General features: G+C 41.6%; 1 protein-coding gene across 1 annotated transcript; it reads left to right on the top strand.

Moving 5' to 3' along the window:
• Positions 1-4,593: 4,593 nt before the first annotated feature.
• Positions 4,594-7,950, top strand: LOC135476347 (somatostatin receptor type 2-like). Its single transcript, XM_064756349.1, has one exon. It carries the CDS (start codon positions 6,181-6,183, stop codon positions 7,393-7,395), a length of 1,215 nt encoding a protein of 404 aa, XP_064612419.1. The 5' UTR covers positions 4,594-6,180; the 3' UTR covers positions 7,396-7,950.
• Positions 7,951-64,026: the final 56,076 nt, after the last annotated feature.

The following is a 64,026-nucleotide window of genomic DNA, read 5'->3' as shown; positions in this document are numbered from 1 at the left end:
CCCAGGGCCGCATTCATGAAGGTTTTAAGTGTTTAAGTACCCCAGCATGAACAGTTGTTTGTCCGCTGACAGCTCTGGTCTAGCTGGCCTCAGCTGGACTGGTTCCTGGTCTCTCCCTGTACATTTGTCTGTGACTAGATAGACCCCAATAACAAGAGCAGGAGGACAAGTGGCACATCAGAAACCACGTAAGACTATTACATGAGCGCACCAGGCAGCTCTTAGCCGGCAAATCACAGATAGTAATTTATCCGCCAATATATCTCTCCCTTTAATCATGGTCGGGGATTCTTGTTTGACCCGCACCACCTAAACTCATTATCCGTCGTCGAGAGCATCGCAAAAGGAGGTGAGAACGAAGAGGGTCGGGGAGGGAGGGAGGGAGAGTGTTATAACATTATAGTAAAGCCGTCTGTTTATCTCCATCACCCTGCCAGCCAGCTGCAAGGCCATATTGTTAAATGTCAACAACAAAGCAAACAACACTGCAGCAGCCATTCAATAATTACAGAGTCTGATTTATTATTTTGATAATTAGACAGTTATTACCACCCCTTGATTCCGGCAATAGATATGAGAGTGAATGCTCTTTCCATGTACTCACATTTACATACATTATTTTATTTCATTGCACTTTTCCCCAGTCAGTAATACACCAAACTCACCCATTCCAAATTATTCACACAATTTACCAATTAGTCGTTCGCTGAAAATTTTTCATACCTTCATAACCGTGTAGATGGCATACTTCTCCTTTATATAGTATCCAATCCACAGGTAAAGAAAACATGCATTTAAAGGTGAAAGATTCACATTTCGAATACGCAATACAGTACTTCTTTGGATACTTACCAGTACACCCAGCAAGTTTGAGGTGAATGCGTTGGGGGTCTGTGGAGAAAATCTAAGGAAAGTCAAACGTACATGCATTTTTTCTAGATGATTTATCAAGAATGTCGTTTTGCTTCGCACCATTTCTCTGTAATCTTGGTCAACTTAACGATGCCGATTAAATGGTAGGCAAACGTTGGAACATCGCCACTCTTCTGAAACAGAACGCCAGAGGATAAATAAATGGCATATCTCATTGCATGAGTGGAATTTCCGTGTCATTAGAATGCGAAGTGAAGTGATAGGAAGACTGCGCTCATTTCCTCTACTCTTCTGTTTGTGCTAGGATGTTCACGCACCCATTTGTCTTCTAGATTAGAGAGGTAAGGTAACTTTGTAATACTCTGTGTCCGCGTAGAAGCGAGAAAGGTCTTGGTGAGGAACTGAGTGATTTAGTCCGAAGATTGCCTGTAACAATCAACACCGTTGACAGCTATTCCGTTGGTTTGTCACTGCTTCCAGCAAATGTCCATTAGCTAAGTCAAGCTATTAGGTAGGGGCGATGCATGCCCTCCCACGGAATAGTGTTGTACAACCACTGTGGAGACAATTACTAGCCCACAGGGACTTTCACATCGATGAGCCTCACTCAACAACAACAACAATATCTGTATTTGTCTAATACATACAAACATTTATTCCGCATATCATCTTGTCAATAGGATAAAATTCAATAAAATTGTAAATGTCTTCCGAGATATAATCCCTGACGGGTTTGGATGACTGATTAGTCTACCAGTACTTACATTGGTATAGTAAAGCTCTTCATATATCTACGTATCACTCCCCAAATCATATTTGCAACCAAAAATTAGCTTTTCTAATAAAATTCGGAAGAATTCTACACCCCATTTGGATATGTCTACCTAATCAAAAACACCCGTACCCATGGTATTCCATCGAGTATACAGGTGGACATTTCCCTTTGTGCATATTTTCTCATCGCTCATAGGCTTAGAGTACCTTAGAGCTTAGAGCACGTGCTTGCTTTACCGCTTGCCTCTATCCGTTTTTTGGCCTAACGCCTGTATGATTTTGATACTCCTGACGTAAAGTCACAACCATCCCAGCTGCACAGCCCGATGGAAGCCACAGCCCTGACAAACTCTTTCCTAAATTAAAGCCAAAGTAAAACTGGTAGTACTACCCGATAGAAACCACAGCCCTGGCAAACTGACTCCTGACGTAAAGCAACAGCCAAATCAGCGGTACAACCCGATGGAAACGACAGCCCGGACAAACTGACTCCTGACGTAAAGTCTTAGCCAAACCCGAGGTACAACCCGATAGCAACCACAGCCCTGGCAACGTAAAGCCACAGCCAAACCAGCAGTACAACCCAACAGAAACCACAGTCCTGGCAATCTGACTCCTGACGTATATCCACAGCCAAACCAACAGTACAACCCAACAGAAACCACAGTCCTGGCAATCTGACTCCTGACGTATATCCACAGCCAAACCAACAGTACAACCCAACAGAAACCACAGCCCTGACAAACTGACTCCTGACGTATATCCACAGCCAAACCAGCAGTACAACCCAATGGAAACCACAGCCCTGACAAACTGACTCCTGACGTATATCCACAGCCAAATCAGCGGCATAACTTGATGGAAACCGCAGCCCTAACTCCTGACGTAAAGCCTCAGTCAAACCAGTGACACAACCCTTTGGAAGCCACAAAACTCCTAACCCGAGAAAGCTAGATGTCCTTCTTTAGAGTATATTCAGACTGGTGTTTTAGTTCAGGTATGTTTTGTATCTCTAAATGCAGTTAAGTTGTTTACGTCCTATTTTATAGGAGGCCATCTAATTTCACACTTAAATGAACAACTCCATTGACAATTTGACAATTGTAACAAATCTTTAAAATTGCTTTCAAATGAAATCGTGTTTGCCGGAGGGATGTCTATTAATTTCTACTGAGAGCGAATCATTTCTCTTCCTTACGTCAATGATACGAAATTTGAAACAAATCTTCACACTAGTAAACTGAGAGCTATTTCCCAGTAAGCCCCTGGACACGCATTATTGTCAGACACAAGGGGGCACTGGAAGAGATAGCCAACTGTAATAGCACTAAATAACCCACAGTTTCATTTGCCTTCTGGAGACCGGCGCTAGGTACGCGGCACACACAGCGAACTGTAAAGTCCACTAGAAAATATTGTCTGGAACGATTCTCGGAAATTGCAGAATACTAGTAAATAGGCTTTTTCCTTAATCTATTATGAGTATTAATCTGATTTGTCAATTTTGTGACTTACACACAAATTGCCCGTTTCTGTTTTAGTTTTCTCTGTCGTTCACACATTACTCATCTTCACCTACATCATTATTAATATAGCCGCTGTAACTTTATTTTAATTTATTTGTTTATTTATTTTATCAGTGTATTTACTTATTTATTTCTTTATACGTTAACCATTCTTGAAAACTGTATTTTTTCGTTACTTATACTATCTTGTTCACAGTAAACCATCGGACAATTTGAGTCTTATATATGTAAGAAACATTATAGTTTATTATCCACAGTCTGACCTCGCACAAATTTAGCTGCTACGCTTTCTTCATTCCGTGTAATCACGGGTAGCAGTTTGGTTAAGCTATGCCCAATCATTCACCTTTATTTTGACTCTTGTCAGTGTTATTACCACCTCCTTCACCTCTTTCAAACGAACGCCCATCGGACCATTTCCAGGAAATGCCCCCACATTAAACAGCCGCTATGGTAATTGTCAGCGGAAGGTTTTGCGGTAAGCAAGCAGTCGCCTGCAATGCGGGAGACCTGATTCCTTAGTAGCCGTGTAGTGTTCCCACGAGCTTATTGTTTCGCTCCTAATTAGATTGCCTCTCTAAGACCGTAGATTTATCATCAAGCCATAGGCCTAACATTCCGCCTGTACCAGTGATGAAAGTCTGCTTAATTGCTCTTGGGATGACACAATGTCCATGGAGGCAAGCTTGTCAGGGTAATGGACAGCAGTGGCCATCCACCTCCATGTCTGATGTAGACTACAGCTGGCTTACGTAACTACGCTAGCCAGCTGCGTACAGGCAGTACCATCGGGATGAAGTGTTAAGTAAATGTGGACAGAAAGTCCTAAGAGGTGTTATAACGTATTGATTCATCAATCTACAACAATACATTTTTTGTGTTCTTTTAGAACTATCGATCTAATGTGCATATAGCCACAGTTATATGAACTAGGTATTCTTGTACTCTGTTAGATATCGAGAAAAATGTATGTAAGAGTTGTTAGCATCATCAGAGTGCCCAGTAGATCACTGCTGTGGTCTGTACCAGCTGACTGCATAATGCTGCAGTTAGGGCTAACCTATACCTCCTCCTCCTGAACCGCTTAAAAGATCTGTGAAAATAAAGGAATGACACTTAAATATCTATTTATTAAATTTTCTGGGAATTCGCATATGCTAATTTTGCTAAGGCCAAGGATAATTGTGAAACCATTTCATTTACTGGCCACATGTTCAAGTTTCCGCTGAGGACATTTTCACAAATACGTACGACGATGGTATCAAACAGCGTTAGTCGTGGCAAAAAATGTGGGCATGCGCACTGCTAGCGTAAGACACTAAGACTTGTGTGAGAGCGGAAGGTATGGGTCAGATGCTGTGAGCGACTCCACTGAATACGACCACTAGTTGTGGACAGTATACTGACCTGGCTGTACCACGATAGTTGATCTTCCTATACTCTCTTGGTAACGTGGCGAAGAATATTTTAGTGGAGTGCAGTTGTTGACCTTAAATTAGCTTTTGCTGGGCATCTTGGTTATATAAGACAGTGACAGGTTAAGGAGACAGGCAATGTGTTGGAGAAGGGTCTTGCGCTCATGCTGAGTTAAAGGCGTGGATAGTTGCGTGGACTTCCACTGCGCAGCAGTACTTAGCTCATAGCTACCTGTATGAGTGACAGACAGAGGCGTTGCAGAACTGATCGGCCTGTCGTCTTGGATAGCCGTTAACCTAAATAACAGCGTCATTCCCCAGTGTGGGCTAAGTCTCATCAATGATCACCAGAGAAAAATAGACGGTGCGATGTAGCTGTCTCCGTGTTGTGTAAAGGATATTGTCTCAGACTGTCGGCTACATAATGACGATGCTAACCAAAATATACTCTATCATACGTGCTGTTCAGTGGTCGAAGAAGATGGTGCTTTGATCATGTGTTTTACTACAACCCCCGAGTCTTTTCCATGCGGATGCCTGTAAAAGGATACTGGTATTGCGCCGATCCTATTATCAAGCTGACCTGGCGGACCACCGTCAAAGGTACGGAGAAATCCTGCTGGGCTCCTTCTCAGGTAAACGCATTACACCGACTTGTAAATGGAGAGAAAACCTAATTCGGCCCTTCATGAATGAGAAATATCAGCACATCGTGACCAAGAAAACTCTGCAGTGTCTATTGGTAAGACGTATTCTATGTCTCATAAAGTTTTAAAGGCAAACTGTGAACAAAGACGTTTCTGGTAATGGCATACATATAACAGGTGTTGAGTGGACGAGCTAATGGCTCTTCCCAACAATGACATTCTTATCTCTATCTAATGTGAGTCATATTGTTTTCAGCGCAATCCGATTACAGGGAACTGGTGACTGTGCTAAGTTCAAGGCGAGGCCTGAGTTTAGGTTTAAGAAAATCTATGTAGCTCGGAGTTCTATCACTTTGGTGCGAACTGAACTGGAAGGGAAGGTCGTGACAAGTTCTTCTTGTTTCTTTTATCGCGCTTTACTTGGAATCAACCAAACTGACGCCTTTAACAGTAAGCTCGTAAAGACAGCGTGGCTTTGGCGTGTTCAGTGGCTAACATATCGACTGACGGATCGCTCGTGTCTATGCCACGCTCGCGCTGGCTTAGCACCATTTCAGTGGAGGCCGAGAAACTTTGTATCGATTGCTCTGGGGTAAATGAACAAACTAGTTGTTCCCGAAGCTTTCACGGGTGTTCTCCGGCTGTCTTTAAAGGGGAGGGCTTGAACGGGTAGATCACCTGTTTATGAAGGAAGCCCTGTGGAGACAGAAGGTAGGACCACTTCAGTGATGATGATTTGCTCTGTGACGACGAGGACCTTGGCACCATGAGTTACCCTTAAGGACGTTAGATCTCACTGTCACCATACCAGGGATGGGTCAAGCGCTACTTAATGACTGAAAACGACCGTTAGTCAAGGGACAGTGTGGGTACTGTTAACAGTTCTTTGAAATCCTGTTACCAATACCTATAGCACAGAAAAGTAAGTGTAGCTTCGCTACAAAAATGGCCAACATGTCTACATGTCTAGCTAACAGTTCAAACTGCACGGCTGAAACGCCAGACTTGGATATTCTGCCAGATGTGATGCTTTACATTCTGGTGGCTTGCTATGTGCTTACATGTGTCCTCGGTCTGTTGGGTAACGGGCTGGTCATATATGTGGTGCTCTGCTTCGCTAAAATGAAAACGGTGACCAACATGTACGTATTAAACTTGGCCATTGCTGACGTCCTGTTTCTCTTCGGTCTGCCATTCCTCATCACCACCACGCTGTTAAAATACTGGACATTTGGATTCGCAATGTGTAAGTTGTTTTTTGTGCTGTATTCAATCAATTGGTTTACCAGTGTTTTCACTCTGACAGTCATGAGTGCTGACCGCTACCTTGCCGTGTGTTATCCTGTCAAATCCGTCAAGTATCGCACCCCTAACGTTTCCCGAATTGTCTGTTTCTGCGTATGGTCCCTATCCTTCCTCGTTATGCTGCCTATAATGCTGTACGCTACCACCGTGAACAATCAAAAGATTGAAGGGAAAATGACATGTACTATCGAGTGGCCTAAAAATCAGGTAATACAGAATGACAAAGCGTTTACCTGGTATTCATTGCTTCTGGGTTTTGCAATACCCGTAGCCCTGATCTCCGTCTTCTACGTCCTGGTTATCCTTCGTCTTCGGACCGTGGGGCCTGTCAAGAAGTCCAAGGAGAAGAAGCGGTCGCATCGTAAGGTAACCCGAATGGTATTAACTGTCATAGCCGTGTATGTGGTCAGTTGGCTACCCTACTGGTCATTTCAAGTCCACTTGACCTTGGCTCCGCAGGACTCCGCCATATCCGCCTGGAAACTGTACATGTTTAATGGTTTCACCGCTTTGAGCTACGCCAATAGTATGCTTAACCCCCTGCTCTATGCTTTTCTTAGTGATAATTTTAGAAAAAGTTTCATGAAAGCCTTTAAGTGTGTATCGTCGTCGGAGGCAAACAGAACTCTGTACGCCGAGACTAGCATGTTTCCTCGCCATAGTCACCAAAACAACAAGTGTTGTCCTCACGAAAGCACAAACATTACGGAAAGTTTTGAGTTTACAACAAACACCAACACAACAACCGTTGTTCGTTACGACCACGAAAACACTGATCCGTCCTCAACGTTGTGCAACAATGAGGAGTGTGGTGAGAATGGTGGTATGGACTTTACTGATGAGGAGGCCGTATAATGAACATCTCATCTGTCCTTGACCAGACCGGATGAAGACATCAAGAACACGATCTGCCATACAGAGTTTGGTCATCACAGCAGGTGCAGCAGTAAAAACACAATATACTGTACTGGATGTGTCTCTCGAAAGATTAACAACAAGGCCAACAGTATTGCTATATGGTGAAAGCGGAGATGTGTCATTGCATTCGAGAGCAAGTACACAACACAACTCATTACCACCTACTATTCTTGGTTGGGACGGAGTAGTCTAAAGACGGACCTAGCGTATAATTTGGGGAAATGTAAATGTTGGCGATGAGTGAGCACCTAAACCGGCTGCTCTACATCTAACATGGAACTACCGGTGTTCAGACATTACAACCGGGCGCTGTTACGCAAACAACGTTTCCTGTTCGCTTTAACACTACAAAATATCGCATAATAAACGCTGGAAGCGTGATTACAAAACAACCGAATGTTTCATGAAGACAATTCTTGAGACTACATTTTCTGGGCGATACCAAATGTCATTTCTTCGTATTTGGAAATGAAAAGGGAAATGTAGCTGACATTTGGGCTGTGCGTTGGTATTCGCCCAGAACGGATGTTAGCAACATAATATATATATATATATATATATATATATATATATATATATATATATATATATATATATATATATATACCTGTGAAAATATGTATAAAGATTTGATTGACCTGTCATCTGGCCAAGTCCTATAGGTCTTGTCATTCTTGTTGATCCATGTCAAAGTGGTTTTATTGGTAAAGTATTAACACAGTGATTCTGTTATGTAACATATTAGATTGTATAAGGATTGGATTGTTTTCAATTCCTGAAGTTCACAATGCGGGATATTTATAACTTTGTGATGTTTGACGTGTATGAATGACTCGCTTGCATGGCAATGTGCTATATCACTGTTTCTTGATTAACTCAGTGTTGTTGAAGTTAGATGTATTAGCCCTCCTGGTTATTGGAACATTAGTTTGCTGCACACGGGTGATTCCCACACAGGAACTAATTCTCATTCAATCAGTTAACTATGATAATCACAAAAGTTCCAGTTGTTAATAGACAGTATGTTGATATGTTAATACGCCATACGATGTGTTAATATTTTCACTAGCCGTGTCATTTGTTTTTACCTAGCGTACTAGTTATGTTATGTTGGAAATGGACCTCGGCCAGTCGTGGCTCATCTTGGCTGTAAACACACACGTATCCACAACTGTCCGGCTCGAGCAGCCAGGCATAACGGCGGTTTACATTATACATCTAGCGTCGGCTTTCTTTCGGCTGGACAAAATGTGTTGTTCACTATAGGCTAGAAAATCACAAAATGTATTCGAATGTGTCACAGATTCTATATTTTATGTAGGTTGTATTTATTGTGTAAATAAACTTCACCATAATTTTGTCCTGCTTAATTGGATTTAAAATGTGTACTTGTTAAAGCGGTCTTGCGTACTACTTAGGCCTTCTTTTGCTTCCCGATAAGTTTTAACCGCGTGATAACTTCGTTATGTATATTCAGAAGATACAATGAATAGCAACATAGTCGTTACAGATTGAGCACAGTCAAACACTCGTTGACCACATCGGATAGCAATAGCGTTTACAGATTTAGCAGGGGTTAGCATCGGATAGGTATAGCTGTTGCAGGTTTAGCACGGGAAAGCCCTAGTTAACCACATCGGATAGCAATAGCGGTTACATATTTAGCACGGAAAGCCCTCGTTGACCACATCGGATAGCAATAGCAGTTACAGATTTAGCAGGGGTTAGCATCGGATAGGAATAGCTGTTGCAGGTTTGGCACGGGAAAGCCCTAGTCAACCATATCGGATAGCAATAACTGCTGCAGATTTAGCACGGGAAACAACTCGTTGAGAACATCGGATAGCAATAGGTGTTACAAATTTAGCACGGGAAAGCCCTCTTTGACTACATATTATAGCAATAGGTGTTACAGATACAGAAAGGGAAACACCTGGTTGAGTACATCGGAGAGCGATAGCTGTTACAAACTCAGCACGGGAGAGCCCTCTTTGACACATCAGATAGCAATAGGTGTCGCAGATACAGAACGGGAAACACCTCGTTGACCACATCGGATAGCAATAGCTGTTACAAATTTAGCACGGGAAAGCCCTCTTTGACACATCAGATAGCAATAGGTGTTACAGATACAGAACGGGAAACACCTGGTTGAGCACATCGGATAGCAAAAGCTGTTACAAGTTTGGCACGGGAAGCCCTCTTTGACACATCAGATAGCAATAGGTGTTACAGATACAGAACGGGAAACACCTCGTTGACCACATCAGATAGCAAAAGCTGTTGCAGGTTTAGCACTCGAAACTCCTCGTTAACTGTATTATGATTCCGACCACCTAATATTGATAATTCAGACAAATCCCTCTGATTGAAAATAGTGTGTATTTCAGTTTATTTAAGACACCTTAATACTGCACCGATTATGGCTCGTACAACGAATCCTTGCTCGAGGCTGACAGCTTTATTTGAGGGAAGGGGTGGGGGAGGTATGAATAGCCGCAAAGCTGGACAGCACACAGCCACTTGGGACCGCTAATTGAACATCCGGACTGGCACAGGTCACGTGCTTTCTTCTCGGCAGGTGCACAGCTAAACCTCAATTATCCACAAAAAGTACCAATGACGTCATGAACGTTGTTAAAATCATCTTAGTGAGAGAATAATGTTTTTCTCGAATACAGTGTTTGTTGAAGATGTTTTTTGGTGGGGCAGCTATTGTTCTGGGATGACGCCACACTCATGCAGGTGCCTCAATTATTTCAATCACAGCCGGGAGCTCACACCAATCTAGAGCTCCCCAGAGAGGCTTCACCTCCTTACGCTATCCTATAAATATTACTGCGACATGTCCCACATGTTCGGATTCATGTAGCCAGATGGTGTGTGTCTTTTAACTGAGTAACGGAGTTACAACGTACGCCATTAGTTACATCTATCTTATGTTCATGAACGATCTGTATACTTCTGTCCTAAATATTTTCTTCTCCTGTCGCCTGTAGGCTGCTGCCAGTTAACAAGATACCGACATTTTGTTGATTCCACTTTTTTACCTTCCTTTACGTATGCGTAAGTTATCACGTTGCCGGAATTATTTGCCCACATTTGATGTACAATCTTATTTTAGTAATCTGTGTACGTTGCTGTAAGCACAGCCTGTAGAAATGGGTGTGGCATGTGTACTAGCGGCTGATATGATGTCGTATTGCTACTGGCATACCGACTGTGAAGCCCAGTCACGGCCAATCGTCCTTCACGTTTAGGAGTGGGCCCATCAATTTGACTGGCACCGCTATCACACGTTATTGACGACACAAAATTCTGTATCACTGAGATTAAGAGAGCCGTTTAGCATCAGCTATTAATTAATATTAACACCGGATATTTTGCTTGACATTTGAGTTTCCATATCTGTGCATTATAGTGACTATTTACGTGGTTATTTGATTGGCGTTTTTCGCTGAATTCTAGAATTTTCCCGTATTGGCGGAGTAAATTGGCGTGCCCTGAGAAAACCACCGTTCTTTAGTAGATAAATTGTTGACCCTAAATTCTGATTCTGACAATGTGTACAGTGTACCCAACAAATCTTAGTTCTGAAAATCAAGAAACAGGAGCGCGCATGTATGGTGTATCGTGATATAAGCCGTGTATGTAGGCGTGTGTGGTTTGCATCGAGTCACCTTGATAAGTACAAACACAAACGTGCTGTTCATCCATTTTAATTGCCGACTCCAGCGATGAAATATATGAAAAAGTTTTATTTTTAATGACCATGTGTATGACACGATGATACATCTGGACAAGTTCGCCGACCAGTGTGACGATAAGTGTAAGACATGCTGTATGGGGGCCAGAGCACGATGGAGACTGGAGATCGAGGGGGAGTAGCCACCCGGCATTACTGTAAGCAACTCTATCGTTATAATTAATATCACGGAAGACGGGCTTGGTTTAGCTGACAGAGACCGGCGGCCTGTCCACTCGCTCCCCGTAACTATACTTAATTCGTATTACCCGAGTTGGTAAAAGCGCCTGCATGGCCGACAATAAGGTGTTAGGGGTCTGCTTATTGCTTGTGATGGAATGGAAATCGGAATTAGAGCAAACTGCCAGGGCGCCATGACAAGAGATTGTCTATGTACAGACATTGGATACGTGCGTCTTCGGCATGCTGATGGACGGACAGGCATGTTCCCCCTGTTGACCACGAGGTGAATGAGATGCGTAGTCAGTACATACTTTGGATCCACTCGTGTTGCTCGGATAGAAACATACAGGTATGAGGCAGTTTGACATTTTTGCTGGCACGCACAGCGGATGTAATCAGCACCTGTTGAACAGACAGGTAGTGTGATGGTTTTACCGATGGCATTGTTTCCGATCTGTGATACCGGATTGCCGAGAACTGACCACAAATACAGAGTCCATATAATTAAAGCTTGCATGTCCCAAGAGCCTAATTAAAGCACTCTGCTGAAGATGTCATGCGCGATATGTCTTACGTAATATCTGCTTGTAACCATAATAGCTTCCGGCATAACTTGTATTACACGCAGATGAAAAAAAATCTTCAAATGTATCAAAAAATTGTTTCCCTTTGAGGTTTAGATGGATTGATTTCCATTTAAAAATGAGAGCCTGTGGAATATTACTTGTCTGTATTCAGAGAACTACACATATATTTCTACTATATGTAAGTTTTTATTTTAGCTAACCAGAATTTACCCAGGAATTTGAAGACCGCATTGTTTATGCGCTGACTGACAGGAATAATATAGTTTGCAGTTGTGTCATCTGTAAGGCAGGCTTCACATCAGCTCCAGGCCAGATCACACCTTTTCTCTATCAATGAAAAATACGGAATTCAGCAAATAAGTATGGAAAATTTGTTTTAGTTTAATATCTTTGACCTTGGGTATCGGGAAAGCTTTTGCTTCATCTGTGAGTACAATGTTCTAAAGTATTTAGGGTGCTGACAACTATAACATTTGAAAAAGAGAAAGCATTTAAGACCTTCAAGTCCTAGACTGTGGTTCGGACAGGAGAGTTGTTTAATGTCACAGTTGGAAGCTGGTTGGCTGAATCTTGGCAGGTGTAAAGTAAAGAGAAGAACTGGGGTGTATATCTGCGTCCTTCTTTGTACACCCGATTAAGACTTACAACCAAGTGACAGACAGACTCGCGTGTCCTGTCTTCTCTCTCATCTCCGCATTAGCTTGTTATTCAAACAACTGTTATTGTTCTGTCTTCTCTCTCAACTACTCATTAGATTGTTATTCAAACAACTGTTATTGTTCTGTCTTCTCTCTCGACTACTCATTAGATTGTTATTCAAACAACTGTTATTGTTCTGTCGTCTCTCTCAACTCCACATTGGCTTGCTATTCAAACAACTGTTATTTTCCTCTCTTGTCTCTCAACTCCACATAAGCTTGCTATTTAAACAGCTGTTATTGTCCCGTCTTCTCTCTCAATTCCACATTAGCTTGCTATTCAAACAACTGTTATTGCCCTGCCTTCTCTCTCAACTCCACATTAGCTTGCTATTCAAACAACTGCTATTGTCCTGCCTTCTCTCTCAACTCCACATTAGCTTGCTATTCAAACAACCGTTATTTTTCTCTCTTGTCTCTCAACTCCACATTGGCCTGCTTTTTAAAAAGGTGTTATTGTCCTGTCTTCTCTCTCATCTCGGCATTAGCTTGTTATTCAAACAACTGTTATTGTTCTGTCTTCTCTCTCAACTCCGCATTAGCTTGCTATTCAAACAACTGTTATTGCGGACATAAGCCTTCATCTCCGTGGAATTCTCAAGGCGCAAGCTGTAAGCACTGGCATATGCTCACAGTCTTCTCAATCTGTTATCGGGAAAAAGGATATCTGCGCTGTCATTTATTAATAATGCAGGGAGATAGCTCACATTGGCGATGGCCTTTCTTTGAAGAGCGGTCCGCCGATGTGTGGGACAGGCATCAAGACAGCCAAGTCTTCTCACATCAAATACGGTAATCAAAACTACTGAATACGTGAAATGTACATACGGCAAAGGACATTAAGTCTGGAAATCGGCGTGCTCAGGAGAAGAAGATCTTCTCGTGCTTTACCTATTGATCCCTGACGTGATTCGATCCATCTCTTTTGGCTATGACAGTGCTCTCTAGGTAATGACACTTCCGCGTACCAGGCTGGGTCCACTTCACATTCACGAGACACCTGTTAGTACATCCCTATAAATAAATTGGTCAGAGCTTAGATTAAGGGTTGATCAGAGCTTGGTCCTTCAATGTACGGCTTTCTGTTACACGCGTTCTGTGTGCCCATCCTTCTTAAAGCTATCTGAGTAAGACGTTGCATACGAACGAAAAGGACATCCACAATCGATTCGCACGCAAAAGGTACTGTTGGACAAGCGTGCACTAGAGCTGCTTTTGATACCAGTCGCTTCAATCCGCAGAGCAAAATTCTAAATTTTTTTTTCACTCCTGTATTTGGGTTTAGGCTAATTTTGACCACCGAACTCCTTGTCATAAACAAACTATTCTAAATTCGCCCAGGCAGTGTGGACGGGCTACCTATGCCTTTCTCCTCATAACACGTCAGAGTAATGCTCTTCAACTCGGAGGCATAGAAACTTCTTCTTCTTCTTCAGAGTAAACAAATTAAGTCAGCTCTGTTCATTTCTCCTCCGGCCATAAACAGCCTGTCACAAAGCTTACGGAGACCTACATCACCAGTCTGCCTTAACATATACATCTGCCGTCATGGCGGCAGCACGGGCGGAAAGATCGCTGTATAGGCATGTGAGATAATTCATGACTGGTCTGCCAGATCTATGTCCTTTGGTTAAACAGGAGGAGGTGTGACACCGTCAACCAACCACCCGTCAACCAACCACTCTATTTTCTTTTTAAATACACCGACATTTCTGAAACGTGCCTGAGAGGACTCGACTGATGCGATATGAGTATTAAAACAAATAGGTAGAGACTTAGGCGGTGTTAGGTGCGCCATTTTTTAAAATAATGACGTTCTGGATAACTCTCTTCTAAAATAGAACAGCACTCGATCACACCAAATTCATAGACAACTGAGTTAACGACTGTCCAAATTTCGGCTAATGACATCTGTCTAGGCTATCATGGGAATCTGGTGTGATCTTTGCTGGCAGCTTGGGATCACCTTCTACCCTCCAACTTGACCACGCGCTTCTTGTTTGGGTCTTTGTTATGTGAATCACACCACTCCTTACTTCACAATGCGTAAAGTATTTGTGTTTTGTAATTCTCAATGAGTTTCGGAGATAAAAATACTAAAATCCACTTTCACGCCCTCCTCCTTCACTTACATCACCCCTCCTTCTTCAAATACCACACCTCCCTCTCCTTCACACATCTCACTCTCTCACCTTCGCACATCTCACTCCCTCTCCTTCACACACCCCACTCCCTTCTACCTCACACACCTCACTCCATCTTCACAGACTTCAATCCCTTTCCTTCACACACCTCACTCTCCTCCGTCACACATCTCACTCCATCTTCTTCACACACCTCACACACACTTTTCCTGCCATCCTTCACACACTTCACACATATCTCCTCCCATCCTTCAAACACACCACCATATCCTTCACACACTTTACACCCTCCTTCCTCAAACACCATAGCTCCCTCTACGCCACACACATCACTCTCTCCTCCTTAACACACATCACTCCCTCCTCCGTAACACACCTCACACACACCACCTCCCCTCTTTTAAACACATTACCATCTCTTTCACATACCTCACCCTTCCTTTTTCAAACACTACACCGCCCTCTTCTTCACATACCTCACTCCCTCACCTTCACACATCTCACCCTACCTCACTCCTCTTTCTTCACACACTCCTTCACACATCTCACTCCCTCTCCTACACACACCTCACTCCCTCTCCTTCACACATCTCACTTCCTCCTTCTTCTCACACCTCACCCCTCCGCCTTCAAACACCATAGCTCCTTCTCCTTTTCACACCTAACTACCTCTTCCATAACACACCTCACACACATTACCTCCCATCCTTCAATCACACCACCATCTCCTTCACACACCTCACTCGCTCCTCCTTCACACACCTCACACAAATCTCCTCCCGTCTTTCAAACACACCACCATCTCCATTGCACACCTCACTCCTTCTCCGTCACACACCTCACACCCTCCTCCTTCACACACCTCACATACATCACGTTCCGTCCTTCAACCACACCTCACCCCTCCTTCTTCAAACACCACATCTCCCTCTCCTTCACACATTTCACACCCTCTCCTTCACACATCTCACTCCCTCTCCTTCACACATCTCACTCCCTCTCCTTCACACATCTCACTCCCTCTCTTTCACACACCTCACTCACTGTCTTTCACACTCCTCACTCTCTCCTCCTTAACACACCTCACACACATTACCACCCCGCCCTTCACACACAACGCCATTTCCTTGATACACCTCACTATCCCTTCTTCCAACGCCTCACCGCCCACTTCTTTATACACCTTCCCATCCACTCTTTCACGCGCCCCGTCACACTCACCACATGTTTCACCACCGGGTCTCCGTCACGTCCAAAAGACCACCCCTCCTCACACGCCTCCCTACGCACCTCCTCAGGCCCTATTGATTTTTCCTCTGCCTTGGACAAAAACTGTCAGTAAAAGTGAGCAGAGTCTTCTTTGATTCCGTAACTTAATGTAGTTGCACTGTCCTGGGGTTTTATCAGTAAACTTTGGGGGAGAGACGATAAGCAGGCTGGCAACAGGGCCAACGGGACAAAGCTGATGTTTACGAGTGTGTATCAGAAAACTCGGGCACTTAGTTGTTCACGACCTACACATAAATCAATCCGAGAAAACCTCCTCTGAATCAATTTGTATTGAAGTGTTCATTATGGCATAATTGAGAACTGACGCCAGCTAAAAGCCTTGTCCCACTGATTAGCATTCTTCAGAAATACTTGCAAAGATTTGCCCATGTTAAATAGTTAACTGATTTGACACGGGCAAAAAAATAACTTTGCCAATTGGACTGAGATCGCGGTGTGATTTCAAGGTGCTGTCTGATTACATTGTGGCATTTAAAACTCTTAGAGAAAGACTGATTTCAATGATATAGGCCAAAATCGATATATCGAGTCCATGGGAATTCAAGAATTCAACCCGCAGTTATAAAACGTTGTTGTATGGAAACTAAGATGTGAGGCAGTTTGTGCTCTGTTTTGTCTGTTTGTTCAAACATGCTAGATCCGTCTTGGACATGACATATTCAATACCAATGTCCTTGGCTACTGACCACTGGATGGTTCGCCTGGAAAGAGCTTGAGAAATAAAATATTGTGCCCTGCAGACCGAGACCAGATCTCGTCAACTGACACACGCCGTAAAGGCCGAGTGCTGTCAGGAATATTGCTGTAATCATTACATTTTGTATGTGGATCACTACAGCCTTACTGTGTTCGCCACAGAGACTGTTTGAAGATATAGTTTTGATGGATACCAAAATTAAATTAGCTTATCTCGTAATCTCTTAAGTTAAAGTTCTATGCGTTTGTATGTTACATATGTAATAATGTATTATAGACAACATTAGCCTTGTTGCCCGATAGCAATTGAGTCATCCTTTGGAAGAATAACCCACATGTATGGGCGTCAAATTCATTTCCAGACGTCGCTAGTTTAGCTGTGGGATTAAATGACGTTGTGTTTTCCTCAAACAAGGAGTAGAACTCCCGTTAAAGAGGTGAATTGTTCATAATAACGGGTGGTAATGTTTTCATTTCATTTGTTTTTACGCCGTACTCAAAAGTATTTCCCTTATACAACAGCGGCCAGCACTTTGGTGAATGACTTACATGTGTCAGGCAATCATGTGTCAGGCAATCATACGTCAGCCAATTATGTGTCAAGTAATTATGCGTCAGCCAGTCCTGTGTTATCAATCATGTGCCAGGCAATCCTGTGCCAAGCAATCATGTGCCAGGTATTCATGCGTCAGGCAATCATGCGTCAGGCAATCATGGGTTAGACAAATATATGTCAGGCAATCATTATCAGGCAATCGTGTGTCACTGAATCATGTGTCAGCCAATAATGCGTCAGCCAATCTTGTGTCAGCCAATCATGTGTTAGACAGGTAATCATGTGTTAGACAATCATGTGCCAGGCAATCATGCGCCAGGCAATCATGTGTTAGATATATATATGTCAGGCAATCATGTCAGGCAATCATGTGTCATCCAATAATGCGTCAGGCAATTATGCGTTAGGCAGTCATGTCTAGGTCAGTCATGCGTCAGCCAATCTTGTGTCAGCCAATCCTGTCAGGCAATCATGTATCACCTAATCATGTGTCAGGCAATTATGCGTCAGCCAATGCTGTGCCAGGCAATAATGTGCCATGCATTCATGTGTTAGGTAATCATGTGTTAGGCAATCATATGTCGGGCAATCATGTCAGGCAATTATTGTAAGTCAATCATGAGTGAGCCAATAGTGAGCGTCAGGCAATCTTGTGTCAGCCAATCCTTTCAGGCAATCATGCGTCAGGTAATCATCTGTTAGGCAATCATGTGTCAGGCATTCATGTGTCAGCCAATCATGTGTCAGCAAGTCATGTGTCAGCCAATCATGTGTTAGGCAATCATGCGCCAGGCAGTCATGCGTCAGGCAATCATCAATCCGGCAGATTGTTGCGCGACGCGAACAATGTTGCATGCTGTAATGTGTGACGTATTTTGTCTACCCACTGTGACGTCGCGCTGTTGACCCTGCAGTGGAATGTCCAGCATCACTGAAATGACGTAATACTTACCACATCAGACTTCACCCGGTAGCTTTTGTTGTCATTTCTGGGACGTAGTCTTTGTAAGCCTTGAGGTATTTACATAGTCTCCAGGTCACATACAATCTTCATACTGTCTTGATCACAGCGTGTCCACAACCTTCATAGCCTCGCTGTCACAGCCCGTCTACATAGCCTCGAAATCACATACAGCCTTCATTGCCTTGAGGTCACAGTCTGTCTACATAGCTTCGAGGTCACATACAACCTTCAATGACTCGAGGTCACAGCCTGCCACATTGCCTTGAGGTCACAGTCTGTCTACGTAGCTTCGAGGCCACATATTGCCTTCATTGACTGGAGGTCACAGTCTGTCTACATAGCTTCGAGGTCACATACAACCTTCAATGACTCGAGGTCACAGCCTGCCACATTGCCTTGAGGTCACAGTCTGTCCAAATAGCTTCGAGGCAACATGCAACCTTCAATGACTCGAGGTCATGTAGTCTCCAAAGTCTCCACATCATGTAATGTCGCTGTAACACTAATATCTTTCACTGTCTGTATAGCTCGAGGTCACGCACTGTCTCTATAACATCAAGGATATTTATTATGCTGAAGGCCTAGAGGTCATTTACTGTCTTCATTGCCGCAAGGTCACGTACTGCTTCTATAGCCGCAAGGTCATATACTGTCTCTGTGACCTCGAGGTCACTTTCCATCCTGACAGCCTCGAGGTCACGTTCTGTCTCCACAGACCCGTACGTACGTACCCATCACGTACTGTCTCTATGTCGTTAGGTCACTTACTATCCATAGCCGCGAGGTCACGAAGCGTCTCTATGGTCTTGAGGTCACTTACTGTCTGTGTAACCTCGAGGTCTTTCGCCGTTTCATACACTGCCCGTGTAACCTTGAGGTCAGCTGCTGCCTGTATAGGCTAATATGTGACGTGTCGTTACTGTCTCTACACATTCATTGTTATGGCCAAGTATTTTCTGACATCGTCTTTTTAGGCCAGCCGGAAGTAGTTTATTGCCGTATCTTTTTTGTTCAGCAGCAGACAAATTCGTGTGGTATCAACATAGGCTGTCTTCAGTAAATAATCGTTGTCCATAAGGCGGACGATTGGTTGTGATGTACATCGCTGAAATATTTACCGCAGTTCAAAGGATTTTTGTGCGGAGACCATTTATTATTAATTCAAGCGCAAGTAGGAGAAGATGGTGAGCCTAAAACCGCTTCTCATCTATCATACGCCGCGTGCACAGGTCTCCCAGGATATCTTTCTTTCTTCTCTTGACAGCTTTCTTTGATACAAAATCTCACAATGTGCTGTGGACAATGTATGAGTTTTCAAAGGCTCACCATCAGTATGTCCAAGAGGCTCTTTCAGTACTCATGTTCTAATAACTGACCATACTGAAACCTTATCATGCCCGCTGTTCCTCACCAAGCACACCTGACAGGAGGCAGGTACGAAAGATCGGATGAAAAATGACAGATTTTTAAAATGCCATTTACAACAAAACATAATAAAAGTATAAAATTATGTAGACAATCAGCTATTTGAAGTCTTTGTAGCACACATATTAAACTACAGCAAATTGAAAATTATGACTTTTTAGAGAAAACTAAATTTCACTTGTAATGAAAAACTCTTTGCATGAACTGTTCCAAGGTCAGAGCATTCTAAAGTTAGAATGAGCCGACAAGCTCAACCCTCTGAGCTTGGACTGAGCTTACTTTAATCCTTGATAATAATCAATACTGACATTTATCTCAGACTAGTATTAATAAATAATACCGTGAATTTACAATTACAACATTTGTGAATGCCATAATTAAACGTTTTCCCGATAACATTAGTACTTAATAACAATTTACATGTTAGAGATATTGAGGAAAAAAACATACACAGTGCCTCTGACATTGCTAAACTTGTGGGACATAACATGATACACGCCTCATATTGGTAATATCCTGGAAAACAGCAATTTGCCTCCCAAGACAACGAAAACATAATTACTACTAGCATCATGAAAACAAGCTTGGGCAGCAGATACAAAGTCATATTGAATTTGTCGAATTTGGATTGATTGTATTTGGATGAGAATCCAATAGTTTGTGGGGCCATACATTTTCGAAAATCCCGTCGGCTGACAGCTTAGGTTGATTTCTAAGGTTCAGGTGACAGAAATTGGCAAATCATGGTGGTTTAAACCGACAACATTCAAGCTCCCAAATTCCCCTCCCCCCCCACCCACCCACTACCTCTTGTCATATTGAGAGCAAACATACAGAAGCAGATCGCAGACCGAAGACCCACGGCATATGTAGTCAAACCGAATGTGAATGTAGATGATATCTTGTGTACTAGATAAACCAGACATAAATAGCACGGTTCCATTTTACACCGTATTTTTTTATTTTGCTGCAGTATGCGATCACATGCTATTATTTGAATTCCTTACTTGGTATGCTCAGGGTAACGAATACAGCTTTTTCACTGATGTCGACTAGCTCTAGCAAACAGATGCAGAAAAAAGGAAAATGAAATGTCACTTTCTTGATAACAAATGCAAGTGACAGAAAATCGAAGATTTAACCGAGTTAGGAAACCGAATGTCCACAAACTTGTGTGCATGGCCAAACACAAGGGACGATCTTATTGTCTACAAACCTAAGCTTCACCATTGTAATAAATCAAAAAGTTGACGGCTGGTTGGATGGTGTTGTTGGCGTACATTAGAAGCATGGTTCAGTCTGAGCTATTGTCATATGACGATATGAAACCGCTGACACAGTTCCTCAAGCTGATGTTAGATGGGACTATGCAGTAAATCTGTATCAGTTGAAATTAAATTCTATGTCAACCCCCAAAAACTTTTTAAAATAATATAGTACATGTACATCCTGTATAATGCCGTTGCCAGGGCATTTTGCATTGTTACGGAACCATCAGTTTGCATTCTTACGGAACCATCAGTCTCGTGACACAAAGTTAATTCACTGTGTCCATGTTGCTGTCAAAAAACATTATCACTTAAACTGAAATTCAGTTTTACGATTTTATTATAGATTAATGCATATCACCGTAAGCCATGATGAATTCACTGAAATGTCGATTAGCTCTTCATCCATCGTGAAAAATTGTAAAGCAGCAAACAGATGGCACTTGACTGATAATCTACATGCAATTTGAAAAAAGTAGGCCCTGTACAATGGCGTCTCCGAGTGGTACATAGATTGTGACGAACGATAAGGGGTAGTGTCTCCAGTCAAACAGTATGACCATTAACACAGACCAAAAGCTTCAACACTCCACAAAAACTGAGAAATCACATATTTGGCGTTTCAATATTTCCACAAAATTGTATTTGTCATCTTCAGGATACGTAAAAAGTCACACAAGTAACTAGCATATATGCACAGTTCAGTTACATCAACAAACAAGACTCAGCAGGGTTAGACTGAGGCATGATTTTGTGGATGGAGCCATTAAAAATGAGGAATCACTACAGACGGTTGTGAGGTTGGAAAAGGGAGCTTGGGGGAATGACCTGACAATAGCAGATAATGTAGACATTGAAAATCTATGGTTCTTAGAATAAACAGTCCTTAATTGTAAGAGGGCAATAAGTTTATTTGTGGATCAGCAAGATCATTAATACTGTGTGTGAGATGCACACCTTCCACAAAGATAGGGTGTAAATGACACACCTTCCACAAAGATAGGGTGTAAATGACACACCTTCCACAAAGACAGGAGGTAAATGACACACCTTCCACAAAGACAGGAGGTAAATGACACACCTTCCACAAAGACAGGAGGTAAATGACACACCTTCCACAAAGATAGGAGGTAAATGACACACCTTCCACAAAGACAGGAGGTAAATGACACACCTTCCACTAAGACAGGAGGTAAATGACACACCTTCCACAAAGATAGGAGGTAAATGAGACACCTTCCACAAAGACAGGAGGTAAATGACACACCTTCCACAAAGATAGGAGGTAAATGACACACCTTCCACAAAGATAGGAGGTAAATGACACACCTTCCACTAAGACAGGAGGTAAATGACACACCTTCCACAAAGATAGGGTGTAAATGACACACCTTCCACAAAGATAGGAGGTAAATGACACACCTTCCACAAAGACAGGAGGTAAATGACACACCTTCCACAAAGACAGGGTGTAAATGACACACCTTCCACAAAGATAGGGTGTAAATGACACACCTTCCACAAAGATAGGAGATAAATGACATACCTTCCACAAAGATAGGAGATAAATGACACACCTTCCACAAAGATAGGAGATAAATGACATACCTTCCACAAAGATAGGAGATAAATGACACACCTTCCACAAAGACAGGAGGTAAATGACACACCTTCCACAAAGATAGGGTGTAAATGACACACCTTCCACAAAGACAGGGTGTAAATGACACACCTTCCACAAAGTTAGGAGGTAAAAGACACACCTTCCACAAAGATAGGGGGTAAATGACACACCTTCCACTAAGACAGGAGGTAAATGACACACCTTCCACTAAGACAGGAGGTAAATGACACACCTTCCACAAAGACAGGAGGTAAATGACACACCTTCCACAAAGACAGGAGGTAAATGACACACCTTCCACAAAGACAAGGTGTAAATGACACACCTTCCACAAAGACAGGAGGTAAATGACACACCTTCCACAAAGATAGGGGGTAAATGACCCACCTTCCACAAAGACAGGAGGTAAATGACACACCTTCCACAAAGATAGGGTGTAAATGACACACTTTCCACAAAGATCGGAGGTAAATGACACACCTTCCACAAAGATAGGAGGTAAATGACATACCTTCCACAAAGACAGGGGGTAAATGACACACCTTCCACAAAGACAGAAGGTAAATGACCGCTACACTTCGCGGTGAACATACATTACGTGTCTGAGGATCACGCAGGAAACCGTTATGTTACACACTGAAATGGTCCACTGAGGTTTAGTTTACTCGGCCACTTCAGTCTTATTACACACTAATGTCATCAACACACTGAAATGATCAAATGAGGCCTTAGTTTACCCGGCCTCTTCAGTTTTATTACACACTAATGTCATCAACAAACTGAATTGTCAACCGAGGTTCTTAGTTTACTCGGCCTTTTCAGTCTAATTACACACTAATGTCATCAACGCACTGAAATGATCAAGTGAGGCTCTTAGTTTACTCGGCCACTTCAGTTTTATTACACACCAATTTCATCAACACACTGAATTGTCAACCGAGACTCTTAGTTTACTTGGCCACTTCAGTGTTATTACACATCAATGTTATCAACAAACTGAATTGTCAACCGAGGCTCTTAGTTAACTCGGCCACTTCAGTCGTATTACACACTAATGTCATCAAGACACTGAAATGATCAACTATGGTCCTTGGTTTAATCTGCCACTGCAGTTTTATTACACACCAAAGGCATCAACACACTAAAACGGTCAACTGAGGCCTTAGTTTACTTGGCCTCTTCAGGGTTATTACACACTAATGTCATCAACACACTGAAATAATCAAATGAGGCCTTAGTTTACTCGGCCTCTTCAGTTTTATTACACACCGATGTCATCAACACGCTGAAATGATCAACAAAAATTCTTAGTTTACTTGGCCTCTACACACCAAGCGAACTAACGGCTTCTGTTGCATTAGGTGTGTTACGCGGCCCAACGGCTTCTGGCCGAATTCTACTAGCCCTTATCCAATGTTTCCACTCCACCACTGCTGATTTGGCTGCAGCATTAAGGAAGAGAATCTGGAGTGGTGTGGTGGTCTCCACTTTACTTTGTCCGATTTGATCCACCCATGTTAGCTTTGATTCACCCAAGTCCGTTTTAATCCATCCATGTCTGAATTGATCTGCCATTGTCTGTATATCTGTAAATGATATATCTGTTGGTGTCTGTCAGTAAAAAATATATCTGTTGGTGTCTGTATATCTGTAAATGATATGTCTGTTGGCGTCTGTATATCTGTAAATGACACATCTGTCTGACAGAAAGAACTACATGCAAGTGGAAAATAATGAAAATATCGACCGCAAATGAAGCACGTGTACAATAAACATAAATTTCTGCATGGATTTGAAACTGATTTGTTTTCTTTTAATCGACATATTAGAACTAAACAATCCAACATTGTTAATATATTTCGAGCAAGATGGAATAAACAAATACAAACTTGTACGGTTGGGCATGCAACCTTCATATTTGTATCAGGCAGGTGCTTCCTTGATGTACGGCATTCAAGTAGATACTGATCTGTACATTCACAATCAGAATTACCAATAGAACAGTATTGTCTTTTTCTGTAGGCTTACTGATTGTGGTACATGGCCTGTCTTTTCTTCTAGAAAAAAAGATAAAAGAAAAATCGCGACGAAGTAGTTAGCGATATAATGTGAAATCGGCTTAAATGTCGTAAGTACTAACGAGACGCCGTAACAGGCATTCTCCAGTATATCACAAACTTATTTCCTATGGGGACATTGCTCTTGTGTGTGGTCAGTGGGCTGCCCATTATGGCATCAAACATATTCTGGTTGACTGTTTAATGGTTCTACATGGTCGACTTTCTATTCGAGTTATTTGACACCGTTTCTGGCTTTGATGTCATGAAGTGTGTCATTTTATTTTTTATTTATTTAACTGGTGTTTTACGCCATACTCAAGAATATTTCAAGAATGTTTCACTGTCGATGGGAAGAAACCGGGCAGAACCCGGCGGAAAGCCACGACCATCCGCAGGTTGCTAACAGACATAGGGTAGGAGAGGAAGCCAGCATGAGGTTGACTTCATCTCACACCTCAAGGGTATCGTAAATATATATCTCTTACATTTTTTATTTACAAAGTTTTAACTGAAGGTTATGTTATTTTAGCTGGCCTTAAAAATTTGATACCGGATGTTCTCATTTTCACATCGAAAACAATTCACTGTCTTCAGTGTTAAGTTATCCCTGTCGGACAGGTAACATTTAAAAGAAATGGCTTGATCAAGTCCCAGACAGCTATAATCCTCAAATAAAATAAAACACAGAAACATGAACACACTTATATAAATTCAGTACATATAATTGAATAATATAAATTACATACCACAATAGATATACACCAACAAACTACATAGTTTCTTCCATCATATTACAGATTACAGTAGCCAGAATTCCACTCCAAACACACGCAGTCTCATTGGCAAGTCAGTCCACAAAACAGGCAAATGCACAGTTCCTCGTGAATTCCTCAAGTTGAAATATAACCCTGGCATCCAGGTGACAAACAGAAGTACACTACCAATGGCTGTATCAAACCTCTCCGCTAGTCAAACTCTTCCAATGGAATCCGATTAGAGAGTCTAAGTCCCAAGTCTAAGCTGGGCGCAAAGAACCCTGATGGCCTTGACACAAAGTGGCCTCCAGAGCAACGTCACGTCCCGTAGAATAGGGATAAAAGTAGCAGCAGAGAGAGTCGATGAGGAATGAAAGCTTAGAGCAGAAGTCTCAAACACAGGAATGGTGTGCGACGACGGCTTAACTAGCACTCAGTAACACAATAAACTCTTTCAAAATGGACTTTCCCGACAAGCGAAACTGTCGTCTTGGACTGCTCCCTACAACAACTACAAACTGCAAGCTCACACTCGAGCTACATATACACTCCAACAACATACTAGATGTCTCTTATCTCGCTAGGCATAAACAGTAAACATATTTAAAACAATTCACAGTTGATTCTAGAAAAGACTATTTACCATACAGAGAAAGCATGTATACGCTGACAGTCAGCATCCAGAAAGATCGCACTGGTTAAATGTATCCTAACACAGAGACAGGGTTCACCCGTGAAAAGGCCAAAATCTAGGTCAAAGGCCGACTCGGTTAGCCTCAAGGTTACACGAGTGTATTGATTTTACTGACTATTTATGTAGTAAATTGTCAACTTCAACCTCAAAAATATATATGCACTAGCTTTCGCGTGGTACAATGCCATACCACCACATGCAGCTCGCACTTTTCTCTACATCATATCAAAAAATCAACCTAGTATGACCACCATTCCTTTGAGGTGCGGTAGCTGGAAGTAAATCATATCATTCTGTTACCTTGGTAACCTCCAGGAGGGTAGTTAGTAAGATTGGCAAAAAAGTCAGACAAAACTCTGATATATATTAGCTAGGTGCAAACTAGCAGTGCAGAAATGTATAGCGCATCAGCAACCTTAAATTTCTGTGGGCCAGTATTAATCAACCAGTGCCCCTTGACTCTTCAGTTCGGAGGCAAATCTTGGAATCAGTTGTTTGAATTGCGTATGTGTAACCTCAAACCGGTTCATTCATAACGCCTACTAATGAAATAAATAAAATGTATTACATACGGCCCAGAACATCTGTTTAAACTCGTCACGATGCGAATTTCCAAACTGGGGTTAAACTATAATTACGCATTTATTCATTCCATTTGAGGATTGCACACTTTACTACCTTTGAAGGTTTCACACTTTACTACATTTGAACATTGCACACTTTACTACCATATAGACGCCAGGTCCACATTTGCGTTACATTTTCCCTTCATGATAATGTTACTTAGGTTCGTAATCAACTAATTGTATGCTACATCCTTTCTTGACTAAATTCAACCAACCGTGGGTTACAGTACACCATTCAAAGAAATATTTATTTTAACTACTTTCTGAACAACATATACTAAGGAATACTTCGCTGTTTAAGGATGGAAAAAACCGAAACAGTTTATACGCTGATTAAATAATTTATCCGTTAAACAATTGACTAACTCTGACTTCAATCAGACTTACAAATTTATTTATTTATTTGATTGGTGTTTTACGCCTTACTCAATAATATTTCACTTATTCGACGGCGGCCAGTATTATGGTGGGAGGAAACCTGGCAGAGCCTGTTGGAACCCACGACCATCCGCAGGTTGCTGATGGCCTTCCCACGGACGGACAGGAAACCAGCATGAGCTGGACTTGAACTCACAGCGACCGCATTGGTGAGAGGCTTCTGGGTCATTACGCTGAGCTAGCACGCTAACCAACTGAGGAACGGAGGCTCCGACTTACTAATTGGTATATATTATAGACTTAATATGACTTACTAACTCACTGGTTTATCTTGGTGCATCAGTTACAGCCTACTGATCCAAGTATTTGTACTGATTTATTTGTACTATTAGTGGTGTAGGTATAAACAAGGGAATTAAAAGCGCCTGAACCCTTATAGTGTCCTAACCAATTCCGTAGACACCGGAAAGAAGAACTCCCCTGCTGACTACGTACGTGCGTGTGGCCTCAGAAATCTAATTTTTCCTCCTTTACTGTGCGTGCAGTGGGGAACCCCTGATGTGAGGTCGGCTATCTGATAAGTCCACCGTGACTGCCTGTGCGTAGCCCAGACCCCGGCGGTATACAACCGACACGAAATCCTGCCGTGCCAGAAGGACAGCAAGTCTGATTTTATACGGGCTTTATTAGATTTACTTTTCCGTCCGGCAGATTGAAAACTGGGGTGATCCTAACGAAGATAAATCCGAGCTATATACCTTCCTGGTCCTTATCTGTTAGCCACATTAACCGCTGAATTTCTGAAGGACTCAATAATGAAAACTCTCTACAGTACTCAAAGCCATGTCAGATATTCTTAATTCAGAAATTTATCTTCCATTAAAACACAGATTTGAGCTACACCAGGTTAAGGGTCATTTTATATCAAGGGTTGTGTTTGTACCATGTTTGTATAAGTAAGTAAAATTTCACTGGTCGAATCAACGGAATGTGTCCGTGGCTCCTTGTGTACCAGTCAGCGTATCAGACTTAGGTCCTCCTGGATCACCCCACTGGGTATCATAAGACAATAGTTCGCGTACAGGTATACGGCAACTTTATTACGATGTAATTGTTACCCCAGTATCTGAGTGTGTAATCAGATTTAATATGTACAGATATCCAACCGACAGAGTGAGGTCATTTAAACCTAGCCTTGAGGAGCGGATGAAGGAGACGTGTTAATTCCATGGAAAGCCTTTGACCCCGGGACAGAGAAAGACGCCCATTATACTCCCGACCCTAACAACTTCAACACGACCTGATTGGATCATTTAGTTTACCTACTCCATCACTGAATTGAAATTTTCGAAATCAACTTACAGTAGTCTGAAGGGCATTACCCATCTTAACGATGAGCGTAATGCGAATGGCTGAAGGCGAAGAAAGTTTAAGGCGACTGGAGACGACAGCCGTCTCGTTATGAATGTCAGCTGTCCAGCCCTGTTCTGAACGTAAGCCTACAGAAGCCCTGAACATCAGTCACTGTTCTCCGCCTGTTAGTTCCTGAACACGGTCGGTTCTCACATGAAGCCACGGAATACTTTCTTCCACTCAAACTGTTGTTTCGTCTCAGGATAATAATACACATAGCTACGATATCGTATTACTCACTAGCGGTGATTGGAATCACCAAACAACGGCCAGATTTGTCTGTGGCGCCATTTCTGATAATAACCGTACAATTTCTTACAACAATGAAATGATAAGGCGCTAGAGAACCAACGTTAGAATAGGGAGCTCCTGTAATACAGCACTGCTCACATAAAGCCATAATCGCCATAATGCGGCGCTGTCAGTTTACAGTAAAATACCACAGCTGTGTAGGAGTTAAACCTTGTCCTGCAACTTGCGCCGTACAGTCCTTTCTTGGGACATGAGCAAACCTTGTACTTACAGTATTTCAGTAATATTGTTGCACAATTTTCCTCAGAATATATTGAGGTGCGGGCGAGGACGTTGTCAGATATGAGATTGTCACCTTCAGTAGCCATTGGTACTCCGCACACGAGATCCCCTTCCGCTTAGGCCGGTAGTTTCCGTGGCCGTATCGCGTGAAGATTCCCTGGTCCCGAGATTAACACAGTAACTGTGTCCGTCACCCGGGGACTGATCACCAGACTGACGCTCACCGGAAGCCCCTTTGACGTGCGCACGGTAATGACCTTATAGAAGTTCCACAGTTTATTTTAATTGCGCCTGACACAAATTTCGAAGTCCACGCAGGATGGAACTGATAACAGCAATTGTCTTCTTGGTACATGGGCGTATCATAAGATGTTAATTTTGTTTTGTTTTCTTGTTTTTTGTATATACGGGCTTTACCCTATAGGTAAGTTGATATCAGTTGGCCATCCTCGTCACACAAGAGGCCAGTTTGTCTGTCTATCGGCTCCTGTAAAGGTAAGATGGTTGTTGTTTAACTATCGGATACCCTAAAGTAAGTTGATATGAGTTGAGCACCCTGTCACGCAAGAGCCAGCTTGTCTGTTTATCGCATGCCCAGAGGTACGCTGATATGAGTTGGGCATCCTGTCACACAAGAGGCCAGAGTGATTGCCTATCGTCTCCTGTAAAGGTAAGATGGTTGTTGTTTAACCATCAGATCCCAGAGTGTTTGGCCAGAGTGTTTGCCTATCATCTCCTTTAAAGGTAAACCACACACTAGGGGCTAAATGTGGTTGTCTAACTATCGGGTCCCCTAAAGGTAAGCCGATATGTGTTGGGCACCCTGTCACACAAGAGGCCAGCTTGTCTGTCTATCGGCTCCGCTAAAGGTAAGCCGACATGAGTTGGGCACTATGTCACACAAGAGGCCAGCTTGTCTGTCTATCGGCTCCGCTAAAGGTAAGCCGATATGAGTTGGGCACCCTGTCACACAAGAGGCCAGCTTGTCTGTCTATCGGCTCCGCTAAAGGTAAGCTGATATGAATTCGGCATCCTATTACACAACAAGCCAGCTTGTCTGTCTATCGTCTCCGTTAAAGGTAAGCCGATATGAATTAGGCACCCTGTTACCCAAGAGGTCAGCTTGTCTGTCTATCGTCTCCGCTAAAGGTAAGCTGATATGAATTCGGCATCCTATTACACAATAAGCCAGCTTGTCTGTCTATTGTCTCCGCTAAAGGTAAGCCGATATGAATTAGGCATCCTGTTACCCAAGAGGTCAGCTTGTCTGTCTATCGGCTCCCTTAAAGGTAAGCTCATATAAATTCGGCATCCTGTCACACAAGAGGTCAGCTTGTCTGTCTATCGGCTCCCTTAAAGGTAAGCCGATAAAAATTAGGCATCCTGTAACCCTAAAGGCCAGCTTGTCTGTCTATCGGCTCCCCTAAAGGTAAGCTGATATGAATTCGGTATCCTATACACACAAGAGGCCAGCTTGTCTGTCTATCGGCTCCCTTAAAGGTAAGCTGATATGAATTCGGCATCCTGTCACACAAGAGGTCAGCTTGTCTGTCTATCGGCTCCCCTAAAGGTAAGCCGACATGAGTTGGGCATCCTGTCACACAAGAGGCCAGCTTCTCTGTCTATCGGCTCTGCTAAAGGTAAGCTGATATGAATTCGGCATCCTATTACACAATAAGCCAGCTTGTCTGTCTATCGTCTCCGTTAAAGGTAAGCCGATATGAATTAGGCACCCTGTTACCCAAGAGGTCAGCTTGTCTGTCTATCGTCTCCGCTAAAGGTAAGCTGATATGAATTCGACATCCTGTCACACAAGAGGTCAGCTTGTCTGTCTATCGTCTCCGCTAAAGGTATGCTGATATGAATTCGGCATCCGGTTACCCAAGAGGCCAGCTTCTCTGTCTATCGGCTCCCTTAAAGGTAAGCTGATATGAATTCGGCATCCTATACACACAAGAGGCCAGCTTGTCTGTCTATCGGCTCTCCTAAAGGTAAGCTGATATGAATTCGGCATCCTATACACACAAGAGGCCAGCTTGTCTGTCTATCGGCTCTCCTAAAGGTAAGCTGATATGAATTCGGCATCCTGTCACACAAGAGGTCAGCTTGTCTGTCTATCGGCTCCCCTAAAGGTAAGCCGACATGAGTTGGGCATCCTGTCACACAAGAGGCCAGCTTCTCTGTCTATCGGCTCTGCTAAAGGTAAGCTGATATGAATTCGGCATCCTATTACACAATAAGCCAGCTTGTCTGTCTATCGTCTCCGTTAAAGGTAAGCCGATATGAATTAGGCACCCTGTCACACAAGAGGCCAGCTTGTCTCCGCTAAAGGCTTGCTGATATGAATTTGGCATCCCGTCACACAAGAGGCTAGTTTGTCGACTCCCGATTCACCCAATGCACATAAAGATGCAGCAAAATCATAAAGAGCTTTTAGCGTAGTGTACATGCAGTGCGAGAAAAGTACATTACAAGAGAAGATATCTTGCGACCATTTCATAAAACACACTAAATTTACGACCATTCAAAAGGAGGGCTGTTATTAAAATTTAAATTTATGGAATGAGATGCGAGTCTTCCTCGAAAGTACATATTTTGGAAATATAATTGTCATGTAAAGTCTTAGAATCGCGGTCTCAACGAATGCAGTAAGATTTGCCCTATTCGCGGAAGCAGAACACGTCACAAAAGATTTCACTGACCTGTGACACTTCAATAAAAAAAAACTGAACAGTCATGCAATGATCATGTGATATCTTACATTTGGTGCACTACTATTTCACATACAATGCTCAAAGCATGTGTTTGATGACAAGCAGCTCAGAGTATGAACTTTAATCTTAACTGAAAGGTTAGAATTACAGAAGTGACCAATAATGCGCCATAGAAGTGCACGGCCATGGGTCAAGGTCTCAAACAGTGTAATAGTAAAATGTAATAACAAAAATGATATCTAACTACTGAAGATATTATTTTTATCAGTGAAGGAACTACTGGGATTTCACTGATGTATAAATAATAAAATTATTTATTGATCTATCTGATTGCTGTTATACGCCGTACTCCAGAATATTTCACTTGTACGAAGGCAATCAGCATTATGGTGGGAGGAAACCAGGCAGAGCCCAGGGTAAACCTAAACTTTGCAGATCGTGCAACTATCTGCAGTTGATGGAAAAGACAATGTAGAACTTATGTTTAGGATTCTGTAAGGCACGAGGAACTATGAAAACTAGCGACCACCTTTACACTGTTGTTAGGAGAAAGTTAAAGTATGAAGTTAGTCAAGCTTTTCTTCCGGGAAAAGACATATACCAAACAGATTGGGAGACGGAGCTGAAGAAGCACGATTTGCAGTAAACATCTGAAGAACACTACAAGCACATACTTTATGAAGCTCTTGGCCTGAAGATTAATGCGATCTTGGAAGGCGTTCGGGGTCCAAAGCATATAAGCAAATGGATTCGACGTCTTTTGAATGTCCGAAAGGCAAAGACTGTTTTGCAGCACATATTGTTTCTACAGGAAAATTATGACGATGATGACCAGGCTCATGTCCTTGAAGCACAACTCGGTTTACTTAGAGAAGCTCAGCTTTTCACCTTTGTTTCAGAGACCTAAACGATTACATACTTGTCATCAACAGCTTCGGTCCCCTCCGCAAAGATCTGAGGTTGAAACTTTGGTCAGCCCAGCTGCCGATGCCGTTGGAGAACCTTCCCATCCCTTCCCACAATTCGTCGCCTGAAGACAATGATCAAGAGTTGCTTTGGCAAGGTGACAATACTAGCTGGTGGTCCACAAATCACCCATGTTATCGACTTGATGTCAGTAGCTAACCATTTTACGTCTCCATAAATAAAAACTGATATACTGATTCAAATGAAGATTATCAAAGGCCCTGTGCTTTTATCAGTTTGAATCAGCGTGTATTAGCTACACACATTTCACTGACAAGTACTTAATGGATTAAGTCGTATAGTTTTACTTTTTAACAAAAATTACATACCGGTAATCAGAAAGAAATAAAGCAAAAGAAGTTATCTTCAGAAGTTAGAAATAACTGCTATCCAGTATTAGTTTTCAAAAATGGCCTAGATATCATTTCATGTAATCTACATTCTCATACTCTATCTGGAACTTCACCTGATACCTTATCATAGTCCCCCACAGCCCCCCTCCCCAACCACCCTCACACAACCGTCCCCACCACCAAGCCTTCAAATGCTGCCGCCGGGTTCCCTCTATAGGCTCTGTGCAGAAGCGATCACATAGCTCTGAACCACGTACAAACCTCCAGGGCAACTTCGTAAACACATATCAACGGTATCTTAGCGAGGGAACGAATCTTAATTATCACTAATATATGTGCGTTCTGTTTTGTCCTTTGATTTGACATGGCCAGACATATAACGGAATAATGAATAGACATAAGCATGCTGCAGACTGTTTGTCGGTGATGTGCGATGACGTGGGTACAATGACGTCGCGCGGTGACGAGGTGCAGTAGCTACCGTGATATCCTGATTTTTCTCTCACACTTGCCGTTTTCAGTTAATCGTGTGGTTATTCAGCATACAACAACATGCCTAATACTATATTCTATGGAACTGTCAGACTCTTTTGCGTCTACTGACGCTGTGACACTGGCTTGTGCGCAAACCAATATCCGTGAAGCGAGAACACAATAAGCCACTCGCTTCGCTCAGTTATCACCACTTTCCAGCATCTACAGCACCGCAGAATGCTCACTAAGCGATCTTACAACAGGCCACTACATTAACCAAAGTGGAAGTCTGATTTGCCTTGGTGAGTTGTCAATCAGCAAGTCTTCTTGGTAAAGCAAAAGACATCAGACCCGCTGTGACGAATGAAGAGCACACCAGTAAAGGTAAAACACACCCTACGGCCTAAGGTCATGAAATTGTAATGTTTCTTGCTCTTATATAGCCGGAACAGCCGCGAAGCATTTCAATATGTGGCTTAGCTGACAGTAAAACACAAAGTACACTAGAGAAATATATAGATTGAACAGTGTCCTAATGTAAATTGGAAAGAGACAAAAGCTGTGCACCAGAAGCGAAATGTTCCACGCCTGACAAAATCATTCCCCCATTGCTTTTGTATGAAGTCCTTATTCACCGAAACCTATTTTGCTTTGTACCATGTTCAGGCTGCTGTTGATTCATTATACTCTACAATTATTCCGCCTCAGAAATAAGAATAATGGCGTCTTATAAATCGATATGATTAGATCATTGTTCACTGACACTTCTAAAGATGCCTGATAAACAAATAACACAAATCCCCTGTTGTCTTGCACGGTAAAACGTCTGCACACCTGGGCCTCGTTAGCCGAACATTTTCGTAATAATGCCCTTCGGGCGATCAAGTGCCAGCACGGTTAAATAAAAGAAAGCTGGTGCCCGGTTAAATCTTCACAGTAACACAATAGAAATCATGGCCAGGAAGAATTTCTTTGAAAATGTACGTGTCCGTAATTGTAATGTGCAGAACGATGAACCTTAATAGAGTATACAAAGATGATATAAAACACTTTTATTTTTCATAAAAATTTGTCAGTGCAGGTTTTTCTTGGGCGGATAGAAATTGCTCAGTATTTTAAAAGAAACGGGAGCCTCCGTGGCCGACAGGATTAGCACGCCCAGGCCCAGGAGCCTCTCACCAATGCGGTCCCTGTGAGTTCAAGTCAAGCTCATGCTGGCTTCCTCTCCGGCCGTAAGTGGGAAGGTCTGTCAGCAGACTACAGATGATAGTGGGTATCCCCAAGGATCTACCCGGTTTCCTTTCCCCATAATGCTGTCGTATAAGTCAAATATTCTTGTGAACGGCGTAAAACACCATTCAAATAAATAAAGAAACGACCCAGAAATATTGAAGGCAAATCACTACCAGGGATAGAAACTTGTGCGAAAACTATTAATATTACAAAACAAGACATTTGAAAATAATAGGCAACGGCTTTCCTATAACCGTGCCGGTAACCAGAGAAAAGTATGACACAGATATCCCTGTGACTACGTGAAGTGTACCATCTGATAGACAACAGCTTCCCTGTAATCATACCCGCACGCAGAAAAAACATCACTGATATCCCCGCGTCTACGTGAACTGTACCATCTGATAGACAACAGCTTTCCTATATCCATACCCGCACCCAGAAAAAACATCACTGATATACCCGCGTCTACGTGAACTGTACCATCTGATAGACAACAGCTTTCCTATATCCATACCCGCACCCAGAAAAAACATCATTGATATCCCCGCGTCTACGTGAACTGTACCATCTGATAGACAACAGCTTTCCTGTAATCATACCCGCACCCAGAAAAAACATCACTGATATCCCCGCGTCTACGTGAACTGTACCATCTGATAGACAACAGCTTTCCTATATCCATACCCGCACCCAGAAAAAAACATCACTGATATCCCCGCATCTACGTGAACTGTACCATCTGATAGACACCAGCTTTCCTATATCCATACCCGCACCCAGAAAAAACATCACTGATATCCCCGCGTCTACGTGAACTGTACCATCTGATAGACAACAGCTTTCCTATATCCATACCCGCACGCAGAAAAAACATCACTGATATCCCCGCGTCTACGTGAACTGTACCATCTGATAGACAACAGCTTTCCCATACCAATACTCGCACCCAAAAAATATTTCAGATATCCTCGTGTCCTACGTGAAGCGTACCATCTGATAGACAACAGCTTTCCTATAAGTATAACCGCACCCAGAAACAAATCTCACAGATATCGCTTTGTCTACGTGAAGCGTTCCATCGATGGACAGCAAGCAATTCCGGTATTAACTGTGTCATGTGACAGACAAAACGGGAATTACAAAGACACAGAAAACAGAGAATCTCCTTTAAAAATAATAACTCTGACCGGTATCCCTGGCAACAAAAAACTGTACCACGTGACCTATGACGGAGTTCCTGTGATTCTGATAACTATTAATGTTGAACTCAGTTTTATAATTCGTGGTTTTTGCTAAGTTTAAATTTCATTTGAATAGTTTTTTACTTCTTTTCAGCAAACCAGCATAAATTAAGCCTGATAAAAATCGTAATAATTCCTCGTACAAAAAATACGTTACTTCGAGGCCATATGCTTATGTTCACCAGCTATTGATATCCCTTTCTCTCAGATATAATTATTGCTCCATAAGTCCGCCGCCTGGTAGTCATTTATCAGAGTTCTCAGCGCATTACACACATTGTTTTAACACGAAGATCCAGACTGTTCTACGACTGACGTGCGTTAGTCATGACAAGCTTCTGGTATGTGGTCATTCCATCTTCAGTCCGCCATAGTATCTCGGCCATTGCTAAGGTTACAAAGTGTCTGGTGCAGAAAACATTGTCACTGACCGGCAGCTTCACCTGTTTTCTGTTTTAACTCGACGTAGAATAATAGGCAACTATGGTTCAGTCTGATCCCGTAATGGCTTAAAATATTTGTATAACTCTAAGTGTTCCAGGGGCAATACTGACTGGGCGACAGTCACAAGACTAATCCATCTTCATTATAAAACAATTGTCTGTGTGGAGAGGCTAGTCCAGATGACGACTGATATCGTGGCCAGCCTCTCCGGAAATCGGGTCGTGTGTGAGCGTAGTTTACCAATAGGTGAGGGAGACTAAGCCCGATAATCTGAGGAACTCGCTTATTACGACGCCGTCAGAGGAGAGCGTAATGAAAGGGGCATATCTCCTCGGTCTATTTTAAGGTTATTCCCTTTGTCACAAGACTGCCTTTATGGCTGACAGCCTTGTAGTGGCCTGTGGAGTGAGTAAGGATGTTTGTATCACATGATACAGTGAGCAGGGATGTCTGTTACACAGATACGATGAGAAGGAATGTCTGTATCACAAGATACAGGCAGCACAGATCTTTGTATTATAGGGTGTGGTGAGCAGAGATGTACCACAAGATACAGTGAACAGGTATGTCTGTATCTAATGCAATGTTTGTATCACAGGATACTGTAGCCAGGGATGTCTGTATCGCTGGAAACTGTGAGCAGGTATGTCTGTATCTAATGAAATGTCTGTATCACAGGATATGTGGGCAGGAGTGTCCTGTATCTACTGAAAGCTTTGTTTCGCAGGATACTGGGAGCAGGTATGTCTGTATCCAATGGAATGTTTGCATCACAAAATATTGTGAGCAGGAATGTCTGTATCCAATGGAATGTCTGTATTACATGATATTGTAAGTAGGAATGTCTGTATCTGATGCAATGTTTGTGTATCACATGATATTTTGAGCAGGGATGTCTGTATCTGATGCAATGTTTGTGTATCACATGATATTGTGAGCAGGGATGTCTGTATCTGATGCAATGTTTGTGTATCACATGATATTGTGAGCAGGATATCTGTATCTAATGAAATCTTTGTATCACAGGGATGTATGCGTCATGTGGAACCCACTGGAGTCATTATACGACAAGGAGCAAATATCCGCCATTTCTATATTTCTGTATCGGCAAATATCATGTAATCATGTAATTTGTGATATTTACCGTGGTAATTTGTGGTAAATACCACAAAAATGTGGTGATTACTACATACACTAGCATGGTAATTACGGCTGATTCCCATGCTGACTACATGCCTTCCACATTCCACAGCCCAAGGTGCGAGTATGGTCAGTATGGTCAGTAATTGCTATGGTACTTACTATATGCCGCAGTGAAATAGCATGGTACTTTTCAGGGTAATAACAACAGACAAAAGTAAAATAGCGGTAAAAAAATATTATTTCACTTCCTTATAGTTTCACTTTATGTCTGTAAACCTTAAATCTTTCTTCAATGTATGTTGAGTGCCCTGAGAAAAATCCCCAACCTTTTCCCAGGTGATTGACAAGCTTCCCAGTACAAATGTACGGTATATTGATGGATTCAGTGTGATCTTAGACGAATCTCACAAGCTTCCCCGGTACAGATGTACAGTCTGTTAGTGGAATTAAAGTGATCTTAGACGAATCTCACAAGCTTCCCTGGTACAGATGTACGATATATTGGTGGAACCAAAGCGATCTTAGACGAACCTCACAAACTTCTCCTGTACAAATGTACGATATATTGGTGGAACCAAAGCGATCTTAGACGAACCTCACAAACTTCTCCTGTACAGATGTAAGATATATTGGTGGAACCAAAGCGATCTTAGACGAACCTCACAAACTTCTCCTGTACAGATGTACGATATATTGGTGGAACCAAAGCGATCTTAGACGAACCTCACAAACTTCTCCTGTACAGATGTAAGATATATTGGTGGAACCAAAGCGATCTTAGACGAACCTCACAAACTTCTCCTGTACAGATGTAAGATATATTGGTGGAACCAAAGCGATCTTAGACGAACCTCACAAACTTCTCCTGTACAGATGTAAGATATATTGGTGGAACCAAAGCGATCTTAGACGAACCTCACAAACTTCTCCTGTACAGATGTAAGATATATTGGTGGAACCAAAGCGATCTTAGACGAACCTCACAAACTTCTCCTGTACAGATGTACGATATATGGTGGAACCAAAGCGATCTTAGACGAACCTCACAAACTTCTCCTGTACAAATGTACGATATGTTGGTGGAACCAAAGCGATCTTAGACGAACCTCACAAACTTCTCCTGTACAGATGTACGATATATTGGTGGAACCAAAGCGATCTTAGACGAACCTCACAAACTTCTCCTGTACAATGTACGATATGTTGGTGGAACCAAAGCGATCTTAGACGAACCTCACAAAACTTCTCCTGTACAGATGTAAGATATATTGGTGGAACCAAGCGATCTTAGACGAACCTCACAAACTTCTCCTGTACAGATGTACGATATATTGGTGGAACCAAAGCGATCTTAGACGAACCTCACAAACTTCTCCTGTACCAGATGAAGATATATTGGTTGGAACCAAAGCGATCTTAGACGAACCTCACAAACTTCTCCTGTACAGATGTACGATATATTGGTGGAACCAAAGCGATCTTAGACGAACCTCACAAACTTCTCCTGTACAGATTGTAAGATATATTGGTGGAACCAAAGCGATCTTAGACGAACCTCACAAACTTCTCCTGTACATGATGTACGAATATTGGTGGAACCAAAGCGATCTTAGACGAACCTCACATACTTCTCCTGTACAGATGTACGATATATTGGTGGAACCAAAGCGATCTTAGACGAACCTCACAAACTTCTCCTGTACAGATGTACGATATGTTGGTGGAACCAAAGCGATCTTAGACGAACCTCACAAACTTCTCCTGTACAGATGTAAGATATATTGGTGGAACCAAAGCGATCTTAGACGAACCTCACAAACTTCTCCTGTACAGATGTACGATATATTGGTGGAACCAAAGCGATCTTAGACGAACCCTCACAAACTTCTCCTGTACAGAATGTACGATATATTGGTGGAACCAAAGCGATCTTAGACGAACCTCACAAACTTCTCCTGTACAAATGTACGATATGTTGGTGAACCAAAGCGATCTTAGACGAACCTCACAAACTTCTCCTGTACAGATGTAAGATATATTGGTGGAACCAAAGCGATCTTAGACGAACCTCACAAACTTCTCCTGTACAGATGTACGATATATTGGTGGAACCAAAGCGATCTTAGACGAACCTCACAAACTTCTCCTGTACAGATGTACGATATATTGGTGGAACCAAAGCGATCTTAGACGAACCTCACAAACTTCTCCTGTACAGATGTGCGATATATTGGTGGAACCAAAGCGATCTTAGACGAACCTCACAAACTTCTCCTGTACAGATGTACGATATGTTGGTGGAACCAAAGCGATCTTAGACGAACCTCACAAACTTCTCCTGTACAGATGTAAGATATATTGGTGGAACCAAAGCGATCTTAGACGAACCTCACAAACTTCTCCTGTACAGATGTACGATATATTGGTGGAACCAAAGCGATCTTAGACGAACCTCACAAACTTCTCCTGTACAGATGTACGATATATTGGTGGAACCAAAGCGATCTTAGACGAACCTCACAAACTTCTCCTGTACAGATGTAAGATATGTTGGTGGAACCAAAGCGATCTTAGACGAACCTCACAAACTTCTCCTGTACAGATGTAAGATATATTGGTGGAACCAAAGCGATCTTAGACGAACCTCACAAACTTCTCCTGTACAGATGTAAGATATATTGGTGGAACCAAAGCGATCTTAGACGAACCTCACAAACTTCTCCTGTACAGATGTAAGATATATTGGTGGAACCAAAGCGATCTTAGACGAACCTCACAAACTTCTCCTGTACAGATGTACGATATATTGGTGGAACCAAAGCGATCTTAGACGAACCTCACAAACTTCTCCTGTACAAATGTACGATATGTTGGTGGAACCAAAGCGATCTTAGACGAACCTCACAAACTTCTCCTGTACAGATGTAAGATATATTGGTGGAACCAAAGCGATCTTAGACGAACCTCACAAACTTCTCCTGTACAAATGTACGATATGTTGGTGGAACCAAAGCGATCTTAGACGAACCTCACAAACTTCTCCTGTACAGATGTACGATATATTGGTGGAACCAAAGCGATCTTAGACGAACCTCACAAACTTCTCCTGTACAGATGTACGATATGTTGGTGGAACCAAAGCGATCTTAGACGAACCTCACAAACTTCTCCTGTACAGATGTAAGATATATTGGTGGAACCAAAGCGATCTTAGACGAACCTCACAAACTTCTCCTGTACAGATGTACGATATATTGGTGGAACCAAAGCGATCTTAGACGAACCTCACAAACTTCTCCTGTACAGATGTAAGATATATTGGTGGAACCAAAGCGATCTTAGACGAACCTCACAAACTTCTCCTGTACAGATGTACGATATATTGGTGGAACCAAAGCGATCTTAGACGAACCTCACAAACTTCTCCTGTACAGATGTACGATATATTGGTGGAACCAAAGCGATCTTAGACGAACCTCACAAACTTCTCCTGTACAGATGTACGATATGTTGGTGGAACCAAAGCGATCTTAGACGAACCTCACAAACTTCTCCTGTACAGATGTAAGATATATTGGTGGAACCAAAGCGATCTTAGACGAACCTCACAAACTTCTCCTGTACAGATGTACGATATATTGGTGGAACCAAAGCGATCTTAGACGAACCTCACAAACTTCTCCTGTACAGATGTACGATATATTGGTGGAACCAAAGCGATCTTAGACGAACCTCACAAACTTCTCCTGTACAAATGTACGATATGTTGGTGGAACCAAAGCGATCTTAGACGAACCTCACAAACTTCTCCTGTACAGATGTAAGATATATTGGTGGAACCAAAGCGATCTTAGACGAACCTCACAAACTTCTCCTGTACAGATGTACGATATATTGGTGGAACCAAAGCGATCTTAGACGAACCTCACAAACTTCTCCTGTACAGATGTACGATATATTGGTGGAACCAAAGCGATCTTAGACGAACCTCACAAACTTCTCCTGTACAGATGTGCGATATATTGGTGGAACCAAAGCGATCTTAGACGAACCTCACAAACTTCTCCTGTACAGATGTACGATATGTTGGTGGAACCAAAGCGATCTTAGACGAACCTCACAAACTTCTCCTGTACAGATGTAAGATATATTGGTGGAACCAAAGCGATCTTAGACGAACCTCACAAACTTCTCCTGTACAGATGTACGATATATTGGTGGAACCAAAGCGATCTTAGACGAACCTCACAAACTTCTCCTGTACAGATGTACGATATATTGGTGGAACCAAAGCGATCTTAGACGAACCTCACAAACTTCTCCTGTACAAATGTACGATATGTTGGTGGAACCAAAGCGATCTTAGACGAACCTCACAAACTTCTCCTGTACAGATGTAAGATATATTGGTGGAACCAAAGCGATCTTAGACGAACCTCACAAACTTCTCCTGTACAGATGTAAGATATATTGGTGGAACCAAAGCGATCTTAGACGAACCTCACAAACTTCTCCTGTACAGATGTAAGATATATTGGTGGAACCAAAGCGATCTTAGACGAACCTCACAAACTTCTCCTGTACAGATGTAAGATATATTGGTGGAACCAAAGCGATCTTAGACGAACCTCACAAACTTCTCCTGTACAGATGTACGATATATTGGTGGAACCAAAGCGATCTTAGACGAACCTCACAAACTTCTCCTGTACAGATGTACGATATATTGGTGGAACCAAAGCGATCTTAGACGAACCTCACAAACTTCTCCTGTACAGATGTACGATATATTGGTGGAACCAAAGCGATCTTAGACGAACCTCACAAACTTCTCCTGTACAGATGTAAGATATATTGGTGGAACCAAAGCGATCTTAGACGAACCTCACAAACTTCTCCTGTACAGATGTAAGATATATTGGTGGAACCAAAGCGATCTTAGACGAACCTCACAAACTTCTCCTGTACAGATGTACGATATATTGGTGGAACCAAAGCGATCTTAGACGAACCTCACAAACTTCTCCTGTACAGATGTACGATATATTGGTGGAACCAAAGCGATCTTAGACGAACCTCACAAACTTCTCCTGTACAGATGTACGATATATTGGTGGAACCAAAGCGATCTTAGACGAACCTCACAAACTTCTCCTGTACAGATGTAAGATATATTGGTGGAACCAAAGCGATCTTAGACGAACCTCACAAACTTCTCCTGTACAGATGTAAGATATATTGGTGGAACCAAAGCGATCTTAGACGAACCTCACAAACTTCTCCTGTACAAATGTACGATATGTTGGTGGAACCAAAGCGATCTTAGACGAACCTCACAAACTTCTCCTGTACAGATGTAAGATATATTGGTGGAACCAAAGCGATCTTAGACGAACCTCACAAACTTCTCCTGTACAAATGTACGATATGTTGGTGGAACCAAAGCGATCTTAGACGAACCTCACAAACTTCTCCTGTACAGATGTACGATATATTGGTGGAACCAAAGCGATCTTAGACGAACCTCACAAGCTTCTCCTGTACAGATGTACGATATGTTGGTGGAACCAAAGCGATCTTAGACGAACCTCACAAACTTCTCCTGTACAGATGTACGATATATTGGTGGAACCAAAGCGATCTTAGACGAACCTCACAAACTTCTCCTGTACAGATGTACGATATATTGGTGGAACCAAAGCGATCTTAGACGAACCTCACAAACTTCTCCTGTACAGATGTGCGATATATTGGTGGAACCAAAGCGATCTTAGACGAACCTCACAAACTTCTCCTGTACAAATGTACGATATGTTGGTGGAACCAAAGCGATCTTAGACGAACCTCACAAACTTCTCCTGTACAGATGTAAGATATATTGGTGGAACCAAAGCGATCTTAGACGAACCTCACAAACTTCTCCTGTACAAATGTACGATATGTTGGTGGAACCAAAGCGATCTTAGACGAACCTCACAAACTTCTCCTGTACAGATGTACGATATATTGGTGGAACCAAAGCGATCTTAGACGAACCTCACAAGCTTCTCCTGTACAGATGTACGATATGTTGGTGGAACCAAAGCGATCTTAGACGAACCTCACAAACTTCTCCTGTACAGATGTACGATATATTGGTGGAACCAAAGCGATCTTAGACGAACCTCACAAACTTCTCCTGTACAGATGTACGATATATTGGTGGAACCAAAGCGATCTTAGACGAACCTCACAAACTTCTCCTGTACAGATGTACGATATGTTGGTGGAACCAAAGCGATCTTAGACGAACCTCACAAACTTCTCCTGTACAGATGTACGATATATTGGTGGAACCAAAGCGATCTTAGACGAACCTCACAAACTTCTCCTGTACAGATGTACGATATATTGGTGGAACCAAAGCGATCTTAGACGAACCTCACAAACTTCTCCTGTACAGATGTAAGATATATTGGTGGAACCAAAGCGATCTTAGACGAACCTCATGCAAAACCACCTACATGTATATAACCTAGGTGCCGATCTCTCCTTGCCACTACACGTTTCCTGTACAACATCCGGTGCGCATGTCCTACTCATCGTTCATCTTTACTGTAGTTGTCCCTCATACCATTTCTTCAGCGTGGGAATGGCCTGGGTCAGAAGTAGACAGGTGAGGAAGAGATGAGCATGTCCATGGACAACAGACATATACGCCTGTACAAATGTCATTATCAGGTAACATTGAATGACCATTAGCTTCTCCAGGCTGGAAACTCGCTGTGTCGAGTGGGTATAACCTTGGTCTGTTCTTTTCATCACTACTATCCAATTCCTCTCCGTGATGACTTGGTGGTACCGAAGTAGCTTTTCCTGAGCAAGATTCACTGACTAACACACTAGAACATTAAACTGCCGCATCGTTTACGGAAGGATTACCTTGTGAAGAGGAAAGTGCACCCAGGCTCTGGATATGGGTATTAAATCAGATATTTGTAATATCAGAAAGAAATCCCAGCCAGTTACTAAGCTAGGGTATATAAGTTGTAAAGGAAACCGCTTTGGCTAAAGGTTAGATTTTGTAATCAAGTTTCAGATCTTTCATAATAGCGTGTTTAGCAGTCGAGTTGAAGAACATAGCACAGTTACTTTAGAAAGTTGTTTATTAGGAACTCATATCCAAGAGAAATCAATTAATTCATTGCGTAACCCTGGCAATAATTCGTGTGAAAGCTTTGACATTAGTTCCCAATTCGCATGGAGCGGATATCATTTTACGTTCCCAGGAGAACGGCGGGTTTTGAATTCTAAGATATCTTGTCTTAATGAGAATAGAGTATTAGCGTCATGCAGTTTGAACTAGGCTGCCCCAAATATATAGCCATCCCCTGGCTGACCCCTGGGCTACAACAGCTGCCAACCATCTTACACCTCCCCCGGAGAAGCTGGACGTAAACACAGCCTGACTATTATGCAACTAACTACACGATTCCTTACAAATGTTCAGGTGTCAGCTATATATATATATATATCTCATGTCGGTCTTCTGTTGTTGACTGACGCTACAGCCCGAGAGATAATGTTCCAACTGTACATGACCGACTGAAAACAAACATCGTCTCGACGTCTTTTTTTTTTCCTTTCTCTCAAGACTTTCTGAGAATTGGCTCAGTAAATTACCCTGGTTTTTTTTGTAAAGACAGAAAGGCCATTACAAAATCGTAATCAAATACGTATTATGATGATTTACATTTTCCTATATTGACTTTGATAATAATACATCAGGGGATTTTTGCCAAGTCATTTTCTGTAAGAATAAAGTGTTCTGGTGAGAAGAAGAGCTCGGACTATGCCTCCTAAATACAGCCGAGGTTGAAGGCTAATGCGCTGTTATACCACTGTGGGATTTATTTTGGAGGTAAGCATATCTCTCAGTTTAATCTTAAACCTATGTTCATTTGTCAAAGGGGCGCCTCCGTGGTTCAGACGGTTAGGACAGCTAGGACAGCGTAATGGCCCAGGAACCTCTCACCAATGCGGTCGCCGTGAGTTCAAGTCAAGCTCATGCTGGCTATCTCTACGGTAGTAGTTAGGGAGGTCTGCCAGAAACCTGCGGGTGGTCGTGGGTTACCCCCTCCCCGGGCTCCACCATTTTTCCTTCCATCATAATGCCGGTCGCCGTCGTATAAGTGAAATATTCCTGAGTACGGCGCGAAAAACCAAATGAATAGATTAATCATTTATCAAGATTTCATGGTAGTTAAGTTACACATAACGATTCATTTAAGGGATCTGTTCTAACTAAAATGGTTACAACGAAAGAAATGACATTTACGAGGAGCACTGAAAAATAATTCTGCTGTCAGTAACCATGGCAATATTAGGTAGTATGAGCACATTGTTTACCTTACACTCCTTGGACACGATCCTTCACGCTGAGGAGAACAAAAAGACAATGAAATCAACGGACACATCTGGACCTGTGGCTTTCACCAACACTTTACAGCATCTGACGATAGTTGTTGATATTGGATAATAAAGTTAGGCTTTGTGGTAGAAAATAATAAGGAACCTGTAATGAATCTGTTGCCAAGCAACCGGTGATCTGTCCTTTGACTACTTTAGCTACAGCATTATGTGTAAAGATATCAAAGACTTCTCGTACAGATTTACCCCCCGCGGCTTATACAGTTTACTTTTATTACGAGAGGGTAGTTCAGTAATCTTCAGGCGCCCGCCTGTGATATAAAATACATCCCGAGTTTTCTGTATAGTTTTCCATTGATTTGACCTTTTCCGAGCGTGCACCAGCCAGTCTACCCTTCTTAGGTTCCTGCTGGAGACATTTACCGTTTTTGTTCAGACTGAAAACTCCACAAATACCACACAGTTGGTGCTAAATGATCAGCCAGTTTGTAAATAAGGATAAACGTTGAACAAATAAACGTTTTATCCGTTAACGGAAATGAAACACCATGGCTATCTAATTTCGTGATTCGACAATTATATAGATATAAATGCGGTAACCCTTCAAACAGTTTCAGTGTACAAGATAAGTGGTAATTTTTCAAACAGTTACAGTGTACAAGACAAGTGTGGTAATCTTTCAAACAGTTACAGTGTACAAGATAAGTGTGGTAATCCTTCAAACAGTTACAGTGTACAAGGCAAGTGTTGTAATCCTTCAAACAGTTACAGTGTACAAGACAAGTGCGGTAATCCTTCAGACAGTTACAGTGTACAAGATAGGTGTGTTAATCCGTTAAACAGTTACAGTGTACAAGATAAGTGCGGTAATCTTTCAAACAATTACAGTGTATAAGACAAGTGTGGTAATCCTTCAAACAGTTACAGTGTACAAGGCAAGTGTTGTAATCCTTCAAACAGTTACAGTGTACAAGACAAGTGCGGTAATCCTTCAAACAGTTACAGTGTACAAGATAAGTGCGGTAATCTTTCAAACAGTTACAGTGTACAAGACCAGTGTGTTAATCCCTTAAACAGTTACAGTGTACAAGACCAGTGTGTTAATCCCTTAAACAGTTACAGTGTACAAGACCTGTGTGTTAATCCGCCAAACAGTTACAGTGTACAAGACCTGTGTGTTAATCCCTTAAACAGTTACAGTGTACAAGACCAGTGTGCTAATCCCTTAAACAGTTACAGTGTACAAGACCTGTGTGTTAATCCGCCAAACAGTTAAAGTGTACAGGATAAGTCGGTGATCCTTCAAACAGTTACAGTGTACAAGACCAGTGTGTTAATCCCTTAAACAGTTACAGTGTACAAGACCAGTGTGTTAATCCCTTAAACAGTTACAGTGTACAAGGCAAGTGTTGTAATCCTTCAAACAGTTACAGTGTACAAGACAAGTGCGGTAATCCTTCAGACAGTTACAGTGTACAAGATAGGTGTGTTAATCCGTTAAACAGTTACAGTGTACAAGATAAGTGCGGTAATCTTTCAAACAATTACAGTGTATAAGACAAGTGTGGTAATCCTTCAAACAGTTACAGTGTACAAGGCAAGTGTTGTAATCCTTCAAACAGTTACAGTGTACAAGACAAGTGCGGTAATCCTTCAAACAGTTACAGTGTACAAGATAAGTGCGGTAATCTTTCAAACAGTTACAGTGTACAAGACCAGTGTGTTAATCCCTTAAACAGTTACAGTGTACAAGACCAGTGTGTTAATCCCTTAAACAGTTACAGTGTACAAGACCTGTGTGTTAATCCGCCAAACAGTTACAGTGTACAAGACCTGTGTGTTAATCCCTTAAACAGTTACAGTGTACAAGACCCGTGTGTTAATCCCTTAAACAGTTACAGTGTACAAGACCTGTGTGTTAATCCGCCAAACAGTTACAGTGTACAACATAAGTGTGGTAATTATTCAAACAGTTACGGTGTACAAGATAAATGCCGTAATGCTTCAAACAATTACAATATACAAAATAAGTAGGGTAATCTTTCAAACAGTTACAGTGTACAAGACCTGTGTGTTAATCCGCCAAACAGTTAAAGTGTACAGGATAAGTCGGTGATCCTTCAAACAGTTACAGTGTACAAGACCTGTGTGTTAATCCGCCAAACAGTTAAAGTGTACAGGATAAGTCGGTGATCCTTCAAACAGTTACAGTGTACAAGATAAGTGTGGTAATTATTCAAACAGTTACAGTGTACAAGACAAGTGTTGTAATCTTTCAAACAGTTACAGTGTACAACATAAGTGTGGTAATGCTTCAAACAGTTACATTGTACAAGGCAAGTGTTGTAATCCTTCAAACAGTTACAGTGTACAAGACAAGTGCGGTAATCCTTCAAACAGTTACAGTGTACAACATAAGTGTGGTAATTATTCAAACAGTTACGGTGTACAAGATAAATGCCGTAATGCTTCAAACAATTACAATATACAAAATAAGTGTGGTAATGCTTCAAACAGTTACATTGTACAAGGCAAGTGTTGTAATCCTTCAAACAGTTACAGTGTACAAGACAAGTGCGGTAATCCTTCAAACAGTTACAGTGTACAACATAAGTGTGGTAATTATTCAAACAGTTACGGTGTACAAGATAAATGCCGTAATGCTTCAAACAATTACAATATACAAAATAAGTTTGACAATTCAGAAACCCCACACTCCGTGAAGGAGGACGGCAAAAAGCCATTTCTTACTAAAGTCAACATTTTAAATGCTTTTTATGCTTGTTTTAGCAGCTTGAAATGAAAATGGAAATTTGAACAAATTATAATCCTAGAGTCAAAATTTTAATTCTTACGATAAGTATTTTAGACGTTGTTTTTAATTTTCACTAATGTCGGAAATATCTTTGTGGATTGAGCCCTAGGCTTCCTTCGAGCATTAGAGGTAAAACATGAAAAAACTGTAAATATAAAGTTTTGTTATAAAGTGACCTGGATGTTTCCCTTAGGAGTGGAACTATTCAGCTACCAGACCATATGGTGAATATCCCACTTGCACTAACCACCACATATAGCAGAACTCATTTCCACTTTGTCCACTAAAGGACGCTAAAAAATTGGTAGAAATATATTGTTCAGATATCCGCAAAAGCCTTTGTGTTACAGGCGAGGAAAAAAATGACCACGCCCACTGAATCGTGGACAACAAATAAATTCATTGACACAAGACACTCACCAACATCTATGGATCTGAATGATTAAATGTAATATAAATATAACGCTTTTGTTAGCTGATAGCCTTGGTATTGAAAACACAAGCCGTCGCCTTAAAACGCAGGACGTGGAAAGATCTGTCGGGAACCTGCTTACGATCGTGGGTTTTCGAAGGGCTCTGTCGGTTTCCACTCTTGAGTGCGACGTAAAACACTGATCAAATAAATCAGTAAAGCGCCGAAAAATGAGTCATTTTTATATCTGACTTAATTAGTTAACTGTCTTGAAATATCACACAGTTTCCAGACTTATTTATCAATAGCTTCTTTGTGAAATTTGGCAACACATTACACACAAAACCACGGGGGACAACGGAGTAAAACAGTGCCTTAATACCAGACCATTTTATCCATATACAAATTCGATCATACACAGAAGCCTGCAAAATTGATGAACTTCATAAATGACGTTTCTTCGTAGAGTTTATCCACTACGTATTCGTAGATTTTAGCGCCAGTTGTTTGACGTGTGTACATCAATGATTACTGTAGCTCCAGCTGTGTGATGTGTGTGTACATCGATGATTACTGTAGCGCCAGCTGTTTGATGTGTGTGTACATAGCACTGTGGTGCCATCTGTTTGATGCATGTGTACATCAATGAATACTATAGCCCCAGCTGTTTGATGTGTGTGTACATCAATGATTACTGTAGCCCCAGGTGCTTGTTGCATGCGTACATCAATGATTACTGTAGCGCCATCTGTTTGATGTGTGTGTACATTAATGATTACCGTAGCCCCAGTTGTTTGATGTGTGTGTACATAGCACTGTGGTGCCATATGTTTGATGCAGGTGTACATCAATGATTACTGTAGCGCCATCTGTTTGATGTGTGTGTACATCAATGATTAGTGTCCTCAACATGTACATTATCTACGTAACTCTCTAATTCAGTGGAAAATTGACAACCCCATACATGCTGCCTTAGCCAATATAGCTAATGTTGTACGCCAAAATACAAGAAAAGAAAGTGCTCAAACACGAGTATAACACGAGAACATACAACACCCGGCAAACAATGAAACATGAAATATCTGATTAAGTTGCGACATACGCTGCTCAGCTGGAATAGCCTAATTACAGTGCCTATCAGTTAGAAGATGTAATATGCAGCGGGCCGTTGTTTACTACTAGCTCTGTTCCTGTCGAATCAAGAACATGTTTGGAAAGCAAACCCGACACAGGCCACATAGCCTAAATCACAACAAACATGTGAATAGTAATAATATGGATCTACATTATCACCCTCGATCCTTATTTTCCTCGCAGCCGGTATAATGCAACGCAATCGTATCTCTGATGATCGTATGCCTTTAGGAACATCAGGCGGTTTATTAACCCAATAGCCAAACGTTACCCGGCCATATACCAAAACCCCCCTCATCCCGCCCACGCCATAGCCGATCCACACCATCTCTTACTCCAGCTCCTACATCCCTGGTGTCGAGCATGGCTACGGACTTAATGAAATTAAGACACTTTCACCTGCTGGCATGTCTAGCACCTCCGACTCCCTTCCAAACATTACTAATGAGTTCTGACGGAATGAGCCCTGGTCAAGCCTCCGTGTCGAAGAACTCAATCAGATTTAGACAGAGAACTTTGCTTTATTTACTAGTGACTGAAACATTTATAAAACAGTAAGATCCAAGCCTGAGGCGTTTTTCCCCATCAGTTTGTATGAAGGTGTTCAGGTGAATCGATCATGTAAACTGGTTCCAAAATCAGTTCAAATCCAAAAACGCAATCTGAAAAAGGAAAACTGTTATCGTGTACCGGAGAAGCGTAGTGATTTTCAGCCGAACCATTGAGAGCTCAAAGCAACAGCTGGATTCGAACATGACATCCTACTGACGCCATTAAGAGCTGGATTCGCTAGTGAATTTAATTGAGGCCATTAAGAGCTAGATTCGCAGGTGATATCCTTGAGGCCATTGAAAGCAGGATTCGAGCGTGACATCCTACTGACGTCAGTAACAGCAGAATTCGAGCATGACATCTTACTGATGTCAGTAACAGCAGAATTCGAACATGACATCTTACTGATGTCAGTAACAGCAGGATTCGAACGTGACATCCTACTGATGTCAGTAACAGTAGGATTCGAACGTGACATCCTACTGATGTCAGTAACACCAGGATTCGGACGTGACATCCTAATGATGTCAGTAACAGCAGGATTTGAGCGTGACATCCTACTGATGTCAGTAACAGCAGGATTCGAGCGTGACATCCTACTGAGACCAATAAGAACCGAATTCGCACTGTTTACCAACTGAGACCGAATTCCTGCCGGCACAGCCTATTACACAGCGCGGCCAGACTGGCATTAATGTCTGCAGAGACCACAGTGAACATGTGCATTAAAACAACATTACGGCAAAATGTACCTTTCCAGAAAGAGTAGAATGATTGCAATAATTTCGCGGCTAGTTACCCAGTGTTCCTTATGCATTGTAATGGTAAACATTACATTTATGATCGATCACTAAACGATTTTTTCGCCCGAGATTCCTCCCATCATAATGCAGACAGCCCTCGTATATTTTTAAAAACGTACGGCGTAAAACACCAATCAAAATAAAACGTAACTGATGTATCAATAAAATATGTTCCGTTTACAAGAACTTTCTTCCCGTCAAAAAACGGCGGTAGAAGCTGCCCCCACAGCAGGGATACCAGCCATGAAATAACGTGTAAACATTCACCTCCTAAATTCCCTGCTGGTGTTTTTAGTTTTGCGTAAACTGATAGAAACAGAAATAGGTCTGCACGATTTAGTCTATGTCTTACTCTTCCCAAATAATTAGATGAATAAAAATAAAAATAACTGATTCCTTTATATATATGGTGTATATTTGCTATTATGGTTTATTTTGGGCGTTTCGTTTAATGTTATGTTTAGTATAAACGAATGAATGGTAAAATAGGGATTTTATAGATATCCGACATTAGGAGACGCTTAAATACGCATCAAAAACTACGGGGAAGATATGCGAAAATATTATTCACTGCGTAACAACCGCTTCGGCAACCTAATCCTTATAGAGTACGCCTCGAAGTCGGGAGACTTGGGATCAAAGCCGGGTCAAGTCATACCAAAATCTTTCAAAAATGGTTCAGTGAGTTGTCACGTCTGGTGTCTTCTGCATACTTCGGCACTGGCTCGACTGTCACAAGAAACACAGTATATAGACATAAAACTAACGACTCCTCGCCGTCATATGACTTTGTTAAGTGCGACGTAAAATCCCGAGCAGCAAAAATAGATTGTGCTGGGTTATGCTGTGTTGTGCTATGTTGTGCTGGATTGGGCCGTTTTGTGCTGGGTTGTGCCGTGTTGTGCTGGATTGCGTCGTGTTGTGCTGTGTTGTGCTAGATTGTGCTGGGTTATGCTGTGTTGTGCTATGTTGTGCTGGATTGGGCCGTTTTGTGCTGGGTTGTGCCGTGTTGTGCTGGATTGGGTCGTGTTGTGCTGTGTTGTGCTAGATTGTGCTGGGTTATGCTGTGATGTGCTGTGTTGTGCTGGATTGGGCCGTTTTGTGCTGGGTTGTGCTGTGTTGTGCTGGGTTGTACCGTGTTGTGCCGTGTTGTGCTGGGTTGTGCTGTGTTGTGCTGGGTTGTGCTGGGTTGTGCCGTGTCGTGCTGAGTTGTGCCGTGTTGTGCTGGGTTGTGCTGGGTTGTGCTGTGTTGTGCTGGATTGGGCCGTGTCGTGCGTTTATTTCTACTATGAACTCATCTGGTTCACAGCAGTCGTCTTTGTTGATGTGGTTGTGCAATTATGCTCGTAAGTCGGACTCGATCTCCCGTCTCTGTTCACTTCGGCCAGGTCAACAGACGTGCGGTGACTGAGCATTGAACCTAACCCGTAGACCTCCTGCTGAATAAGAAGCAGGGTATGAGATACCGCTGCCGAGGCTCAGAACCCCATATCTGAGAGACAATATTGCCAGCTGAAGCAGTCTGGCCACGCAAAGCAATGTCAAGTTTCAATGTTAAATTAAAGGTTTTTTATTAATAGGATTTCCCGGCCGGATAGATTCTGCTTTAACGTAGCTGCCAATACCCTACCCTGGAAAGTATTATTTTTCCAATTAGATTTGCCGCAGTATTGATCGTAGCGAGTCATCGATGTAGTGATGGAGAAACAACGTGACAGAGGTACCTTCGGCTTGTAACTAAGAGTAGTCTCCCCTCGATCCATTTACATCAATAACTGCGGGAAAATAAACACCGCCTACTGAAAACTATAGACATTTAATCGTTGTGGACTATATCCAACTATGAATGCGCTGCGCTGATGACTGCAGATGATAACTGGATTTTGTGGCCTTGTCTGTATAACATTACCAATGCGTCTTTCAAGCGGTCACGAAGGCGGCTTACACATGTAGACACATACGCCGTGCTCAGTCTGAACCACCAGACTCGTCATTCATTTCATAATAATTAAATAACGCTGACAATTACCGCTCCTCTACAGGATGCCGAATCCAGCAATGTTCTGTTTGACCTTCAATAGGCGAGCCACATCAATAGTTAGGCCATATAATATATTTAACACAAGTTGATAGTGTTTAGGACAATTGAGCGCGGCAGTTTACTGGCCATTTATTGGCGACAATGCTAGTTCGTGCGGCGCCCATGCTTTGGTCACGTGAGTTATTATTTATACGTCTTCTGGAACTTGCGCTTTTCTAAATATGGTAAGCATATGTAGTATGGGAAAGTAGACACGCCTGTGATAATTTGGCTGTGGTAATGGGGCTGTGATAATGGGGCTGTTGCTGCCTGGTTGGAGACTCACAGCCGCTGCAGTCCAGTCCGCCATTCAGGACCTCCCCAACAAGTGTCCCCCTAAAGCAACACTTATACAAGTTTTAGTCTATAAGCTCTTTGTCAGATGAGAATTAATCGGTTTGACCACATGATAAATGACTCCTGTTGCCATGTACAGACATGATCCCAAGTAAGACGTGTGCAGAAATTATCGCATATAAAACACGCGCAGAAATGATTCATTTGCCAGCAGTGAGACATTTGCCAACATGATCTCAAGTAAAACATGTGCATAAATAAACCAAGTGAGACATGTCTAAACATGATCCCAACTAAGACATTGTGTGAATCAATCTTATTCATGCGGAATTATCTCATTTATTTCATCTTTGATCTAAGGGTCGCATATTTATCGCCGATCGCACACCGCTGAGGTGAAGTCATCTCAAAACACATGACATTGTCGCTGACTTAATAGATCAGCTTCGTTCGTTTTTTATTTTATAAACAGTCCCAGAATAATCTCTAACAACGATAGATAAAAAACAGAATTCATAGCATCCAGGTTTTCGGAATTTTTTGTGTGTGTTTAATAAATTATCTCAAAATTACTATGTCGCTTCCTGGAGGTCGTATCGTGTGTTTAGACCCGAAATGGTGAAGCACGTAACAGGACGTGGAAGTGGAATGAATGCTCAGAAGTATTCGTGTCTCAGCTGCGATACTTGTGGTTTGGTGACTTCAGGTTTGCCATCACATCTTATCAGAACAGCGCTGTTCATCTTGAATGGGAAATTTTGCCCTCGCTGTCACTATTATTGGGGTCTTGGTGACAGAAAGCGGTCAGGCGTGAGGCCAATTTGTACGTTCATTGTTTTTCCTCCAATGTGACACACTTATATGTCCCTGTATGTAAAATAAGGGAAAATTCGTCGGTGAGTTGCCGAATATCGGTGGTTTTCTACGGGCTCGTCCATTTCTTCCATCGATATGGCTGATATATTGCCGACATGGTGTCAAACTCTAATCAGCTCTTCACTTGGTCTCGTGTTCTGTAGAGAAGAGAAAACATACCCCCCTCGACATTGGGCACCTTTCCTATGAGGAATGATCTTTGTAATATACACAATAAACCTCCCTTTGTGAGGGTAAAACAAGCTTTTGGGCTTTTTTATTAAACAGTGCAAACCAATACGGAATATCGTTAGACTGGATAAATACTGAATTGTTTGCGACATAAATCAGTTAAAATGAGACACAAAAACTTATGATCCGATTAAATAATAATCTATAAAAATTCCTCCATTTCAAGATTTACAAAAGATGGAAGCCAATAACAACAAAGCTGCAATCAAATAACCCGCAGTTTATAAAAACTCCCAAATCGGTAAATTTATGAATGTAATTATCTGAAGTGGCTGAAACTAACATCTCGCTCGAAGACAAGGTCCAAAAAAACAGGTTTTGTTTATAGACGGAGCAGATGTGTTTGTCAGGTTATACAGAAGGGCTGAAATCACTGGTGTGTCGCCAGACAGAGCCAGTAGGGTAGAGTGGGCTTCTACAGGCCTAGAGAAGAAAACAGTCCTAAGGTCAATCGATTTTTACCGGTAGAAACCTGTCCTCCTGGGCGTTATGACGGAGTCTGTGTGCCCATATAAAACTGCTTCAGATAGAAACATCATCTTCCTGAACTAAAAAATACCAATAAATTCTCAAAAACTTTTTGTAAATGTCCAGGTATCTCTGACCGTTCAAAATATAATTAGAAGAAAAAAAATGGAGAATGAAAGCCCATGTAGTGTAAGAAATCTTAATAGCTAACTAAGTATAGATTAAATTATACTGCTAGTCACTACGTGATCGAATTATACATGGTGCGCAATAACGTCCGGGAGAGACGAAAAAATACATGAAAAATGTCTTTGAAGCTACCTTAACAAAGCCAGTCATCCATCTCTTCATGAAAACACGTAATACCAGATGACATTATACATGTATATGAAATTGTCCGACTAATACAAAATCTGCACCATATCTCATTTTATAATTAGATAAGATAAAATGTATTTTTAAATGTATTTGAGTTTCATGGACAGTTTACTAAGATTGGAATATTTTCTCGAGGTCTCCACACGGATAAAATGTCATTCCCCGGCATTTTTTTCTGGATTCATTGTCAACAAATGTTAATATAAGGCGAACAATATATTGCGTTTGATATGTATAAAATCGCTATTATATACCTTACTCCATGTAGTGTACAGCTTCTATAGCTCAGCACATTATCCGTGTAGGAACATGAACATTTAGTGTCCATAAAGGTGGTTATGAACATGCCTGTGTTCTCAACCCACTAACTAAGCCCTGAGTTAGCCGGTCATCTTCATCAAACAGGACAATTAAGCTGGTTTGTAACATCTGATTTTATTGCTGAAGACCAAATATAAAACTGGATAACTGAGTGAGCCATTGTCGTGTCAATGATTTGGTTTGGAAGTGAAAATTCAATACAGGCCCGTTAGATTACACAGTCTGCCCTACATATTTCAACCACTATGTACCACTAATGTAACGTTCTGGAAAATTATCAAACAAATAAATATATAAATAAATCAAAAACAAAATTACCGTTTTCTGTCCAAAAGGACTTGGGTCGGTTATTACAAACTTGCTGTGACTATGGATCTGTTATGGACTATTCAACCAAGTGTTAAACTGCCGAGTCGGGATTTACGGAATTATGCTTGCATATGGAGATTTGAACTTTTTGTCGCAGCTCTCTGGGGACAATTCCCAGCCTTACCATACCAGGTTCGTATGCCCTTGCCCTCACTGTTCATCGGGCCTTGGTGACCTATGTGGCACTTCCCGCTGTCTAATGTTCGTAAAAGACCGTTTGTCCTCCACCAGTATTGCGTGCATATCTGTAGGTCACAAGTGGGCAATTTTTTTCCAGTTTATTACCAAAGGCTGGTGGTTTTACCCAAAGCACCCATGTTGTCTTCACACATAAAACAACACGATATGAATGGCATACTGTCACTGTGGCGCTAAACTCATTGGTTCGCTCTTCTTTTTCACCACGTCATGAGATCGCGTTAGCCCCTAATCATTCCGCCATTCCTTTTTGTATTCCCTACAGAAGAACATATTGGCCATCTTCGAGTGAGAGAATGCTTTGCCCTTGATGAATCATCGTGATAGCAATCTGTTTTTAAACGTGCCCATTAATAACTACAGCAAGCCTCTTGTAATCTTCACAGTGTATGAAGCAATATTGAATTCCACTGGCTAAATTTCTTCAAAACAAGAAAAATTTGGGCAATGCTTCATTTTGTGTGACATAAACCCCTAAAAGAACACAAAAACGCAATGATAAAGTTAAATAAAAATCCTATTTATCTCACACATTGGGGCTTTCTCAAAATCTCAAAATCTTTATTTAACGTTGGTTGGTTACCACTAGTTAACATTAGCCAAAGGCTACTTATGCCGACAGAACAAACAATGACTAGTACGATAACAAAACAAGTGTGTAAATGACACCCACAATCATTTTTTTCCATACACATCTATGAAAGAAATATTAAGATATTTAAGAAAAGATATTTGGAAGAGACAAAAAACACGTATGTATATATATTCATGCCGACATAGGCCTTTATGAATATTTTTACATAAAAAAATAAATTATTACCATTTTTGGATAAGAATGGTTGAAACAACACAAAAGGAACTAAGCATAAAACTTAGTAGTGCAGTTGAGAAAAAAATAAAAGTAGAGGAAAATATGCTCGAAGTATTAGACATTTTATTTAGTCCTCACATATGCTATATATACATCCAAACCATTCATTTGATAGAGCTTTGAATTCTCTAACTGTGTTCACGGCCTTCACTTCTGGAGGTAAATCGTTCTACAACTTTGCACCTTGGTAGCTAAGAGAGTTATACCCGTATGCTCTCGTTCTGTATCAAGGTAATGTAAAGGAGGCAACACAGGAAATGACACAAACCCATCAATAACATACAACGGGCCTATATTTAAGCAGTACAAAACGTACAAAACAGTGACTGGATAGTCTTGCAGGATGGCCGCCTGTAAAATAATACAAAGAAAATTATAGCAGTTAAGTATGTACTGCGTTACCTTGTGATTTTAAAATAAAGTGCATTTACACTTCACTTACAAGTATGTTTTGTATTATGTTGATGATAACAATGAAACATGGATAAAGATAAAGTACAATAGGGAGATAATGTATGGAGTATTGTTACACTGTGCTGGGGTTCACAGATGTTGTATATTGCAGAAATAAGTGGATGATATCTAATACTTATCAAAAAGGATACGTCAAGCATACAACCAATAAATTGAAAGTAATGGACATGTAATATTCGTAATGACGTACATGAGTACTATGGCAGACGCCATTCGAAAACACACCTGTTATAAGGCAACTAAGACATAAGGCTAATGATGTTGTTTTGACTATGTAACAAAACACCGTCAAAGGCCTTTATTATAGATGGTCAAAGACAGTATTACAATATTTCTAGAGGAAAAAATGGGACAGCGAAAAAACATTGCAAGAAATAAGATTATAGTTTAAGCATAGACACCCAATCGCCCAGACACCCAATCGCCCAGACACCCAATCGCCCAGACACGACACCCAATCGCCCAGACACCCAATCGCCCAGACACCCAATCGCCCAGACACCCAATCGCCCAGACACCCAATCCACCAGCGCTCATGATGAAATAAATTGTAACAACGTTTCAGCGAAACTCCAAAATTAACTTTGTGCTGCCATTATAACACAGCCAGTCATCCATCTCCTCAGGAAAACACGGATTAACGGATGTCATTATTTGAAATTATCCCACTTTTGGGGAAATCGGGACTATAACTCATTTTATAATGAGTTGAGAATTTCCTGAGGACAAATGAATTTTTCTTTAAGTCCTTAGACAAAAGATTAAAACTGGAATTTTTGCAATAGTAGAGCAAAAAGTGAACCGTGTACGCCTCCAGGAACATACGATTTATAATGAACAAAAATATTATTAAATTAAATATTAAAAGAACACAAATAATCTCTTGTGTTTCGTATTTTATATATAAACCTCGTTCATATATCTTAGTGCATGTTTTCAATATTTTATAACAGCATAGAATCCGAAAACTTTCAGATATCGTCCATAGAAGTGGTAATAAAAGCGACTCTCTTCCCGATACATATAACAGCAGTAATAAATAATAAACCATGAACTGATTGATATAAATATGGTTTTAGGGATCAGGTATTCCCAAGGAACTCCATCCTGGCCCAAAGCAATAACATCCAGTAGCATGAAACATAATGGATACAACCGGTACACAAACCTGTTGGACACAAACTTTACGCCATGTTGTTGCGGTGTAATTACAAGGACCGAAGTTCCCGTATTTCACGTAATTATATCTGTCTCTACGCAATAAACCATCCAGGAAGAGACTTAATACAGTGTAATACATGTCGCCCAACTGAGCCAGTTTCATTTATCACCTAAATATCTACAACACATAACTTGACATAAAACTGTCACAAGATCGCTTTTATGATGAATTATCACCTTAAATAATTGTCTCCAGATAATGACGTCATATTGTCGGTTAGTGAGTTGGGTATCGATCTGGCCAAAGACTAAAAGGGACGTTGGTGCGTGTATACGGTTGACATTTTACTTACATTGAAGTAAGGTTGAATATCATCGACTTGAACTAGTTGGATTTGGTGTTTTACTCTGCACTCATGAATATTTAAATCATGTACATGCGTTTGGCCTCGAAGTGTAATGGCAATGTGATGTTGATGTGACCATTGTTCATGTCACATAGCCGCGATGTACATTAATGGTTCCTCACTGCCTAGTTATCGCTGATCACTAAACGTTTTGATAAAGATCTCGTCATCTCTGCACTCTTTACATCGTCGTTAACTTGATGCATCAGTTTTATTCAAAACCTAATAATCCTGGCATTTGATTTTAGTTACTTTTTTACTCTTCATTGCATCTGGGTTTTATTCAGTTGTTTTGTGTAAAACAGATTAACCAGTATGATTACATCGGGAAGCGTTTTAGCGGATGGAACCCAGAAGTGACGAAGCACGTTAGAGGAACTGGTAAACAATTTACGCCACAGTGAAAAGTGTATGGACTGAGCACGACTCGTGTCTCAGCTGTTTTGTCCAGAGTTTCCTGACATCAATTTGGTCAACACATCGTATAAGACATCAATTTGGTCAACACATCGTATAAGAGAGACCCTGTTCATAACCTTAGACAATGTTAAATAATACGTTTCTTCCTCCATACCAACCTTGTGTGCGTGATGAAAAATCGACAAAACAATCTTTGCTACAGACGCATTAAAAGGTATGGCTGCAACAGGCAGCATGGAAAAGCAATAGTAAATTGCACTGAAAAAATCATTTTCAAACATAAAATTATCGTACAAACACTAAATTGCTTGTAACATTCATCTTCAAACATGACACACAAAAAGTAATAATGCGATTAGATAATATTCTACAAAAATTGAACGCCGTTTAAATTTTCAAACAATAGAAGCAAATCACAAAAAGCTGCAACCAAATAACCTGTAGGTTGCAAAAATGTCTCGGTCTGGATTTTGAATGAAATTATCTAAATGTGGTTAAAGCTAACTTTTCGCACAAAGACAAGACCGAAAAAGCAAATTCGTTTCTCGACAGAGCAGATATGTTGGCCAGGTCATGCAGAAGCAGAAGTGTAGGACGAGACAAGGCCTATAGGAAGGAGTGTTCTTCTGCGTGGCTGTAAACTACTTGTATCACAGATAGGGCCTATAGGAAGGAGTGTTCTGTGTGGCTGTAGAGTGTTTGTATCATAGGAAGGAGTGTTCTTCTGTGTGGCTGTAAAGTGTTTGTATCACAGATAGGGCCTATGGGAAGGAGTGATCTTCTGTGTGGCTGTAGACTGCTTGTATCACAGATAGGGCCTATGGGAAGGAGTGTTCTTCTGTATGCCTGCAGAGTGCTTGTATCACAGATAGGGCCTATGGGAAGGAGTGTTCTTCTGTGTGGCTGTAGACTGCTTGTATCACAGATACGGCCTATGGGAAGGAGTGTTCTTCTGTGTGGCTGTAGACTGCTTGTATCACAGATAGGGCCTATGGGAAGGAGTGTTCTTCTGTGTGGCTGTAGAGTGCTAGTGAGTGTGACCGTTGGACGCCTTCCCGTAACTAGGCCAGATCAGGTGGTCAGTGCGCCTATACAGAACACACTGAAATGGAAGCATTGTTTTTTCATAGTAAAATTATCAATAAAGTCAAAAGTTTTAGCGGGTTTAGGTATATTTAAGTTTAAAAATATATCTTAAACGATGAAAAAAACGACGAATGAAAAATCTGACGAGGTAATTTAAATATCAATGATCCAAAAAAGAACGAAATGTAATAACGTCCAAGGGAATCTAGAAAACAACTGAACAATGTCTTTGACGCCAGCTTAACAAAGTCAGTCATCAATCTCTTGACAAAAACACGGATTGACTGAGGTTATTGCATATACATGAACTTGTACGTTTAATGTGAAATCTGCACCATAACTCATTTTAAAATGCGATTGGGGTTTTCTGAAGACAATGACTTTATTTTCCGATTTATAGACACAAGTTTAGAACTGGATCATTTGTGGAATAAGAAGCGAATTTTATACGCCTCCAGCTATGGATAATGTAAAGCTATGTGGAAATTATTTGCGATTTATGGTCAACCAGATATTAAAACAACACACACAATATCTTCTATTAAGTATTTGCAAACCCGTTTTAATATATTTTCCTTCCTGTAATCAATATTATCCGTCAGTGGAAAGTCTGGGAATTTGAAAAAGTTCAAATTTAGTATCTATAAATGTGGTAATAAACACTCCTCTACTATTCACAGGTGCAAATACATCAACAATGACCAGAGCACGGGCTGATCTTTATAAATAGGCCTACGTGGTTGTGTGATCGGGTAAACTATTTACTCATTCCCAAAGGCTCCATTCTAACTCAAAGGGATCGTAAAACAAAACCATTTGGCCAAAAGCATGATACATAATGCATACGACAGGTAAGTAGATGTCACCTTTTTAAAACTCTTCACCAGTTCCGTCTAGCGATTTATAGATATTTACCTTTTCCATTTACTGACAGGAACTTACGGCTACCTAACGACGTGTTGTTGTGGGGTAATTTCAAGGATAAAAGCATCCATATATCACGTCATTCTGACTTCCTGACACACCATAAACCATCGAGGAAGAGACTTAACACAGTGCAACATATACACGCCTAACTGAGCCAGCTTCATTTGTCCCATTAACCTCTAAAACACATAGCTCGACATAAAATAGTCACACGATCACTTTTATGAGTGATATGAGTTGAATTCTCACCTTACATAACTGTGGCCGGATAATGATGTCATATTGCCCGTTAATGAGCTGGTTGAATCGATTTTACCAAAGCCTAAAGGTGGGTTTGAATGATGAGTGATGTTTACGTATCATATTCTTCTAATAGGGCAGGATAGCACAGTTGATAGAGCGTCCGCGTCGGGAGCGGTAAATCCACGGGTCAATCCATGCTCGGGTCACACCTAAGACCTTAAAAAACAGACGATGAAGCTGTAACTTCCTCGCTTGTCATTAAGCATTAAGGGGATAGTGCAACGACTGGTTGACTCGGTGGAAATCGGTTCGGCAATAAAGAGGCACATTACATACACTCTAAGGGCTCCTTCGTCGTCATATGACTGAAAAATTGTTCAGTTCAACGTTAAACCCCTAGCACTCACTCACTCACTCTAATAGGGCAGCATTTGATTGGTGGTGAAAAGTGTAACGCGAATACAAATAACTGTAAAACTGTTTACATCTTTGATGACCCACCCATAAACCCGTAAAATATTTCCAACGTGGCAGTTAGTAAGTAAATACCAATAGAATAGATAAGAAGTCAAAATTTCTCGGTTAGAACGAAGAAATAAATGAGATATAATGGCTAATATGATATTCAGAAAGTGATTATTCTCATATCAGCTCTGGTCAGCTCTCCCAGACATCTCACATATCCCTCGTTATCTTACCTATCCCCCGATCATCTCCCCGACATCTCGCATATTTCCAGTCATCTAACCTATCCCCGGTCATCTCCCATATCCCTCGTTATCTTACCTATCCCCCGATCATCTCCCCGACATCTCGCATATTTCCAGTCATCTAACCTATCCCCGGTCATCTCCCAGACATCTCGCATATCCCTCGTTATCTTACCTATCCCCCGATCATCTCCCCGACATCTCGCATATCTCCAGTCATCTAACCTATCCCCGGTCATCTCCCAGACATCTCGCATATCCCTCGTTATCTAACCTATCCCCGGTCATCTCCCAGACATCTCGCATATCCCTCGTTATCTTACCTATCCCCCGATCATCTCCCAGACATCTCGTATATCCCCAGTCATCTAACCTATCTCCCGGTCATCTCCCAGACATCTCGCATAGCCCCAGTTATCTAACCTATCCCCCGGTCATCTCCCAGACATCTCACATATCCCCAGTCATCTAACCTATCCCCGGGCATCTCCCAGACATCTCACATATCCCTCGTTATCTTACCTATCCCCCGATCATCTCCCCGACATCTCGCATATCCCCAGTCATCTACCCTATCTCCCGGTCATCTCCCAGACATCTCGCATAGCCCCAGTTATCTAACCTATCCCCCGGTCATCTCCCAGACATCTCACATATCCCCAGTCATCTAACCTATCCCCGGTCATCTCCCAGACATCTCACATATCCCTCGTTA

This window comes from Liolophura sinensis, chromosome 1 (genome assembly GCF_032854445.1).
Source record: "Liolophura sinensis isolate JHLJ2023 chromosome 1, CUHK_Ljap_v2, whole genome shotgun sequence".
Lineage (NCBI taxonomy): Eukaryota > Metazoa > Mollusca > Polyplacophora > Chitonida > Chitonidae > Liolophura > Liolophura sinensis.
The sequence above is the reverse complement of the archived record's forward strand: the minus strand, read 5'-3'. Positions and strand labels throughout refer to the sequence as shown.

Coding starts and splice junctions, on each gene's coding strand:
- LOC135476347 (XM_064756349.1), top strand. CDS start 6,181: ATGGCCAACATGTCTACATGTCTAGCTAACAGTTCAAACTGCACGGCT.